Source organism: Lolium rigidum, chromosome 5 (genome assembly GCF_022539505.1).
Source record: "Lolium rigidum isolate FL_2022 chromosome 5, APGP_CSIRO_Lrig_0.1, whole genome shotgun sequence".
In the NCBI taxonomy this organism is placed as follows: Eukaryota; Viridiplantae; Streptophyta; class Magnoliopsida; order Poales; family Poaceae; genus Lolium; species Lolium rigidum.
In genome coordinates this window covers 125,958,962-126,031,050 of record NC_061512.1, presented here as the reverse complement: position 1 = coordinate 126,031,050, position 72,089 = coordinate 125,958,962, and the positions used below count along the sequence as shown (strand labels likewise).

The 72,089-nt window shown below is 43.9% G+C and overlaps 2 protein-coding genes across 3 annotated transcripts; both read left to right on the top strand.

The window, feature by feature from the left end:
• Positions 1-55,113: 55,113 nt before the first annotated feature.
• On the top strand, positions 55,114-60,680 carry LOC124651832. 2 transcript variants are annotated; one of them, XM_047190862.1, is made up of 7 exons: positions 55,114-55,467; positions 58,574-58,642; positions 58,752-58,816; positions 59,509-59,557; positions 59,638-59,744; positions 60,085-60,164; positions 60,248-60,680. In XM_047190862.1, exons 2-7 carry the CDS (start codon positions 58,594-58,596, stop codon positions 60,537-60,539), a joined length of 642 nt encoding a protein of 213 aa, XP_047046818.1. In that variant the 5' UTR covers positions 55,114-55,467; positions 58,574-58,593; the 3' UTR covers positions 60,540-60,680. The 2 variants fall into 2 exon arrangements, with proteins under 2 accessions (XP_047046818.1, XP_047046819.1); XM_047190863.1 differs by lacking the exon at positions 55,114-55,467 and having other exon boundaries at positions 58,594-58,642; positions 59,472-59,557.
• A 3,077-nt stretch (positions 60,681-63,757) lies between these two features.
• LOC124656374 lies at positions 63,758-66,923 on the top strand. Its single transcript, XM_047195132.1, has 3 exons — positions 63,758-64,270; positions 64,582-64,909; positions 66,883-66,923. The coding sequence occupies exons 1-3, from the start codon at positions 63,758-63,760 to the stop codon at positions 66,921-66,923; spliced, it is 882 nt and encodes a 293-aa protein (XP_047051088.1).
• Positions 66,924-72,089: the final 5,166 nt, after the last annotated feature.

Here is a 72,089-nt window from a genome sequence, read left to right as displayed (position 1 = left end):
GCCACCAAAAGCGAGTGGAGAGAAGTGCAAGCAAACCCATCCACCATATTGCACTACGTGCTCATTTGCAAGGGACCGTCATCGGAGACTAACGACTTAACCAACATTCCTTCATCTTTGTTGTCTCTTTTGAAGGAATTTCAAGATGTCTTCCCCGACGAGCTTCCTCATGGACTTCCACCGCTTCGGGGCATAGAGCACCGCATCGACCTCATACCCGGTGCTCCGCTCCCAAACCGTGCCGCCTACCGCACCAACCCCGAAGACACAAAGGAGATTCAACGCCAAATACAAGATCTCCTCGCTAAAGGGTACGTTCACGAAAGCCTTAGCCCTTGTGCGGTTCCCGTGATTCTTGTGCCTAAACCGGATGAGACGCAACGAATGTGTATGGATTGCCGCCCCATCAATGCCATTACCGTTCGTTATCGCCATCCCATTCCGCGTTTAGATGACATGCTTGATGAGCTTAGTGGTGCCACGATTTTCTCTAAAGTCGATTTGCGTAGTGGCTACCACCAAATCCGCATGGCAATTGGTGATGAATGGAAAACGGCATTCAAGACCAAACTCGATCTATATGAATGGCTTGTTATGCCATTTGGTCTTTCCAATGCTCCATCAACTTTCATGCGCCTCATGAATCACATCTTGCGTCCTCTCATTGGCAAGAGTGTGGTTGTCTATTTCGATGACATTCTCATTTATAGCAAAACTCTCGAGGACCATGTGCAACATGTGAGAGAAGTCTTATGCATCTTGCGTCATGAGAAGCTTTATGCAAACCTCCCCAAGTGCACCTTTGCTCAAAACAAATTGGTTTTTCTTGGATTTGTGGTTTCCGCTAATGGGATTGAAGTTGATTCTTCCAAGGTAGAGGCCATCCACAATTGGCCTACTCCTACAAATGTTGGTCAAGTCCGAAGTTTTCATGGACTTGCCGGTTTCTACCGCCGCTTTGTGAAAGATTTTAGCACCATTGCTTGCCCTTTGAACGAGCTTACCAAAAAGAATGTTCCGTTTGTGTGGGGCAAGGCCCAACAAAATGCTTTTGACGAGTTGAAGAAACGCCTTACCGAAGCTCCCCTTCTTGTCCTTCCAAACTTTGCAAAAACTTTTGAGATTGAGTGTGATGCGAGTGGACTTGGTATTGGTGGCGTTCTTATGCAAGATGGAAAACCCGTGGCATATTATAGTGAGAAGTTGGATGGCGCACGCCTCAACTATCCTATTTATGACAAGGAGCTCTATGCTTTGGTTCGTGTTCTTGAAGTTTGGCAACACTATCTTTGGCAAAAAGAGTTTATCATTCATTCCGACCATGAGTCTTTGAAGTACTTTAAAAGCCAACACAATTTGAACAAACATCATGCAAAATGGGTTGAGTTCATTGAGTCCTTCCCATATGTAATCAAATACAAGAAGGGCAAGGACAATGTAGTGGCGGATGCTCTTTCCCGCAAAAACACCCTTTTGCTTACTCGCTTGGATTTTCATGTCTTGGGACTTGAAGAGATCAAAGAACTCTATACTTCCGATTCTTTCTTTGCTTCGATATTTGAGAAGTGTTCCATTGACCGAGGATTTGATGACTTCTATTTGCACAAAGGCTACTTGTTTAAAGCCAACAAAATTTGCATTCCCGAGTCTTCTCTTCGAAAGTTACTCTTGCAAGAGTCACATGGAGGTGGCCTTATGGGACATTTTGGTCGTGACAAGACACTTGCGATGTTATCCACTCATTACTATTGGCCAAAGATGAAGCGGGACGTGGAGCGCCTTTGCAATCGTTGCACTACATGCCTTCAAGCTAAGTCTACCTCCAATCCTTATGGTCTTTACACGCCATTGCCTATACCTTATGCACCATGGACCGATATTAGCATGGATTTTGTACTAGGGTTGTCTCGCACCAAACATGGTCATGATTCAATCTTTGTGGTAGTGGATAGGTTCTCTAAGATGGCACACTTCATACCTTGCCATAAGACCGATGATGCTTCACACATTGCTTCCTTGTTTTTCAGGGAAATTGTTCGCCTACACGGAGTACCGGCAAGCATTGTGTCGGACCGAGACATCAAGTTCATGAGCTATCTATGGAAGTCACTCATGGCAAAGTTTGGAGTGAAGCTCTTATTCTCATCATCCTCCCACCCGCAAACGGACGGACAAACGGAAGTGGTCAATAGAAGCCTCTCAACTCTTCTACGCATACTCGTGAAGAAAAACTTGAAGTCGTGGGAAGATTGCCTTCCGCACGCGGAGTTCGCCTACAATCGAGCCAAGCACAAGACAACATCACGGAGCCCCTTCATGATCGTCTACGGCTTCGAACCTCACACGGCACTTGACATACTACCACTCCCCCTTCATGAGAGGACGAACATGGACTTCGACAAGCGCACCGCCGCCATGAAGAAACTACATGAAGAAACAAGAGCAACCATACAAGAGCATGTGCTTCGTCAAGCAAACTGCCTCAACGCCAAGAAGAAGGAAAGAATATTTCAAGAAGGAGACCTCGTTTGGATCCACCTCCGGAAGGAAAGGTTCCCTCATGAACGCAACTCAAAGCTCAAGCCAAGAGGAGATGGCCCATTCAAGGTCCTCAAACGCATCAACAACAACGCTTACGTCATCGACATCCCGACCTCCAAGTATTTGGTGAGCAACACGTTCAATGTCTCGGACTTGTCACCCTATCATGGAGATGAGGAGAAGCACGAGTCGAGGACGACTCTTTCCCAAGGGGGGAGATGATGTAGCCCCGCTCACCGACGACACTACATCAAGACCAACTAGTCCCCCAAGTGGACCGATGACTCGGGCTCGAGTTAAAGCGCTACACGATAAGGTGAACTCGCTCCTCACCACCCTTGATCTTGGTACCCCTTTGGATGGAATGCTACCTCATGCCGATGTGCTATGTGTCATTAGGTACAAGGCGCATCAAGACACCGGAGAGGAGGACAAGCCATGGTCAAGGGAAGGAGAGGAACAGCGGGACATGGAGATGATCACGAAGCGGGACCCGACGTCACTCGAAGCACTCAAAGGAAGAGAACAATGCTGGCCGGCCCAGGACCCGGTCGGACCGGACCATCCGGTTGTGGTGACTCGGCATACCACTGCATGGTGTAGTATGCAAGTCTGATATAACACTAATGAAACACAGTTCCACGGGTATTATATCGCTCAGAGTGGTACAACAGAAACATATGCGGGTCCAAGGCATGTCTATAGAATTACAACATCGACTCTGTTACATAAGATCATCACAGCCTCCTACTTTACAATGAGGTAAAACTGCAAATAAACTCCAGAAGAACGACTCGTAGTCTAGTCTTATCACGAACTCTATTTATAGAGTATTTCACTAACTACAGAGGCTAAGAATAGACTCTAGCTAAATAGGAGCTAGGTTTAGGAAGCTAGTTCCCTTCTATGGCTAAACTAGGTTTTCTTCTTGTTGGATGTGGTATTCGACTCCTCCGACGAGGTCCTGTCTCGTGAAGTAGTTGTTGACTCCTCGGTCTTCGAGTTGCACTGTAGATCCTCCTTCGATGTCTCCATATCTAAGCAGGGGATTTAAGAGTGGGATGAGTACGAGCGTACTCAACAAGTTCATTATAGGAAAGAGGTGTTTAATGCACTATCTACAGCATTAGACCAGAAAGTCTAATACCAATGCAAGTTTTCATAACCATTTCTTCAAAAGGTTGCTTTTATTCAGAAGAACTATGTCCGTCACCCTTCACCGGTTTACTAGAACTTCATGGAGCTCCTTTCCGGCCGCGTTCGCAGTTCCATATCCCGGAACAGGGAGTGACAGGTCACGGTTCTTTACACTCTGCAGAGGTGTGTTGCTTTACCCATAAGAGATCTTAACCTTGGTGCCAACCGGGTGATCTTCCCGTCCACACTTCCTATGGTGTGAGGCCCGGTATAAGGTCTAGCCAATCATGTTCCTCCGCTACCTCGAACACCCACCCTTTGTTGCATGCCCCGACCCTGGGTCCACGCCGGTCCCATTATTCCCATAGATTTCAGGGTGGACCCCGACCACGACGACGATCTGGGATCGAACCAAACTCCTTCGCCGGTAGCTGCAACCCATCATAGACCGCAATACCGTGGGGACTTAAGGCTTCCCCAGCCTACCGCTTGTTCTTCGAGCGACAAGTGTCTACGGACTATGCCGTGGGGACTTAAGGCTTCCCAGACCTACCGCTTGCCTTGACAGATACAAGTGTCTACGGTAAAGCGCATCCGTTGATGAACGAGAGGTGGAAACACTTTTGACTACACCGTCCCACTCCGGATCTTATGGTTAACACGGTTATTACGGCACAAGAATCACTGGCGACATTTGTTGTTTAATCCTAGATGGATATAAACCCTTGCAATGGAACCTCCACCATATCAACACAATCCATGGTTCCATTGCCCACCACATAGTCATATTCATAGTTATGAAAGTAGTGGTTTTGGTTTTTATGCAACAGTGATAACCATAGTACTTTGCAAGTAATTTGATAGAAATACTCAAATGACATGAGCAAGTGGTGAACTTGCCTTTCTTGACTGCAAGATTATGCAGGCAAGGTCTTCGATACGCAATAACTCCAAATTCTGAAATAGCATCATCGTCCGGTAAGGACGATGTTTAAAAGATTGGCAAGGATGCAATAATGCATAAGTATGAGATGCAATCGCTCTAAGCGTGACCTAACCCTGATGATTTAGGATTAGTAAGTTGTAATGATTGGTTCAGGGTGTGTTGCACTTTTAGAGTGATTCACATACAAGGTTCTTATTCAGGTGTGATTACTTGGTATTATAAACAGGTGGATAATAAAGCATAATAATCAATTGAGTACACAAAGAATGATAATTGGCTTAATGTTAACAAGTAAAGAACAGTGGTCAGTTTTAGTACTATAGGGCATGATTAATGATTAATTATCATATACTTTAAAAGAATAACTTTTGAAGAACATGTTCTTTAATAAAGAACAAGTATGATGATTAGGTTGAGGGGTTCTATGGTTGACTATGGTTTCATTTAGTTTCGGGAGTAGGTATTAGATGGATCACAACATAGTTGGATTCATCAACAGCTAGAACTTGTAGGGTTGAGTTAAGCCTAAGCATCTTGAGTAATTGATTATAGATAGTTGCTATCAAGGTTGGTATACCTTGCTGGGGATAGCTAGTTAGGGTTTATATGTCTTATAAGGCAGGGTTGATGACTACTTTCTATTTACTTCAAAATAATTACTTTTGAAGAACATACTTCTTAAGTAATAAGAAGTATAATAATTAAGGTTGAGGTTGTCTTGTATTAGCTATTGGATCTCTGAGTAGAGAATGGTTGGTTCCTAAATATGATGATTAATAATGATCTCACACTGATAGGGTTTAGTGTAGTATAGTATGTAATGCAAGACAATAGGTATGATTGCTATTAGTATTCATCACAATGGTGTGATGCTAAGCATGGATAATTAAGGATGGTTGTTTGGTAATAGGATCTAGGGTTTACCTTTGGTTAACCCTACTTTGATTATCTAGGTTGGATAAGTACTAGGTTTGATTAAGATGAACACATGGGATGCTAATTAGTAGTGTTAGGGTCCCCATATTTTATGTGGATTTGTTTAAGCATTGAGTTGCTAAAGATGAATCTATGATTACTAATGAAGTAACATGATCACATGTTACTTGGGGTTTTAGGTTTGGGAACAATTTAGGGTTCATATGAAGTAATGGAGCTAAGGTTCTAAATGGCATTAGGGTTTTAGTATCCCACATAAAATTATGGTTTTGTGTTCTTAATTCAATATGGAACTTAGGGTTTCCTAATTGTCAATTAGTTCTTGGATTAATAACTTCATTTGAAAAGTTGAAGTTATGAATAACTTTGAAATAAGAATAATATTGAATTTGGTATTTTATTATTATTTTTAAATAATTAATAATTAAGATAATTATTAATTAGGTTTTAAATCCTTCTGATAAGGATTTAATAAAATAAATAGAGAAAATTAGTTTTAATGTTTTCTTTATTTATTTACTGGCTTTATTTAATTTTGGAGAATTTTCCAAATTATTGAATTGTAATTCAATAAAGAGTAAAAGAAAAGGCTTAATTATTAGGTTTTAAAACAATTAAATTTTTATTAAAAATAAAAATTTCATATTATATTTTTATTGGATAGGATTTTCTTTTATAAGAATTTTGATATCATATATTTATTTTTCTGACTTAAATTGAATTTTCTAAATTCATTTGAAGTTGCAGCAATAATTGGATTTGAATTAAAACGGAAAGGAAATACTAAACCTACCCGGGCTAGACTACACACACTCACTGACTGGTGGACCATCGGCCAGGTCATCTGGCACGTCGTTTTTGACCGAGTCAAAATCATCGACGTGGCCAGACACACGGTGACCGGCGGCAGACGGCGTTGATCGCCGGCGATTCCAGGCGCGCTAGGATGGGCGACTGGTTCCATTCGAATCAGCGCACCACAAGGAGCCAAGAGGTGGCGGCGCCGCTCCGGTATGGTCACCGGAGCTTGGTCGGCGACGACGTGCGGCGGCGGTGGTCACGGGATTACGGTGAGAAGCATGCTAGAGGATGCTAGGGAAAGAGCTAGGATGCCCCGGAGAGTCAGCAACTCACCGTGAGCACGACAGGCTTGTCGGCGAGGCGAGTGGAGGTCTATGTCGCCGGAATTGCTCGATGCCGGCGCCGGAGAAGACGGCCAGGCATGGTCGATTGCGAGCACCTCGGCACGATTCCTTGCGCACGGTGAGCTTGTAGATCATGGCGGTGCCGATGGTGATCACGGTTGGGCTTGGGGAGGCTCTGAACGGCAGCGAGGGAGATGACTGGGGCGAGCTAGGGTTGCATCTGGGGCGAATTTTGGAGCAGGGGAGGAAGAATTCGAAGCTCCAGGTCGTCATTGGGCTTTTATATGGCGCTGGAGTGCGTGCCTCGTCACACCGTCGAGGAAGGAGGAGGCGCCAGCGAGGGGAGAAGGCAGGCACGCCGTCGTGCTGTCCTCCAGGCACGATGGAGAGGATGAGGATGACTTCCTCTCGTTGATTTTTCAACGAAGAGGTAAGTTGGGCTGGTCTGGGCCGTGGTGTTGGGCTGCCGAGGTGGGCTGGACCTTGGGCTCCTGTTGGGCTGCCACGGCCAGGTGAGCCAAGGTAAGATTTTTCTCCTCTTTTCCTTTTTCTGTTTTCATTATCTGTTTTATATTTCCTATTGGAATTTCATATTTGAATTCTGTTTATTTTTGCAGATCTTTCATTTGTGAATTTTATTAAGATCTGGTGCAATGATTATTACACCACTATTTCGTTTGAAACAATTATTTTGTATTGGATTATATTGCATATTGTTGGCTGATTCAAAATAGCAATTAGACATGAATTATACTTTCACTTTGATTTCCCTTTTATTATGAATTCCCTTTAATTTAGAAATGTAAGAGTTGATACTTTCTTCTCAAGGTATTTCTGAAGTTGTTGTTATATCTTAGTTCCTATTTGACTAATTAATCACTTGCATGTTATTTTATGTGAGCAATTTCTATTAAGGTTTTGTAGGTTTGTTGATAACCCTTATTTACATTGGTGTTATGGTCTATTAACACTTTGAAATACCTAGAGTAGATATTACTCTCCTCAAGGTTGGGTCTTAATTCAATAGATAAGTGGTTGATAATTACACTTATGGTTTTAATTATAAGATGTATCACAATGGTTTTTCTCAGGTTTAATAAATGAAGCATAAGACTTTATTAATAAGCCACACTAGGGTTCTAGTGATATTTACCTAATGGCCATCGATTTAATTCTCAATTATGGTCTAGGTTTATATGGTAATCACCATAGTGATACCATAACTAGGGTTGAGATATAATTTTGGTTTGTATGTATGAGGTGACACCATATTGCATTGGCTAAAGTTTAATCTCCCTATCTATGATAAGGGTTACTTGCTTAATACCTTATGTGCTTCTCTAATTACTAAGGATTTGAGAATTGGTTTTATCTTCTACCAATTAACTTTTATTATTATTCCCAATTTATCATTTAAAGTAACTACATTGATTGTAGTTCTTTTTATAGTTAACTTTGGTCACATGGATGGATGGTTTCTCCCCATTTAGAGTATAGAGTTTGACTCTTAATGTTTTCTCAGTGATTCTTAAGTGAAAAATAAGTGGAATGTAGATGTGGTAGAATTCTACTTGTGATCACCAAGTGATTCACAAGTAAAGGTTGGGATATAAGCATATGGTTGCTTACTAGTGATCTCCCTATAATTTCATGTGGGGATGATATCTACTTATCCTAGTAGGGTTTAACTTATCCTCACATACATCAAGAGCATGATCATGGATTAGGCATGATCAACTTGTTCTTAATATCTCTACCTTAAGTTCTTAGGGTTTATGATCATCACTCAATTTATAATGATCAAGGTTTGGCTTCCTAAGGTACCTCTCATTAATTAGGTTTCTCAGTTCCATGATCAAGCATTGTCTTGATCAATTAATGTATAGCACTTCTATTTTACTTTCTAGGATAAAACTTCTATGATTGCCTCATTAGTTTATATCCCAGGAGAATGCCTGGGATATTCTGCTAGGGTTCTTCTCAAACAATGATGATAGGGTCATCTAGGTATAAGAATAGTTCTCTCCCTCAAATCCAAGTGTTGCCTCAACTATCTGGAGTGTAACTCCATAGCTTGAGTTCTCTCATATAGGAATGGTTTATTCTAGGGTTTATGGTGTTCTCCTAATATTTATTTAGGTTACTTGAGCTAAAGATTCAATTGTCTATCTTAGTTGGATTATTCCACTCCTTATTTCACTAAGTCATGGATATAGTCTTATTCCATTTGGTATTTGGTTATCTCATAAAGATGAGGGTTTGAATATAATATCCTGGAATAGAAAGATATATATTTATAGGGTTGATCTTCTTGTTATGTTTCCAATAATTAAGTAAAATGAACACCATGAGGTTCATGTTAGGATTAAGGATTAGTTTAAGACATGGAAAAGATATGTGAAGAATGGTTTCCCAATTATTGTTACTTGATTTCCAATTAATTGTAGGTTCATATGTTATGGCAGGGAATTCCATATTATGATCTGTTATAAGATCAAGCCATTGATCATTGAGTAAAGTGTTGTTGTGTTGATTATTAGTTCCATTTGATCTAACCCCTTAGATCAAATCATCTCTACCCAAAACAAGGTTTTAACAAAGTCACATTGAGGTTTATAGCGCTTGACTTGATGAGCTACTTCAATTCCACCAAGGTCAAGTGAAACTTCAGTTCTTGTGACTGTTTTACTTTGAAGCGCGAAAATTCCCCAGATTTTCTATGCATGAATGCAATGCACACATCTGTTTCCTCTATTTTTGTAACCCCAATACCTGGGATATTACAGTCTCTACCCCTTAAACTAAACTTCGTCCTCGAAGTTTGAACTCTCTCACGTTTCGGAGTTTGGATCTGACTTGTGCAGACTATGACTTCTCTCGAACTCCGTGGTGATCTTACTAGATATAATTGAATATATCTCTTGTCCAGATTCTTCCTGGAATCCATTAGGGTTTGTCTCTGAACTTTAGTTCTTACTCCGAGTTCTATGATTTTTCTCCGGAATCTAATAATACCCGTCTCTGAACCATGGCTCTTACTTTGATTTATTGATTTCTTCCAACTATTATAATCTTGTTTCCTATCTCATTTAAGATTCAATGATTGAGACTTCTTCTTGTCTTGACAGTCTTAATTGAGGACTAATTGGATAACATTCTCCTATTTGATAAAATAGGTCTTTGTTTTTCCCTTACTACCAAAACTGCAATAATGGTACTAAGTAAGGTACTTAACATGGAAATGATCATGATGATTTATTTCCCTAAGAATGGATTAGACTCATTTAGTCCATCCAATCATGGTTTATAGTTGATACTTATAACTATTTTGGATTATTTAGGTTCCATGAAAGGAATCTTTCAAATAGACTTTAGTTTTGGTATGGTCAATTTACTACAGTCTTTGGCCTTCTTGAACTGTATTTGGTCTATGGTATTTTCTTCGTCCAACTTCTTTATGCTTGATTTACTTGAGCTTTCGTACTTCTGAGTAAATATTACTCACTTTCTCAAGTTATAGTCCACTTCTTACTTCCTCGAGGTATGAACCTCGGCTTCTGGTCTGACATACTTCTGAAAGTAGTGTTCAACAATCTTATGAAAATAAGATCGAACTTCCTCTCAGTTCAGACCTTCTTCTTCTATTATGCTCAAAGTATTGAGTTATTGTACATCCAACTCAATCTTTACTCTACCCCTCAGAGTTTTCTTATGGTCTTCAACTCCTTTTCTTCCAACTATTGGACTGATGATTAGAATATTGGTATAAGTCTAGTTTACGATTTATATTCCTCTATGGTTTTACGAAGAATCTTTGTGGTGTATCCACTCAATTGTGGACATCCAATGTGAATCCTTTGACTAAATGTTTATAGATCTTGCTATTTGGCTGACAGGATTTTTATTTGTTCACAAACTTTTGTTACAATTAATTCGTGGACTATTTGTAATACCAACTGATACCAGCTGTGGTTATTATACCAACTGTGGCTATTTGATATCTAAAAATGGATTCTATTATAGGTTCTGATCAACTAGACGAGACATCTTCTGCTTTATCTCGCAGTAATGATCCTATACCAATTGTGGTCTTCTGATATCAACTATGGTCTTCTTATATCTGCTATGGTTTCATATATCATCTTCTTTTTTCGAGGTTTTATTGTTGCAAGAAAACCACTAGCTGACACTATGATTATAGTATCCTAAGTGATTTCCCATGCATTCCCTCTTCTATATTAAGTATGGATCTGCGTGAGCTTCACCATAATCATCATATTTCTCACCTTCATGCTTCTTCCGTACTAAAGTACTCCTCTGTTGAGGTAAAGCATGAGTTTTGATTGGTACTTCCTTCTGAATATTGTGGTTGCTTCCCACAACTTTGTTTCCTTTATCTGGTGAACCTTCATCTTGTCTTCAGAATCTCCAGAATTCGTCACTTCCTCACACGAATACCATTACCCTCTAGATCTATAGCATCAAGTAAGGACTTGATATTGCAACATGCATTTGCATATCAACGTCAAACTTCATGTATGGATCTAGTCAAACAATGAAAATCCAATAAAATCCAAGAAGATTCAGCTTTGTGCATATAATACACACCATCATAAGCCTGAATATACTAGTTGAGTAAGACATCTCTAAACATCAGGCTGAGATGTGTAGTATATAACACCACATACGATAGGTTTATATCGTGATACTTAGCACGAATATATGGGATTCTAGTATTTGTCTCAACCTTTACCTTAATTGCACATTTGCAATGAGATAAGCTTGAAACAAGGTGGTCTAGGATAGTTAAGGTTAACCTAATTTTCTTTGGAATTACTACTTAACTTTCATTTTATTGAGGACTATCTCACATGATATGTCTAGGTTCTAACATTGCTATTCTAAACACATAACTATGGAAATATAGCTCATATACTTTCATATGTTCTTAATATATAACTAGGGTTCTGATGTACTTGACACAGTTCCCATGGTTTTGGAACACAACTCCTACTCTATTGTTTCGCGTCTAACTTCTTATCAAACTCCTCCTAAGTATTTATGATATTCTAGCCCATCACATAACGATTCTCAGGTGAATCATATATGATTTCTATCTCTACCATGTAAGTAATCATATTTTATTCATATCTCTCTTCCTTATCTCCCATGATTGACTCATCATGGTCTATACTACCTCATATGACTCATAGTTATCACTTACTATCAATTGTTTCACATGTCTAGATAGTTTTACTTACTCATTACTTAACTTGGTCTACATCTTCTATTAGGATATCTTAATTATCTTCATCAATTGATATAATTCCCATTACCAGTCTGGATAATTCTTACTTAATCATAACATATGTTGGTACACATCTTCCACTAGGATATCTTCCTTATGGTTGTATCCTCTCTTTGGACTACCATGTATTGTATACCAACTGTGGTCTACTCATCTAGTTTTTTAAGGCATTAATGGTTTACTACATATTTGGGATTAGCTGACTAACTTTAATTTATCTTGGTAAGTTAGGTAAGAAATGTTGACTCAAGTGTGTCAGGATTATTCTCAAGTGAATATCCATCTCAAGTCATAAGAAGTATTTGGTTTACCTAGGACAACTTCCTATAGACACTACCAATCCTATAGGTCTCCTTTAAAGGGTTTTAATCCTAGGGTCAAAGCATTTGCTCTGATACCAACTGTGGTGACCCGGCATACCACTCGCATGGTGTAGTATGCAAGTCCGATATAACACTAATGAAACACGGTTCCACGGGTATTATATCGCTCGTAGTGGTACAACAGAAACATATGCGGGTCCAAGGCATGTCTATAGAATTACAACATCGACTCGTTACATAAGATCATCACAGCCCTCCTACTTTACAATGAGGTAAAACTGCAAATAAACTCCGGAAGAACGACTCGTAGTCTAGTCTTATCACGAACTCTATTTATAGAGTATTTCACTAACTACGGAGGCTAAGAATAGACTCTAGCTAAATAGGAGCTAGGTTTAGGAAGCTAGTTCCCTTCTATGGCTAAACTAGGTTTTCTTCTTGTTGGATGTGGTATCCGACTCCTCCGACGAGGTCCTGTCTCGTGAAGTAGTTGTTGACTCCTCGGTCTTCGAGTTGCACCTGTAGATCCTCCTTCGATGCCTCCATATCTAAGCAGGGGATTTAAGAGTGGGATGAGTACGAGCGTACTCAACAAGTTCATTATAGGAAAGAGGTGTTTAATGCACTATCTACAGCATTAGACCAGAAAGTCTAATACCAATGCAAGTTTTCATAACCATTTCTTCAAAAGGTTGCTTTTATTCAGAAGAACTATGTCCGTCAGCCTTCACCGGTTTACTAGAACTTCATGGAGCTCCTTTCCGGCCGCGTTCGCAGTTCCATATCCCGGAACAGGGAGTGACAGGTCACGGTTCTTTACGCTCTGCAGAGGTGTGTTGCTTTACCCATAAGAGATCTTAACCTTGGTGCCAACCGGGTGATCTTCCCGTCCACACTTCCTATGGTGTGAGGCCCGGTATAAGGTCTAGCCAATCATGTTCCTCCGCTACCTCGAACACCCACCCTTTGTTGCATGCCCCGACCCTGGGTCCTCGCCGGTCCCATTATTCCCATAGATTTCAGGGTGGACCCCGACCACGACGACGATCCGGGATCGAACCAAACTCCTTCGCCGGTAGCTGCAACCCATCATAGACCGCAATACCGTGGGGACTTAAGGCTTCCCCAGCCTACCGCTTGTTCTTCGAGCGACAAGTGTCTACGGACTATGCCATGGGGACTTAAGGCTTCCCCAGCCTACCGCTTGCCTTGACAGATACAAGTGTCTACGGTAAAGCGCATCCGTTGATGAACGAGAGGTGGAAACACTTTTGACTACACCGTCCCACTCCGGATCTTATGGTTAACACGGTTATTACGGCACAAGAATCATCGGCGACATTTGTTGTTTAATCCTAGATGGATATAAACCCTTGCAATGGAACCTCCACCATATCAACACAATCCATGGTTCCATTGCCCACCACATAGTCATATTCATAGTTATGAAAGTAGTGGTTTTGGTTTTTATGCAACAGTGATAACCATAGTACTTTGCAAGTAATTTGATAGAAATACTCAAATGACATGAGCAAGTGATGAACTTGCCTTTCTTGACTGCAAGATTATGCAGACAAGGTCTTCGATACGCAATAACTCCAAATTCTGAAATAGCATCATCGTCCGGTAAGGACGATGTTTAAAGATTGGCAAGGATGCAATAATGCATAAGTATGAGATGCAATCGCTCTAAGCGTGACCTAACCCCGATGATTTAGGATTAGTAAGTTGTAATGATTGGTTCGGGGTGTGTTGCACTTTTAGAGTGATTCACATACAAGGTTCTTATTCAGGTGTGATTACTTGGTATTATAAACAGGTGGATAATAAAGCATAATAATCAATTGAGTACACAAAGAATGATAATTGGCTTAATGTTAACAAGTAAAGAACAGTGGTCAGTTTTAGTACTATAGGGCATGATTAATGATTAATTATCATATACTTTAAAAGAATAACTTTTGAAAAACATGTTCTTTAATAAAGAACAAGTATGATGATTAGGTTGAGGGGTTCTATGGTTGACTATGGTTTCATTTAGTTTCGGGAGTAGGTATTAGATGGATCACAACATAGTTGGATTCATCAACAGCTAGAACTTGTAGGGTTGAGTTAAGCCTAAGCATCTTGAGTAATTGATTATAGATAGTTGCTATCAAGGTTGGTATACCTTGTCTGGGGATAGCTAGTTAGGGTTTATATGTCTTATAAGGCAGGGTTGATGACTACTTTCTATTTACTTCAAAAGAATTACTTTTGAAGAACATACTTCTTAAGTAATAAGAAGTATAATAATTAAGGTTGAGGTTGTCTTGTATTAGCTATTGGATCTCTGAGTAGAGAATGGTTGGTTCCTAAATATGATGATTAATAATGATCTCACACTGATAGGGTTTAGTGTAGTATAGTATGTAATGCAAGACAATAGGTATGATTGCTATTAGTATTCATCACAATGGTGTGATGCTAAGCATGGATAATTAAGGATGGTTGTTTGGTAATAGGATCTAGGGTTTATCTTTGGTTAACCCTACTTTGATTATCTAGGTTGGATAAGTACTAGGTTTGATTAAGATGAACACATGGGATGCTAATTAGTAGTGTTAGGGTCCCCATATTTTATGTGGATTTGTTTAAGCATTGAGTTGCTAAAGATGAATCTATGATTACTAATGAAGTAACATGATCACATGTTACTTGGGGTTTTAGGTTTGGGAACAATTTAGGGTTCATATGAAGTAATTGAGCTAAGGTTCTAAATGGCATTAGGGTTTTAGTATCCCACATAAAATTATGGTTTTGTGTTCTTAATTCAATATGGAACTTAGGGTTTCCTAATTGTCAATTAGTTCTTGGATTAATAACTTCATTTGAAAAGTTGAAGTTATGAATAACTTTGAAATAAGAATAATATTGAATTTGGTATTTTATTATTATTTTTAAATAATTAATAATTAAGATAATTATTAATTAGGTTTTAAATCCTTCTGATAAGGATTTAATAAAATAAATAGAGAAAATTAGTTTTAATGTTTTCTTTATTTATTTACTGGCTTTATTTAATTTTGGAGAATTTTCCAAATTATTGAATTGTAATTCAATAAAGAGTAAAAGAAAAGGCTTAATTATTAGGTTTTAAAACAATTAAATTTTTATTAAAAATAAAAATTTCATATTATATTTTTATTGGATAGGATTTTCTTTTATAAGAATTTTGATATCATATATTTATTTTTCTGACTTAAATTGAATTTTCTAAATTCATTTGAAGTTGCAGCAATAATTGGATTTGAATTAAAACGGAAAGGAAATACTAAACCTACCCGGGCTAGACTACACACAGTCACTGACTGGTGGACCATCGGCCAGGTCATCTGCCACGTCGTTTTTGACCGAGTCAAAATCATCGACGTGGCCAGACACACGGTGACCGGCGGCAGACGGCGTTGATCGCCGGCGATTCCAAGCGCGCTAGGATGGGCGACTGGTTCCATTCGAACCAGCGCACCACAAGGAGCCAAGAGGTGGCGGCGCCGCTCCGGTATGGTCACCGGAGCTTGGTCGGCGACGACGTGCGGCGGCGGTGGTCACGGGCTTACGGTGAGAAGCATGCTAGAGGATGCTAGGGAAAGAGCTAGGATACCCTGGAGAGTCAGCAACTCACCGTGAGCACGACAGGCTTGTCGGCGAGGCGAGTGGAGGTCTATGTCGCCGGAATTGCTCGATGCCGGCGCCGGAGAAGACGGCCAGGCATGGTCGATTGCGAGCACCTCGGCACGATTCCTTGCGCACGGTGAGCTTGTAGACCATGGAGGTGCCGATGGTGATCACGGTTGGGCTTGGGGAGGCTCTGAACGGCGGCGAGGGAGATGACCGGGGCGAGCTAGGGTTGCATCTGGGGCGAATTTTGGAGCAGGGGAGGAAGAATTCGAAGCTCCAGGTCGTCATTGGGCTTTTATATGGCGCTGGAGTGCGTGCCTCGTCACACCGTTGATGGCGTGTAATTCACACGTTCGTTGGGAACCCCAAGAGGAAGGTATGATGCGCACAGCAGCAAGTTTTCCCTCAGAAAGAAACCAAGGTTTATCGAACCAGGAGGAGCCAAGAAGCACGTTGAAGGTTGATGGCGGCGGGATGTAGTGCGGCGCAACACTAGGGATTCCGGCGCCAACGTGGAACCTGCACAACACAACCAAAGTACTTTGCCCCAACGAAACAAGTGAGGTTGTCAATCTCACCGGCTTGTCTGTAACAAAGGATTAACCGTATTGTGTGGAAGATGATTGTTTGCAGAGAAAACAGTAGAAACAAGTATTGTAGCAGATTTGTATTTCAGTATTAAAGAATGGACCGGGGTCCACAGTTCACTAGAGGTGTCTCTCCCATAAGATAAAAGCATGTTGGGTGAACAAATTACAGTCGGGCAATTGACAAATAGAGAGGGCATAACAATGCACATACATGTCATGATAAGTATAGTGAGATTTAATTGGGCATTACGACAAAGTACATAGACCGCCATCCAACCGCATCTATGCCTAAAAAGTCCACCTTCAGGTTATCATCCGAACCCCTTCCAGCATTAAGTTGCAAAGCAACGAGACAATTGCATTAAGTATGGTGCGTAATGTAATCAACAACTACATCCTTAGACATAGCATCAATGTTTTATCCCTAGTAGCAACAAGACAAAGCACAACCTTAGAACTTTTCGTCACTCGTCCTGGTATCAATGCAGGCATGAACCCACTATCGAGCATAAATACTCCCTCTTGGAGTTAAGAGCAAAAACTTGGCCAGAGCCTCTACTAATAATGGAGAGCATGCAAGATCATAAACAACACATAAGTAATAACTTGATAATTAACATAACATGGTATTCTCTATCCATCGGATCCCGACAAACACAACATATAGAATTACAGATAGATGATCTTGATCATGTTAGGCAGCTCACAAGTTCCAACAATGAAGCACAATGAGGAGAAGACAACCATCTAGCTACTGCTATGGACCCATAGTCCAGGAGTGAACTACTCACTCATCACTCCGGAGGCGACCATGGCGGTGTAGAGTCCTCCGGGAGATGAATCCCCTCTCCGGCAGGGTGCCGGAGGAGATCTCCATAATCCCCCGAGATGGGATTGGCGGCGGCGGCGTCTCAGCAAGGTTTTCCGTATCGTGGTTCTTCGCATCGGGGTTTCGCGACGGAGGCTTTAAGTAGGCGGAAGGGCAACGTGGGGGCCACACGAGGGCCCCACACCACAGGTCGGCGCGGCCAAGGCCCGGGCCGCGCCGCCCCTATGGTGGCGGCCCCTCGTGGCCCCACTTCGACTCCTCTTCGGTCTTCCGGAAGCTTCGTGGCAAAATAGGACCCCGGGTCTTGATTTCGTCCAATTCCGAGAATATTTCGTTACTAGGATTTCGAAACCAAAAACAGCAGAAAACAGAACCGGCTCTTCGGCATCTTGTTAATAGGTTAGTTCCGGAAAATGCACGAATATGACATAAAGTGTGCATAAAACATGTAGGTATCATCAATAATATGGCATGGAACATAAGAAATTATCGATACGTCGGAGACGTATCGGCATCCCCAAGCTTAGTTACGCTCGTCCCGAGCAGGTAAAACGATAACAAAGATAATTTCTGAAGTGACATGCCATCATAACCTTGATCATACTATTTGTAAACATATGTAATGAATGCAGCGATCAAAACAATGGTAATGACATGAGTAAACAAGTGGATCATAAAGCAAAGACTTTTTATGAATAGTACTTCAAGACAAGCATCAATAAGTCTTGCATAAGAGTTAACTCATCAAGCAATAAATCAAAGTAAAGGTATTGAAGCAACACAAAGGAAGATTAAGTTTCAGCGGTTGCTTTCAACTTGTAACATGTATATCTCATGGATAATTGTCAACATAGAGTAATATAACAAGTGCAATATGCAAGTATGTAGGAATCAATGCACAGTTCACACAAGTGTTTGCTTCTTGAGATGGAGAGAGATAGGTGAACTGACTCAACATAAAAGTAAAAAAGAATGGTCCTTCAAAGAGGAAAGCATCGATTGCTATATTTGTGCTAAAGCTTTTATTTTGAAAACATGAAACAATTTTGTCAACGGTAGTAATAAAGCATATGAGTTATGAAAATTATATCTTACAACTTGCAAGCCTCATGCATAGTATACTAATAGTGCCCGCACCTTGTCCTAATTAGCTTGGACTACCGGATCATCACAATACACATGTTTTAACCAAGTGTCACAATGGGGTACCTCCATGCCGCCTCGTACAAAGGTCTAAGGAGAAAGCTCGCATTTTGGATTTCTCGCTTTTGATTATTCTCAACTTAGACATCCATACCGGGACAACATGGACAACAGATAATGGACTCCTCTTTAATGCATAAGCATGTGGCAACAATTATTATTCTCATATGAGATTGAGGATATATGTCCAAAACTGAAACTTCCACCATGAATCATGGCTTTAGTTAGCGGCCCAATGTTCTTCTCTAACAATATGCATGCTCCAACCATTAAGGTGGTAGATCTCTCTTACTTCAGCCAAGACGGACATGCATAGCAACTCACATGATATTCAACAAAGAATAGTTGATGGCGTCCCCGTAAACATGGTTATCGCACAACAAGCAACTTAATAAGAGATAAAGTGCATACGTACATATTCAATACCACAATAGTTTTTAAGCTATTTGTCCCATGAGCTATATATTGCAAAGGTGAATGATGGAATTTTAAAGGTAGCACTCAAGCAATTTACTTTGGAATGGCGGATAAATACCATGTAGTAGGTAGGTATGGTGGACACAAATGGCATAGTGGTTGGCTCAAGGATTTTGGATGCATGAGAAGTATTCCCTCTCGATACAAGGTTTAGGCTAGCAAGGTTATTTGAAACAAACACAAGGATGAACGGTGCAGCAAAACTCACATAAAAGACATATTGTAAACATTATAAGACTCTACACCGTCTTCCTTGTTGTTCAAAACTCAATACTAGATATTATCTAGACTCTAGAGAAACCAAATATGCAAACCAAATTAGCAAGCTCCAAGTGTTTCTTCATTAATGGGTGCAAAGTATATGATGCAAGAGCTTAAACATGAGCACAACAATTGCCAAGTATCAAATTATCCAAGACATTTTAGAATTACTACTTGTAGTATTTTCCAATTCCAACCATATAACAATTTAACGAAGAAGAAACTTCGCCATGAATACTATGAGTAGAGCCTAAGGACATACTTGTCCATATGCTACAGCGGAGCGTGTCTCTCTCCCACAAAGTGAATGCTAGGATCCATTTTATTCAAACAAAACAAAAACAAAAACAAACCGACGCTCCAAGCAAAGTGCATAAGATATGATGGAATAAAAATATAGTTTCAGGGGAGGAACCTGATAATGTTGTCGATGAAGAAGGGGATGCCTTGGGCATCCCCAAGCTTAGACGCTTGAGTCTTCTTAGAATATGCAGGGGTGAACCACCGGGGCATCCCCAAGCTTAGAGCTTTCACTCTCCTTGATCATATTGTATCATCCTCCTCTCTTGATCCTTGAAAACTTCCTCCACACCAAACTCGAAACAACTCATTAGAGGGTTAGTGCACAATAAAAATTAACATGTTCAGAGGTGACACAATCATTCTTAACACTTCTGGACATTGCATAAAGCTACTGGACATTAATGGATCAAAGAAATTCATCCATCATAGCAAAAGAGGCAATGCGAAATAAAAGGCAGAATCTGTCAAAACAGAACAGTCCGTAAAGATGGATTTTATTAGGGCACCAGACTTGCTCAAATTAAAATGCCCAAATTGAATGAAAGTTGTGCGTACATATCTGAGGATCACTCACGTAAATTGGCTTAATTTTCTGAGTTACCTACAGAGAATTAGACCCAGATTCGTGACAGCAAAGAAATCTGTTTCGCGCAAGTAATCCAAATCTAGTATTTACTTTACTATCAAAGACTTTACTTGGCACAACAAAACATAAAACTAAGATAAGGAGAGGTTGCTACAGTAGTAAACAACTTCCAAGACTCAAATATAAAACAAAAATACTGTAGTAAAAACATGGGTTGTCTCCCATAAGCGCTTTTCTTTAACGCATTTCAGCTAGGCGCGAAAGTGTAACTCAAGTAACATCAAAAGATGAAGCATCAACATCATAATTTGTTCTAATAATAGAATCATAAGGTAACTTCATTCTCTTTCTAGGGAAGTGTTCCATACCTTTCTTGAGAGGAAATTGATATTTAATATTACCTTCCTTCATATCAATAGTAGCACCAACGGTTCGAAGAAAAGGTCTTCCCAATATAATGGGGCAAGATGCATTGCATTCAATATCCAAGACAACAAAATCAACGGGGACAAGGTTATTGTTAACCATAATATGAACATTATCAACTTTCCCCAAAGGTTTCTTTTTAGCATTATCGACGAGATTAATATCCGGATAACAGTTTTTCAATGGTGGCAAGTCAAGCATATCATAGACTTTCTTAGGCATAACGAAATACTTGCACCAAGATCACATAAAGCATTACAATCAAAATCTTTGACTCTCATTTTAATGATGGGCTCCCAACCATCCTCTAGCTTTCTAGGAATAGAAGTTTCAAGTTTTAGTTTTTCTTCTCTAGCTTTTATGAGAGCATTTGTAATATGTTTTGTGAAAGCCAAGTTTACAGCGCTAGCATTGGGACTCTTAGCAAGTTTTTGTAAGAACTTTATAACTTCAGAGATGTGGCAATCATCAAAATCTAAATCATTACAATCTAAAGCAATGGGATTATCATCCCCAAGGTTGGAAAAAATTTCAGCAGCTTTATCACGAGCGGTTTCAGCTAGCTTTAGCAGTTTCGGGTAATTTTGCGCGCTTTGCACTAGGAGTAGAAGCATTGCCAACACCAATTATTTTACCATTAATAGTAGGAGGTGCAGCAACATGTGAATCATTAGCATTGCTAGTGGTGGTAATAGTCCAAACTTTAGCTACATTTTCCTCTTTAGCTAGTTTTTCATTTTCTTCTCTATCCCACCTAGCACGCAGCTCAGCCATTAATCTTATATTCTCATTAATTCTAACTTGGATGGCATTTGCTGTAGTAACAATTTTATTTTCAATATCCCTATTAGGCATAACTTTCGATTTCAAAAGATCAACATCGGAGGCAAGACTATCAACCTTAGAAGCAAGAATATCAATTTTATTGAGCTTTTCCTCAACAGATTTGTTAAAGGCAGTTTGTGTACTAATAAATTCTTTAAGCATAGCTTCAAGTCCAGGGGGTGTATTCCTATTATTGTTGTAAGAATTCCCATAAGAATTAGCATAACCGTTACCATTATTATAAGGATATGGCCTATAGTTATTACTAGAATTGTTCCGATAAGCATTGTTGTTGAAATTATTATTTTTAATGAAGTTTACATCAACATGTTCTTCTTGGACAACCAATGAATCTAACGGAACATTGTTAGGATCAACATTAGTCCTATCATTCGCAAGCATAGACATAATAGCATCAACCTTATCATTCAAGGAAGAGGATTCTTCAACAGAATTTACCTTCTTACCTTGTGGAGCTCTTTCCGTGTGCCATTCAGAGTAATTAACCATCATATTATCAAGGAGCTTTGTTGCTTCACCAAGAGTAATGGACATAAAGGTACCTCCAGCAGCTGAATCCAATAAATTCCGCGAAGAAAAATTTAGTCCTGCATAGAAGGTTTGGATGATCATCCAAGTAGTCAGTCCATGGGTTGGGCAATTTTTAACCAAAGATTTCATTCTTTCCCAAGCTTGAGCAACATGTTCATTATCCAATTGTTAAAATTCATTATGCTACTCCTCAAAGATATAATTTTAGCAGGGGGATAATATCTACCAATAAAAGCATCCTTGCATTTAGTCCAGGAATCAATACTATTCTTAGGCAGAGATAGCAACCAATCTTTAGCTCTTCCTCTTAATGAGAAAGGAAACAATTTTAATTTTATAATGTCACCATCTACATCTTTATACTTTTGCATTTCACACAATTCAACAAAATTATTGAGATGGGCAGCAACATCATCGAACTAACACTGAGAAAATTGCTCTCGCATAACAAGATTCAAGAAAGCAGTGTTTAATTTCAAAGAATTCCGCTGTAGTAGCGAGGTGGAGCAATAGGTGTGCATAGGAAATCATTATTATTTGTGCTAGTGAAGTCACACAACTTAGTATTTTCAGGGGTGGCCATTTTAGCAATAGTAAATAAAACAAACTAGATAAAGTAAATGCAAGTAAACTAATTTTTTTGTGTTTTTGATATAGAGTGCAAGACAGTAAATAAGGTAAAACTAGCAACTAATTTTTTTGTGTTTTGATATAATGCAGCAAACAAAGTAGTAAATAAAATAAAGCAAGACAAAAACAAAATAAAGAGGTTGGGAAGTGGAGACTCCCTTGCGAGCGTGTCTTGATCTCCCCGGCAACGGCGCCGTGAAAATGTGCTTGATGGCGTGTAATTCACACGTTCGTTGGGAACCCCAAGAGGAAGGTATGATGCGCACAACAGCAAGTTTTCCCTCAGAAAGAAACCAAGGTTTATCGAACCAGGAGGAGCCAAGAAGCACGTTGAAGGTTGATGGCGGCGGGATGTAGTGCGGCGCAACACCGGGATTCCGACGCCAACGTGGAACCCGCACAACACAACCAAAGTACTTTGCCCCAACGAAACAAAGTGAGGTTGTCAATCTCACCGGCTTGCTGTAACAAAGGATTAACCGTATTGTGTGGAAGATGATTGTTTGCAGAGAAAACAGTAGAAACAAGTATTGTAGCAGATTTGTATTTCAGTATTAAAGAATGGACCGGGGTCCACAGTTCACTAGAGGTGTCTCTCCCATAAGATAAAAGCATGTTGGGTGAACAAATTACAATCGGGCAATTGACAAATAGAGAGGGCATAACAATGCACATACATGTCATGATAAGTATAGTGAGATTTAATTGGGCATTACGACAAAGTACATAGACCGCCATCCAACTGCATCTATGCCTAAAAAGTCCACCTTCAGGTTATCATCCGAACCCCTTCTAGTATTAAGTTGCAAAGCAACAGACAATTGCATTCCGGGAGATGAATCCCCTCTCCGGCAGGGTGCCGGAGGAGATCTCCAAAATCCCCCGAGATGGGATTGGCGGCGGCGGCGTCTCAGTAAGGTTTCCGTATCGTGGTTCTTTGCATCAGGGGTTTCGCGATGGAGGCTTTAAGTAGGCGGAAGGGCAACGTGGGGGGCCACACGAGGGCCCCACACCACAGGTCGGCGCGGCCAAGGCCTGGGCCGCGCCGCCCTATGGTGGCGGCCCCTCGTGGCCCCACTTCGACTCCTCTTCGGTCTTCCGGAAGCTTCGTGGCAAAATAGGACCCCGGGTTTTGATTTCGTCCAATTCCGAGAATATTTCGTTATTAGGATTTCCGAAACCAAAAACAGCGAGAAAACAGCAACTGGCTCTTCGGCATCTTGTTAATAGGTTAGTTCCAGAAAATGCACGAATATGACATAAAGTGTGCATAAAACATGTAGGTATCATCAATAATATGGCATGGAACATAAGAAATTATCGATACGTCGGAGACGTATCAACCGTCGAGGAAGGAGGTGGCGCCAGCGAGGGGAGAAGGCAGGCACGCCGTCGTGCTGTCCTCCAGGCACGATGGAGAGGATGAGGATGACTTCCTCTCGTTGATTTTTCAACGAAGAGGTAAGTTGGGCTGGTCTGGGCCGTGGTGTTGGGCTGCCGAGGTGGGCTGGACCTTGGGCTCCTGTTGGGCTGCCACGGCCAGGTGAGCCAAGGTAAGATTTTTCTCCTCTTTTCCTTTTTCTGTTTTCATTATCTGTTTTATATTTCCTATTGGAATTTCATATTTGAATTCTGTTTATTTTTGCATATCTTTCATTTGTGAATTTTATTAAGATCTGGTGCAATGATTATTACACCACTATTTCGTTTGAAACAATTATTTTGTATTGGATTATATTGCATATTGTTGGCTGATTCAAAATAGCAATTAGACATGAATTATACTTTCACTTTGATTTCCCTTTTATTATGAATTCCCTTTAATTTAGAAATGTAAGAGTTGATACTTTCTTCTCAAGGTATTTCTGAAGTTGTTGTTATATCTTAGTTCCTATTTGACTAATTAATCACTTGCATGTTATTTTATGTGAGCAATTTCTATTAAGGTTTTGTAGGTTTGTTGATAACCCTTATTAACATTGGTGTTATGGTCTATTAACACTTTGAAATACCTAGAGTAGATATTACTCTCCTCAAGGTTGGGTCTTAATTCAATAGATAAGTGGTTGATAATTACACTTATGGTTTTAATTATAAGATGTATCACAATGGTTTTTCTCGGGTTTAATAAATGAAGCATAAGACTTTATTAATATGCCACACTAGGGTTCTAGTGATATTTACCTAATGGCCATTGATTTAATTCTCAATTATGGTCTAGGTTTATATGGTAATCACCATAGTGATACCATAACTAGGGTTGAGATATAATTTTAGTTTGTATGTATGAGGTGACACCATATTGCATTGGCTAAAGTTTAATCTCCCTATCTATGATAAGGGTTACTTGCTTAATACCTTATGTGCTTCTCTAATTACTAAGGATTTGAGAATTGGTTTTATCTTCTACCAATTAACTTTTATTATTATTCCCAATTTATCATTTAAAGTAACTACATTGATTGTAGTTCTTTTTATAGTTAACTTTGGTCACATGGATGGATGGTTTCTCCCCATTTAGAGTATAGAGTTTGACTCTTAATGTTTTCTGGTGATTCTTAAGTGAAAAATAAGTGGAATGTAGATGTGGTAGAATTCTACTTGTGATCACCAAGTGATTCACAAGTAAAGGTTGGGATATAAGCATATGGTTGCTTACTAGTGATCTCCCTATAATTTCATGTGGGGATGATATCTACTTATCCTAGTAGGGTTTAACTTATCCTCACATACATCAAGAGCATGATCATGGATTAGGCATGATCAACTTGTTCTTAATATCTCTACCTTAAGTTCTTAGGGTTTATGATCATCACTCAATTTATAATGATCAAGGTTTGGCTTCCTAAGGTACCTCTCATTAATTAGGTTTCTCAGTTCCATGATCAAGCATTGTCTTGATCAATTAATGTATAGCACTTCTATTTTACTTTCTAGGATAAAACTTCTATGATTGCCTCATTAGTTTATATCCCAGGAGAATGCCTGGGATATTCTGCTAGGGTTCTTCTCAAACAATGATGATAGGGTCATCTAGGTATAAGAATAGTTCTCTCCCTCAAATCCAAGTGTTGCCTCAACTATCTTGAGTGTAACTCCATAGCTTGAGTTCTCTCATATAGGAATGGTTTATTCTAGGGTTTATGGTGTTCTCCTAATATTTATTTAGGTTACTGAGCTAAAGATTCAATTGTCTATCTTAGTTGGATTATTCCACTCCTTATTTCACTAAGTCATGGATATAGTCTTATTCCATTTGGTATTTGGTTATCTCATAAAGATGAGGGTTTGAATATAATATCCTGGAATAGAAAGATATATATTTATAGGGTTGATCTTCTTGTTATGTTTCCAATAATTAAGTAAAATGAACACCATGAGGTTCATGTTAGGATTAAGGATTAGTTTAAGACATGGAAAAGATAAGTGAAGAATGGTTTCCCAATTATTGTTACTTGATTTCCAATTAATTGTAGGTTCATATGTTATGGCAGGGAATTCCATATTATGATCTTTTATAAGATCAAGCCATTGATCATTGAGTAAAGTGTTGTTGTGTTGATTATTAGTTCCATTTGATCTAACCCCTTAGATCAAATCATCTCTACCCAAAACAAGGTTTTAACAAAGTCACATTGAGGTTTATAGCGCTTGACTTGATGAGCTACTTCAATTCCACCAAGGTCAAGTGAAACTTCAGTTATTGTGACTGTTTTACTTTGAAGCGCGAAAATTCCCCAGATTTTCTATGCATGAATGCAATGCACACATCTGTTTCCTCTATTTTTGTAACCCCAATACCTGGGATATTACACCGGTCCTAGGCCCGGTCAACCGGGCGCCCAACCGGATTTCCCCGCATCGTACCGGACAGAAACTTGCGAGGTTTCCGGTTGGCGACCGGTCGACCGGCCCCAGGACCGGACCACCCGGTCACAGGCCCGGTCTGACCGGCCCCAAACCGGATCCGACGGGAATGACTCACCAAACTGCCTAAGTTATCCATTTGCGTACCTTTTCGCCTTGCTGATCATGTATGCCTATATAAGGACCCTAGACCCCTCCTTTACCCCTTAGACATAATTTTGAGCTTAAACCAACTTTGAGCTTAGTCTCCCTAGGGTTAGCATCCATCTTGGACAAGCATACCTCTGTAATCAAGGCCATCCTTGTTGTTGATTTGGATATTGTTGAGTGAGATTCTAGTGCAAGTCACTCTCTCTCCCTCACCAATCTCTTTTCTCCAACACCAATCTCTCACCGGGAATTCTGCCGCGTGCCTCTTCCGGGTGATTCTATTGGCGTGGTCCATCGAGCCACGGGGGTAAGTATCGGGTGTATCGGGTTGGTGTGCGTGCGTGAGTACCGGCGTTCTTCGTATTCTTCGCGTTCCTCTCGCTCTCCCACCTCTTCCCTTGGATCTTGGGTCAAATCGCGAGATCGGGCCAATTCCTAGATCTCAGATCTCATCACAGAGGAGGAGGTGGCGGCCATCGCCGCCGTGGCGGAATTCGAGGCGCAGGAGGCTGCCGCCAGGGGGCCGTTCGTGCCATTCGTCATCCTCGATGATTAGATAGGATCGCAGTGTAGAATCCGCTATGTATGTATGATCCAGCGTATGATCAATGAAGATGAACTATGGTTTTGATTTTCCCAGGGTTTTAACTTTTAAAAATACGGGGCGAAATACGGGGTCTGCTAGACGGAATGGTTCAGCTAGACACACTTTTCTAGTACGGGGCGATAAACTCGCGTTATACGGAGCAGAGAAATAAGAGGTCTGTTAGACATGCTCTTAGGCCCTAGGAGATGCCATTAGCTTGTGCAATAGCTGCCCAAAGTCGTACACACTGCATTTCTCTTTCTTGCGACAGCTTCTCCTTCGAAAAAGATTATTGACAAATATAATGTTGAGATGTACACGTGAATTTTTTGTTCAATTTTTTCTAACATTCTCAACTACGCTTAAATGACATTTAAAAACCGGGAGCATATGCTCCTCGTGCCAAACGACATGTTCCCTAAATTATAGGCGACTAATTCTTGATCGATCTAGAACCAACTTAATTCTCCATCGATCGATCTCATGTTAGTAATTATCTATAGTTTTTGTAGTTAACATGTATAGTAGTTATCATTAAAAGTGTGATATGTGGTCCACTTTACAATCTCACAAAGTGTATAGGTAATAGAGCTAGCTCTTGCATGATAGCCACTTCTGTTCTCTTTCCCCTTCTTTCTATTTTAACTGGATAAAAAAATATTATTTTAATCTTTATAGCTGGCTTATATCGCTCTATTGTAAGTGATTTAGGGCGTGTTTGGTTGCCTGCATCCCCCTTGGATCGCATCGGGCCAGCAATTTTTGGCCCGTTTGATTGCCTGGGCCGAGCTGCGTTCTTGCACGAACCGCTTCTCAAAGCAGTGCAGGGCCAGACCCTGGAGGAACGCCCGGTTCGGCAGTTTCCAGCGGTGCAGGAAAATCTCCACGCCCGCTGATGCAAAAGGGAATCTTCAGCGCACGGACGAAGACGAGAATGGAGATTGCGGGAGCTGCGGCGCGCATCGGCGAAAAGCGAAAAGGGGGGTGGGAAGGATTCCGTCACCTCCCACCGCGCCCCATGGCCTATTCTACCCCCTCCTCCACTGTCCCCCCCCCCCCCAATTTTCGAGCTCCTCCTCCCGTCGGCAAGCAGGTAAGAAGCGCACGCATCTCCGGTCGGCGACGAGTACATCTGGGCCGCTTCATCTACTTCATGGTCCAGCGCATCTTCACCTTCGGCGATGACTGTAAGCCATCCCTTATCCCCGTACCACGGTAATGTTTAGATCTAGGTTAGGAGTAGTCAGATCTTGCCTAAGGTTTGGTCTTTTAGCAGCGGTAAGTTCGGATTGTGGTGAGCTATCATGATCTTGCTAGGATACGACATTTCCGGTTGCTACTGCCATGATCTTATCTAGTGTTTGGTCTTGTAGAAGGGGTTAGTCCAAAATGTGGTCACCTGCCATGATCTTGCAAGGGTTTGTGCTATTCACCGTTGCAATGAACTACTTGTCTGATTTAGGATGATTGTTGGTATGGTTTGTGCTATTCATAGTTGCAATGAACTTCTTGTCTGATTTAGGATGTACTACGATTTGTGTAGGACTCCTTCTGCGATGACTTTAGCCAGACGCTTGTCTGCGTTGGGGACTCTCAGATCCCTTCGCAAGTTCTCGATTCACAGCCCGCGTATGAGTCCAAGGTGGCGGTCACCCCTCTGCCTGTGTCTGGCCTGGTGGCTCAGGTAGCGGCAGAGGTGGCGGCTAGGTTGGCCACCACTAAGAAGAACAAGAACCGCAGGGAAGCGGAGAGGGCCTTGAAGACCGGGCAGGAAAGGAATGCCACCATGAAATGGTTTCCATTCATGTCCAGCTTCGTGTTGGAGAAGATGTGCGGCTTGATCCAGAGCGGAGTGAGAACTGACAAAGGATTCAAGGAAGTCCATCTCAATTCTGTGGCGAAGGGCCTTTTTTAGCACTGTGGTGTGTCCGTCTGCTCCACTTAGGTGTACAACCACCTGAGGAAGTGGAGGCAGAGGTGGCTCACCATTAGCAGGCTCCGCGATCTAAGCGGTGCTCAGTGGTGCGAGGACACCAAATGCATCGTCCTTGAGGGTGAGCACTACTGCGGGCACGTCGCGGTGAGCACCTCACTAACTCAGTCCTCCTCACTAACTTTTGTGATCAGCCACAAGAAGAACTAACATCATTGTCCCTTCGTATCGTAGGATCACCCAAAGGACGCAGAGTTCATGAATGTGCCCATCGCCAACTACGACGAGATGCATACCATCTTCTCCTTCGGCCTCGCCACCGGCAAGTACACCATGGGATCCAGTGAGCCCCTGGGCTCGGCTGCAGCAAATCCTGCACCTGAGGATGCTGAAACCCAGGAGTCCGACACGGTCAACCTCGATGCTGAGAAGCCCACCGACGCACCTGAGAAGGCGACCGCCGGCAAGAGGAAGAGAGGTGCCTTCGCCGACGACAAGCAGGTGGCCTTCACCAACATGGATGTTACTGTGAAGGACGTCGCACAGGCCATCAGGGACAACAAGCCCACGGACATGCACCCTGACCTGTACAATGCGGTCATGGACATGCTTGGCTTCGCCGAGGATGATCTCATGGACGCCCTTAGCCACGTGGTCGACCACAAGGCCCAGGGTTCCAACTTCGTCGGCATGATTGAGCCACACCGCGTCCTCTGGCTGAGGAACTACCTTGGCAAGTACCACAGCAAGGTGTGGTGCCCTTGAGGGGGTGGTTCAGGGATGCATGCATGGAGATGGTGATGATGATGATGTATATTCTGGCAGTAGCAGGATGAAAACATTTGATCGCCCCCTTTTGTAAGTATGATGAGGTGGTATATACTAACCCCTCAGGTGATGGTGAACTTTGCGGTGTTAGGATGAGACACCCACTTTTATTGTGGTGGTAGGACGACACCATGGTAGTGTAGGATGAACTTCTGACCGACTTTTGGATTGATCATGCATGTCCCTGTTAGTTTATCATTTGTTGTCAACACTTGTGTTGTTCTATTGCTCTTTTCTTAATTGCTTCATGGTTGTGATCGCTAACTTCTTCTTATGCCATGCTAGTGGTATGTGGTGTTTCACGGGCGGGTTCGAGGAATCTACAGCTCACGGAGAGTTTATCAAGATCAGGTCAATGACTACTCCAACAACAGCTACCGAGGATATGCAACATTGGAGGAGGCACATCAAGAGTACATCACTTTCCTGGAAGAGGAGTTGCAGGAAGATCATGCCATCGATGAGGCAGTGCCATTAGCACAGCTGCCGCCGGAGGAAGTACATGCTTTACAAGTCGCTGGAGGTACGTCCCAGCCGGGTCAAAGATTACATCATGGCCTTCCTCATCGTGGTGATCGTGAGGATCGTGTTCTTCTGAGGGATCTATGATCGTATGTAATATGCCATGGCATGGTAATCTCACCCTATTTGAATTATAGTAAGGATATGGAACTGTGATTTGAGTAATCAAACAGTTGATTCCTATTTTCCTATATGCAAGATGGGCTCGAAACGGGCAACCAAACGATGGGGCCTCGGTTCCTTCTCTGGCGCGCAAAATGCCGTGCATACTACCAAACGATCCGACTTTCATGGCCCATGGCCCGTTCGCGCAGGGGCTCCCATCTAGCTAGCGCAGTCATGTAGGAAATCGGCCTAGGCAACCAAACGCGACCTTAGAGATGCCCGGGAGAAAACAAAGATAGGTGGCCTCCCAACTCTTACGCCGTTCAATTTCCCCCAACTTACCCAGAATTGGACATAAGCAGTCACAAATCACAATCACTCTTAAGATCATATCTATGCATATGTGGAAATAGCGGTCCGGTCTTAAAACAAGATTATGAAAGCACGTGATCAGGTTACGTGCCTAGGGCGTTTGTGTCGTCAAGGCAGGGAGGTCGATGCCGATGGAGCAAGTCGGCAATGGCTACTGTAATGCGCATAGGATTCTAAAACCACACGTCCACACCACGTGGTTCATGGCGCCCCAAATGCATTACCATGCGACGACCGATGCAAGGCCAGCCGCGCCTCGTCTCGTATCTCGCATCTCGAAGCCCGCCATGAGAGAATCAGCAGAGAAGAACGATCGATCGATGCACGGACAGGAACACGAAGTACGCACTCTCACACTCTTCTCCATTTATTACTACTGCCTCTCTCTCCCAGCTTAAATCCTGTCACGCGAGCCTCGCCCACGCACGAGTAGCTCTCGATAGCTCACGCCAGAATGCGCGCCAACCTGCTGCACGCCTCCGTCTCCATCGCGGCCGCGCCGGCGCCGGGGACCGCCGCGGCGGGCGGCGTGCACGGCCAGCTCGGCTACGACGTCTCCATCGCCGTCGGCGTCCTCGTGCTCGTCTCCACCGTCATGCTCGCCTCCTACGTCTGCTTCCGCGCCAAGGCCCGCGCCGCCGTGGCGCTTCGCCGACTCGTCGACGCCGACGCCCACGAATCCTCCGCCGTCGTGCTGGTGGCGGGCCTCGACGGCGCCACCATCGACGCGCTCTACCCCAAGTTCTTCCTGCGCGAGGGCAAGTCGTCGGGCGCCGACGCGCCGTGCGCCATCTGCCTCGGGGAGTTCGATGCCGCCGCGGCGCTCCGGCGCGGGCCCGGGTGCGCGCACTGCTTCCACGCCGGGTGCGCCGAGCGGTGGCTGCGCGTCAGCGCCACCTGCCCCGTGTGCCGCGACTCGCCACTGCCGTCGCCGGCCACCACGCCACTCGCCGAGGCCGTGCCCCTCGCCGCGCACGCACGGTGACGCGTGTGGCGATAGCAGCCTCCATTGTGTGCACCGTGCAACACTGCAATCCGCCCGAGCTAAGCCGACGCGCTGCTCCTGTCTTTTGCGCCATGCGTGGCGTCGGTGAAGGCACAAGCATCGGAAGCAGAGGATTTTTGCCTCTAGTTTACTTTGCTTTATTCGAGGAGTGATAGATAACTGAAGCAGTAGACTTTTAGTACAGTAACATTAGGAGAGGCAGATTTTCATCTAATATAACGTTGGGAGCTTTGGGAGACGGCTTTGTACTCCCTCCGATTCAATATAAATTGTTCCTGATTTAGTAGTATACAAGCTTCATACTATGTTTTTTTTATTGAAAAGATATGATGACCTTATACGGAGTACATTATTAAGTTAAATGATAAAACATGCAGACAATGAAAATTTCTAGATAAAACAAAAAGTTATGTAAGAGATATTCAAAGTTGTTGTATATACCTACTCCAGTTGCATCTTGACAACGGCCTCATTTCCCCCCTCCCCTCTCTCACGCAGCTATAGCTGAGCTTTTCCCCAAAGAGACCGGGCCGAACCAAAGCCAATCTCGCCGGCGTCGCCGGCCGAGATGGGTGGAGGGGAGGCGCCGGAGTACATAGTCTAGCTAGGAGTTGTGGCTTTATGCCAGTAGGGGGCTTGATGCCCAGTAGTGCGAGCGGTGGAGGAGATCAGTCCGCCTGGATCTCGTCCGATTTAGGGTTCTTCCTTCTCTCTCTGTTTCTCCGGTGGTCGGAGGTGGGAGTGGAGAGGACGGCGACTGCTCAGCTCAATAAAGATGTGGCGGCGATCCACCTTCTGCAGATCGACTGCAGCGGGAGGCGTTTTTCCCTGGCCAGCCTCGGCGGCGAGGGGGGAAAAGCGTCCCTGCCTGCGACCAACGGCGTCATCGAGCTCCTGGCCGGCCATGGAGGCGAGGAGGAGCACAGCCGCGCCAGATCTTCGTCAGCTGCTGATGGGTGGCCTTATCTGCGCTGATTTTGGTGCAGCGGCCGAGTGCTTCTGCTGCTCCTCTTGGTCGGCCGTGGAGGCGAGAGAGAGGGCAGGGGAGGCACTGCTGCTGCGCACTCGAGGTGGTGCCGTATCTACTTCTTCTTTCTCTGGTGGTTTCTCTACAAGCGCAAACACACAGCTGGCTCCATGGCCGTTGTGATCTGCAGCTGACGTGATGGCTGCTTCTCTGCCTCTGAGACGGAGGCATCTCTCTGTCCCTACTGGTGCTCGACGCCTTCTTGCAGCCAAGTGATTCGTTCCCGGCGGCGAAAAGGTTGTCAGTGGGGGTGGATTTTCGCCGGTCGGAAGAGTTCGAGCTTCTTCTCTCCTTTCCTTGGCGGCGACGCTTCGAGGAAGCCGGCGAACAGCGGCGGTGCTACTCCAGGACCTGATTGCTTTTACATTCTTTGTTCTAGGGTGTTTTCTGTAAAGTTACAGGCCTTATCCTCAAATACTAGGTTCTTCAGGACGAGTAAGGTTAGAGGTCTGTATGCATATTGTAACCGTCTTATGTTTCTTTAATTGAATACCACCTCTTTTTCAAAAAAAAAAGTTGCATCTTGACGTTCCTTCACGACACATGTGAACAAATCGCATAACCAAAATCAAGGGTTCCGGAGAGCCATATAAGTCGTACATCCCAATAGGTGAGAATCTAATTTTGTTGGGCGTGCTATGGCCAGATCCAGGACACCCCTCTTGCAAACAGGTTGGCGAACCTATGATTTATCTTTACTAATTGAATGCCCGTGCGTTGCTATCGGTCATCAAGATATATTCTATGACATGTATAACATAGGTGATTAGAAGAAAAATCCTAACAAAGATAGTGTTATACAGAAAATCTTGTAAGCACTTTTGCAAAGAAATTCACAAACGTGTAGGGAAGAAAAATGTCAAACACTAATTTATAAGCTTATCTACACAACGTCTATATGGTAGAAAGAAAATGTCAAACATCAAAAGACTGTTGTTGGCAGAATACACACTGAAGTGAAATATATGGTCTGGAATGCAATCTGTATTGGCTCAAACTGGATGATCAAAGGCAACTTCAGATGGTAAGGTACCAGCGGGATTTTTTTTATAGTAAAAGCCATTCCTCTAGATACTTACTGTAGTGTTCGTACTTCTCAGCTTTTTCTCAACTTCAACTTGTGAGAATAGGTCTGCATACCAAGAGAGTCAACAAGTCAGCAAGTGCCATTGATGTTTGCAGAAGCAATAAGACTTGCACAGGTCTTCATGGGACATCATGCAAATTAATATGCTGAGTTGCTAACAATGAGCAGTTGAACAACACACCATTTACCTGGTAATAACACGATTTTAATTCAAAATTGTAAATAACTTTCAACTAAAATTGATATTTAATTCTATTGCACCAGATTCAAGTATACTAATAAAGGAACAAGAACCACATTTCAAATATAGCTGATGATACCAATAAGAAACAACCATCACACTATGCCGAAGAGTCCATGTGAAAATGACGGCTAGCTCTTAATTGACATACCTTTGAACGTCTGTCGATGTGCATTTTTTACTTCACAGAACATTTCAGATGCTTCTTGAAGTTTGGTGTATTCTTTGTTCACTGAACTTTCATATGTCATCTTTCAGTCTCCAGTAAATTAGTAAATTAATCAAGAATCTGTAAGAATTTTGCCTGAATACCTCTTTGGAGGTGTTTGACAGTACTTTCAGCAAATGTGTGCATGCACATTAAAATAGAACACTGAGTTTACATCCTAAATTAATATGAACTTTTACTTTTCAGTAATCAGATTATGTGTAAGGCGTAATTGTTCTTGCAAAGAAACAACTGGTACCATGAGTACTATTCACACACAGTTACCTTTCCTTCTCAAACTTTAATGTGGTATCTATAAGGATAGTCTGAATATCTGCCGCATGACTGTAAGGTTGAGAAAAGTGAAAAAAAAAGAGCAAGGTTATGTGCTTCAAACTTCAAAATTTGTGTAGTACCGTAGAAAGCACAAAGATTTTATGGATTTAACAAATCATGTTTCACATGAATATATTCAATACCATCAACTCTTGCACGGGATGACATCAATGTCATATAATAATTATTATGAAGTAACATAATTCAATATGAAATGGTGAACTTTTATAGCATGCCAAATGGAAAATCGACTCACGGAAAACTTAGCAGCAACCCGACATCAAAATACATGAACCCATTAAATCATAGCATCATTCCTTGAATGCAAAATCCAACAGACATCCCCAAACGAATCTAGGTCACAGATTCACCCGACAACATGTTGGAAAATTAGGCAATTTCCGTATGAGATTAATTACCGAAAACAACATTAGAGATGCACAGGCATACTTAACCACACACATCAGACTAAGCACATGCATCAGATCTGAACATGGAACAAGTAGCAGTGCAAGGTAGGAGAGTAAAAGCACGTACATCGCGACCGGGAAGGTCGCACCAGCAGCAGCACCACCACCATGGGAGTTGTTGATGTCGCCCATGGTGTAGCCGGATCTGTCGATGAAGCAGCCGAACCGTCGATGAAGAAGACGAACAAGCAGACGAGCGGCCGCGCCGAGACGCTCCCCAAAAACCTTATCGCCCGTCTCCCGGTGCAGGATCTCAACGGACGGGGTTTCGGAGGCCTGCTCTCCCGGACGACTGTGCACGCAATCGCCGGGATGGGGAAGACTAGAGAGTAGCACATCAAAAAGGAACTTCGCGCGAGAGAGAGATCTAAGAGCACTATTTGCAGATCTGATCGGTCTCCTTGTATAGCCTGGGAGGAAGCCGACCCGCCCGCGTTGACACGCGTACGAAGCCAGGGACACGCGGCGAGCATGCACATGCAGGTTGACACGTACCCAACACAGTTGGTGCACCAAGCAAAAATTTAGGCTTCCTTGAGTGTGTCTCGAACTCGAACTCGAGTCACGAAACGCGACGTGCGTGCGTGACGTGTCGTGACGTGCCGTGCCGAGCCGAGACGGGCGGGCGGAGGAGGAGGAGTGCGCGAGGGCTTCTTCTATTCTCACTCACTTGGAATGACTAGAACATCAGCCCTTATATACCACTCCAACTCTCTCCCAACTAGCAATGTGGGACTAAACTTTGTCCCCCAAGGCTGTCCCAAGCTGCCATCGTGATGGGCCTTGAGATTTCAGGAATTGTAGACTATATGGGCTGCCTTATCGGACCGCAGCCCATCTACATTTAACAATCCCCCACCGGATCTCATATGCTCATCGATGACACATTAGTTCCATTTACCGTTTAATATACCCGCACTTCGGTGGAGACCGTTAAGTTGAACTTCCACTTAGGCAAGGTGCTACGCTTGACTACAACCGAACAATGGACTATGCCTTGAATTGTCGGTCTTTGTGCAACAAGTTTCGCTCAATGCCGGCACGGTACTAGGCTACCTTAGCCTTCCCCTCGGGTGGAGCTTATAAGTCATACTCCTCGGCCCTTCATGAGCTTACTAGAGATTCACCCAAATCTCCCACACTATGACCAGTAGTGTCACTCATATAGGTGTGTTCTTCAAAAGATCGCCTCGTAGGACGGCGTCTTCGCTCATCAAGAGCCGCTCGTAACACATTAAGACATTGTCAACTCCGCCTTACAAGTAGCTATGAGAGAATTGCATCTGCAGCGGAGTGGGAGTATTAAATTTTCTCTCAACTCAGCTTGCTCCGGCTTGTTTTCCCAGTGTCCTACTTCACGGAATTTCCGATCACATAGGTTGGGTTACCCCTCGGCAACTCAAGTGGGTCTCAAACCCATCTCCCTCGATGCAAGGTCTATCATGTTTCTTGATAGTCCTTTAGTGAAAGGATCTCGCGATTTTTAGCACTTTGGACATAATCCAATGCTATCACTCCGGAGTTCTTCAGCTTTTTCGACAGACTTCAATCTCCTCTTGATATGTTTCGAACTTTTCATATTATCCTTAGAACTTTTCACTTTGACAATCACGAGCTTGATTATCACAGCTCATGAGGATAGCCGGTATTGGTTTTTCAACCATAGGCAAGTCCATCAAGAGCTCACGAAGCCATTCCGCTCGACGATGAGCCGTATCTAATGTCGTGAGTTCTCGCTTCCATAGTTGACCTCGTTAAGATGGTCTCGCTTGCAAGACTTCCAGAAACAGCGCCACCACCAAGAGTGAAAACATATCCACTTGTGGCTTTCATTTTAGCATCGTAAATCCAATTGGAATCACTATACCCTTCAAGTCCTCTTGGATACCCGGTATAATGAATTCCATAACTCATGGTTCCCTTTAGATAGCGCATCACTCTCTCAAGAGCATGCCAATGATCATCTCCCGGGTTGGCCACAAACCGGCTAAGTTTGCATACAAGCAAACGAGATATCAGGCCTCGTAGCGCAAGCTAAATACATGAGTGAGCCAATGATTTGAGAGTATCTTAATTGATCTTTAGTTGCCTTTTCATTCTTTCGAAGCAAGACACTAGGATCATAAGGTGTGAGAGAAGATTTGCAATCAGCATAGCCAAACCTGCTCAACACCTTCTCAACATAATGAGATTGCACAAGAGTAATCCCATTATTCCCATCTCTCAATAGCTTGATGTTCAATATAACATCAGCTTCTCCAAGATCTTTCATCTCGAAACACTGAGATAAGAAGGTTTTTACCTCCTCAATCACTTTGAGACTTGTCCCAAAAATTAGTATGTCATCCACATACAAGCATAGGACAACTCCCTCACCCCCACCATGGCGGTAGTACACACATTTGTCGGCTTCATTAACAACAAAGCCCACAGATGTCAAAGTTCTTTCGAACTTCTCATGCCATTGTTTGGGTGCTTGTTTAAGACCATACAAAGATTTCTTTAATTTACACACCTTTCTTTCTTGACCTTGCAGTACGAAACCATCGAGCTGTTCCATGTAAATTTCCTCGTCCAACTCTCCATTTAGGAAAGCCGTCTTAACGTCCATTTGATGAACGAGAAGACCGTGTGAGGCAGCCAATGACGAGAGTACTCGAATTGTGGTCAATCTCGCCACGTGTGAGTAGGTATCGAAGAAATCTTCGCCTTCCTTTTGGGTATAGCCTTTGGCTACAAGCCGAGCCTTGTACTTCTCAATAGTACCATCAGCTCGAAGCTTCTTCTTAAATACCCATTTACATCCTACAGGTTTGCACCCATAAGGACGCTCAGATAACTCCCACGTTCCATTAGCCAAGATGGAATCCATCTCGCTTTGAACCGCTTCCTTCCAGTAGTCTGCATCAGGAGATGCAAGAGCTTCTGAAATGGTAGTGGGAGTATCATCCACAAGATACACAATGAAATCATTACCAAAAGACTTTGCAGTCCTTTGTCTCTTACTCCTTGTGGGAGCTTCATTGTCATCTTCATTAGAATCTGAACTCTCATCATCAGATTCCTCATCAGCCTCCATAGGAGTTTCATGTATTGGATCAGATTCCCAACTAGACATGCCAAGCATATCTCTCATAGGGAATATGTCCTCAAAGAATGTAGCATCTCTTGATTCAAAGATGGTGCCAACATTCATATCGTCCACTCCGATTTCACCACAAGAAATCTATAAGCAATGCTATGGGCAAAGCATAGCCAAGAAAGACACAATCCACGGTTTTTGGTCCAAGCTTTCGCTTCTTGGTGATTGGCAAATTCACTTTCGCCAAACAACCCCAAGTTCGTAGGTAGGAGAGTGTTGGTCTTTTCTTTTCCCATTCCTCATAAGGGGTAATCTCTTTATTCTTGGTTGGAACACGGTTTAGGACATGACACGAAGTCAATATAGCCTCCCCCACCATTCCTTGGATAAACCCGACACGTCTAACATGGCGTTAACCAAATCTGTTAGAGTACGGTTTTTCCTTTCCGCAATCCCATTGGATTGTGGGGAATTGGGAGGCGTCCTCTCATGAATTATACCATGTTCCGCACAGAATAAATTGAACTCATTAGAAAAGTACTCTCCACCACGATCGGACCGAACCCTTTTTATCTTTCTTTCAAGTTGATTTTCAACTTCATCCTTATAGATTTTAAAGAAATCAAGAGCCTCATCTTTAGTTTTGAGGAGATACACATAACAGTACCTAGTGGAATCATCAATCAACGTCATGAAAAATTTCTTTCCACCTCTTGTCAACTCACCATTCATCTCACATAGATCTGAATGCACGAGCTCTAGTGGTGCCAAGTTTCTTTCCTTCGCGGGCTTGTGAGGCTTGCGAGGCTGCTTTGCTTGCACACAAGCATGGCACTTAGAGCCTTTGACAAAGGTGAATTTCGGAATTAAACTCATATCAGCAAGCCGCGTCATACAACCGAAATTAACATGACAAAGTCGTGAATGCCAAACATTAGTTTCATTAACACTAGTGCTTACATGGTTCACAACATTATCACGAAGTCTTCTAGAGAGAAACGCAACATTCCCTCACATTCATATCCCTTTCCAACAAAAGTTCCATACTTAGACAAGTACAACTTTATTGGACTCAAACACCAACTTAAACCCATCTTTCATAAGACGGGAGCCACTAACGAGATTCTTCTTGATAGAAGGGACATGCAAGACGTTCTTCGCTTGCACGATCTTTCCCGAAGTAAACTTCGCATCTACCGTGCCAACACCACGAACAGTAGCATGTAACCCATTCCCCATCATTACTGAGGAACCTCGGGCCTGATAAGAGGTAAACATGGAGATGTCAGCACACACATGAACATTGGCACCCGTATCAACCCACCATTCCGTGGGCTGAAACACCGAAAGAACAAGAGGTAACATATTACCATACCCCGTAGTTCCTTCCTCTCGTGTTGCCAATGACCATGCCGACGGAATTTGAGTTCTGTCCAGCCTGACATTTCTTTCCTTTGCGTTGTGGACAACGATTGGCCCAAGGGCCAGCCTCGCCACACACCCAAGCAAGGATCTTTCTTCTCCGTTTTCCCCTTCTTCTTGAAGTTGGTAGTCCGGGAGACTCCCTTGTTCTTTCCCTTGGACTTGTGGGCATTTTTCTCGTACCATATTGGCAGCAGAACGTCCCTCGGTTCCTCCAAAGTGTGTTTGTCTTTTGCCCTCGCCTTCTCCTCGACATCCGGAGAGCCCATGATATTCTCAACCGAAAACTCATGCCTCCGATGTTTGAGAGAAGTGGCAAAGTTCCTCCATGAAGGGGGAAGCTTAGCGACAATGCATCCCGCGACAAATTTGTCCGTAGCACACACTTGAGGAGCTCGAGTTCCTTTGCCATGATCTCGTATCTCATGAGCCCGTTCTACTACAGCATCGGTTCTCAACCATTCTCGTAGTCATTGAACCGCTCCATAGCATACAGCTCACCTCCGGCATCGGCAGCACCAAACTTAGCGTCTAGTGCATCCCACAGCTTCCTTCCCATTTCGTATGTGCAGATAAGCATCAACCAACTTGTCTCCAAGCACACTTAGGACGGCACCCACAAAGATTACGGTGGCATCCCCGAACGCTTTATCCTCTTCGTGAGTAAGCGGACCTCTCGGGAATACCTTCCGCAACTCGGTGCACACCCATAGAAGTGAGCCACAAGAGGGTCTTACTCGCCATCTCTTGAAATGAGAACCCGTAAACGGGCTCGGCTTGAGCGCAAGAAGCAAAACCAGACGGTGAAAATTGCCTATGCATATAAGGTTTTTGGATTGTTGGAAAATTAGGCAATTTCCGTATGAGATTAATTACCGAAAACAACATTAGAGATGCACAAGCATACTTAACCACACACATCAGACTAAGCACATGCATCAGATCTGAACATGGAACAAGTAGCAGTGCAAGGTAGGAGAGTAAAAGCACGTACATCGCGACCGGGAAGGTCGCACCAAGAAGCGAGACCACCACCATGGGAGTTGTTGATGTCGCCCATGGTGTAGCCGGATCTCGTCGATGAAGCAGCCGAACCGTCGATGAAGAAGACGAACAGCAGCGAGCGGCCGCGCCGAGACGCTCCCCAAAACCTTATCGCCCGTCTCCCGGTGCAGGATCTCAACGGACGGGGTTTCGGAGGCCTGCTCTCCCGGACGACTGTGCACGCAATCGCCGGGATGGGGAAGACTAGAGAGTAGCACAGCAAAAAGGAACTTCGCGCGAGAGAGAGATCTAAGAGCACTATTTCCAGATCTGATCGGTCTCCTTGTATAGCCTGGGAGGAAGCCGACCCGCCCGCGTTGACACGCGTAGGAAGCCAGGGACACGCGGCGAGCATGCACATGCAAGTCGACACGTACCCAACACAGCTTGGTGCACCAAGCAAAAATTTAGGCTTCCTTGAGTGTGTCTCGAACTCGAACTCGAGTCACGAAACGCGACGTGCGTGCGTGACGTGTCGTGACGTGCCGTGCCGAGCCGAGACGGGCGGGCGGAGGAGGAGGAGTGCGCGAGGGCTTCTTCTATTCTCACTCACTTGGAATGACTAGAACAAGCAGCCCTTATATACCACTCCAACTCTCTCCCAACTAGCAATGTGGGACTAAACTTTGTCCCCCAAGGCTGTCCCAAGCTGCCATCGTGATGGGCCTTGAGATTTCAGGAATTGTAGACTATATGGGCTGCCTTACTGGGCTGCAGCCCATCTACATTTAACACAACATAGATGTCACAATATAAAAAGCCAAACTAACACGACACTTAACACAAAGACGAAGGACATGCGAGTCTCCAAGCTCGATCGACTGGATGATCTCGACAAGAAGATCTTAATGTCCTCATTGGCACATGAAGCTCATCACGTTCACATCAGCTCCAGCATCGCGCGCTGGTTGCGATGTTGATGACGTCGCAGCGGCGGCTCGCCCTTGCGAGGCGGAAGGCAGGGCAAGTGAAGGTGCATCGGTTGATTCTCTCACCGCTGACCTCTGCAACGGAGCTGGAGGATGAAGTGGCACAGGAGCGCGGGCTGAAGAGCGCCAGCTGATGCAGAGCCCTACTTGTCGACCTATGCGACGATGTTGGAGAGGTAGGTGGCGCTGGGACGTGGCAACACGGCACAGAAGAGGACGATGGGAGCGAGGACGCGGGTCCTAGAGCATGTGGTCACCGTCGCTTCTTCAGAGCGCGGGAGGAGGTGGTGGGTGAGCCCCGCCTCTCCGAGCTGCACGGCGCCGCTGGACCAGAAGATGAGTCTGGGATGCCAAGGAGAGAGAAAAGAGAAGACAAAATGAGAGGGGAGAAGTGCCACGATTCATTCACCGCCGCCCTACGATCTAAGTCTCCTGTACGATGATGGCAAAGAGCTAGTGCGACTGCGGACGCTGTGAATCTCCGAGGTGGCGACCCTGGGCAGAGAGCGTGTAGGAGGGGGTGCGTGATATCGATAATGCTATATGTACGGAAAATTCCTACGGGAAAAACCTACGGGGTGACGTGTGCCTTGCATATGGAAGCCACGCTGCGCGTAAGAACCGCGAGAAGAATAGAGAAACGTGGGCCAACAAATTATATACGGAATAAGAAGAAGTCGGCATTCATGGATTCATCAGAGAACCAATGGAGAGATCTCCTTGGTGAAGGCAGGTCACAGGTGACCATGCTTGCGAGCAACTCTTCGAACTCTTCTGCATCTTTTTGTTCGAGGCTGCAGCGCTGCGAACTGGGCGTAACCGGCGGCAGGAGCTGGCCTTCGGCATTGGTGACGATGAGCTTGTACCTTGTAGCGCTCCATCTCATGGGCTCAGGCTGTGGGCTTACGGCGGGTTGCACACAGCTCGGTGGCGCAAGCGGCGAGGTCTTCTAAGGCGCCATGACTCCGTGAGCGGTTAGGTGTCCCGGCGCGGTGAGATCAGGTACCTGGTGATGGCTCGAGATGGCGATCTCTTTGGAGGCGCCGCAGCAGGATCTTTCGAGGGGGCGACGTCCGGCGACTTGAGCTTTTCCTGGCCGAAAGCAGCGCCTCCAGAGTCCAGAGACACGCTAGAGGAAACGAGAGTGGTTGTTATTTCTTTCCGCAAATCATGGCCGGTCCACTTTTCTTTGCCGGACTCCTTCTCCTAATTGGACGCCCAATGTGGCTTCCACATAAACGCACACGTCAGCCCGTAAGTTCTCTCCCGTAGGAATTTCCCGTAGGTTTAGCACGGAGAGTAAACGGCATGATTGTGCCTGAGTGGCAAATAATATCTACGGTATCATTTCGCTTGCCTTATTATGGCTAATTGGATGTAGAGAAAGAAAATGCTATTATGGCTAATTGATTGAGAATCGCTTTGATTCCATATATCATACGCAGGGAGGAGTGGAAAAGTAATCACATGAAGTGGACCGTGAAAAATTGTGACTGATTTTTATACCATAATTAACTTGTGCGTGGGGATATTTGGTGTTTGATATGATCGGACGAAGCGGAGTAGGGAGAATAGATTGTGTAATATCCCAGGTTTAGAGGCAATAAAATGAGAGAACACAAAAGTGTGCATTGCATTCATGCATAGAAAATCCGGGGAATTTTCGCGCTTTCAAATAAAACTTACCACGATGAATCGAAGTTTCACTTGACTTGCTGGAACTGAAGTAGATCATCAAGTCAAGCGCTATAAACTTCTCTGTGATCTTTGCTAAAACCTTGTTTTGGGTAGAGATGATTTGATCTATGGATTAGATCAAATGGAATTAGTCTTACAACAGCACATTCTTTAAGAATTAAACCCTAACTTATTAAACACTTAAAAGTTAGCAACTACCTTTGTGTGTAAATTAATTCACTTCTAAACTTATTATTAAATAAGTTAAACCACAGGGTCTAAAGTGCATAAAAGCTACACATTCTTATTTAAATCATAACTTATTAAATATATGGAATATCATAAAACTAAATCCATTTACATTACGAATTATAGTTCAAACTATTTGAATAAAACTAACTATGAGTATTTTGAAACTCATATGATCATGCCTTGGTGAAATCAAACACCAACTATCCAAATCTGAGGAATAACCTTCAACCTTGATCTTTTGATCAATATTATAATATAAATCCAATCCAATATGATCTAGTGACTCATCCACAATAATAAAACCATCCACAAGATATTTAGTAGCAAATGCCACTTGGCTATCCAAAAATAAATCATATGAGAGGATAATGATCTTGCCACATAGGATGAAAATATCTACATGACTTGCTTTCCAAGCTATGCCACCTCATGCTCAAAGGATTGCTATGGATGAGGGCATGACACCCAAGCACCTTACTCATCAAACCAACACAAGAGTCACCACCTATGTGTCATGATACTAGAGCTTGCCCAAGCCTATAAATAGAGCCACACCCTTCATCCATATGATCATCTTGTAGCATGATACAAGGAAACCAAACACTAGAGACCTTCCATATGAATTAGCTAGGATCAAGATGAAGAAGCTAGGAGGTGGAGGCATACCACAAGAAGAAGGTTTATCAGATTTCCTGAAGAACAAGCTACAGAAGATACCAAGGTAGAATTCCTAGGCAAACCATATGTTTAGAGGATCATATCATCATCTCTTGAGTAGGACCTTAGGAAACCACAATTCCATAATCATCACAATTTGGTATTAATTAGAAACCCTAAGAATCTAAGTGAGTGTGATGAGAGGAAGGATAAAGTGTGATTAGTGAGGAATAAGTGGATATTGTCTAATGCATGATTATACCTTGTAGATATAGATGATCAGTTAAACCCATGTTATTAATAGATCTCATCTATCACATAAAATAATAAGTATATCACTAGTAGTTAATCCCAAACCAATCCTCATGCCTTGTGTAGGGGAGTAATCCTAGTCAATTAAACATAACCTAACTATTGCTCACATCCTAAACCTAGTGGTGTAACACATTGGTGATCACTACTAAAACCCTAGACCACGTCTGAAACCCAACCCATGGATTACTTTGGATTATAAGTAGAACCCTGCCATGCCTCATGCCTATTTTTATACTCCAATTAGTGAAGCATCACCAAAACCCTAGTCCTTTCACATAGGATTAGCTCCACATAAAATATTTATGCCCTAACTTGTGTATCATAGATCACAAGTATCAACCAAGCCATATATACCTAGGGCCTAAATGCCATTTGGTGAGAAGAGTAAAACCAATATCCAATTCTATTTGGTATTCCAAGTAATTGTTTAGTTAACCAAATAGGAAAATGTACCATAGTTTGAACCATCACCTTAGCAAGTGAATTGACCAATGATAAGCTTGTGAATTATCCTAAGTAATCCAAGTTACAAGTTGCTAAGCAAGATTAATAATTATAGAGTTTATTCAATCATCTTCTTAAAACCTTAGGAATAGTTCTCCACATGAAATCATGATCCAATCCATTCCTATTACCATCCACTTTAAACTCTAGCCATAATTAATTTATATGTGAATGATCACTATGGTTAAGCACTAGAAAAATAGAATGTGTTAACCATGCACATGTTCTTAATTTCAAAGCATTTCTACAGATTTGATTCAAATTAAAAGGGAATTGAAATAACTAACTAAACCATTTCTATTTTACTTAATCCTCACAAGATATCAATTAAATCCTAAACTAAATATTTGTTTAAACAACAAGATTATACAGTGAGCATTGTTATCAAGTTATATCGATATTCAAATGATTTAGAACCTGCAAGAACAAAAGAAGTCAAATTTAAATCTAAACAAGAATAGAAAAACAGAAATTTGAAAAAGAAAATGGAGGGAAAACTTACCTGGCAGCCCAGCACCTCAGCAGCCCGAAGCCAACAACACAGCCCATCAACTCGGCCCAGCCCACGAACAAACAGCCCACCTTACCGTTTCGGTAGAGAGAAGAAAAGGGGCTTCGTTCTCCTTCCCGGTGACGACAGCTCGACGGAGGAGCCTCTGCCACCTCCTCGACAAGGATAAGGACGCCGCCGGACGCCACTCGCCACTCCAGAGTCGAGATGAACTTCATCTGCATCCGCTGCCAGTCAGAGCATCAAGATTCCCGCACAGAAACCCTAACAGAGAGCACCGCCGTATCTGGACCGCTCGTCGCCGACGCTCGTCGTCGTTTCCGACCACCTCCAGCCCTATAAAGACCACCAAGAGGATCGCCGTGCTCCTCTTGTTCATCTCACCACTCAAATCCCTCGCATTCGCTCTCTATCACCCAATCTCTTCCACAACACATCGCCGGAGTTCATCACGTTGTCGTCGATGGAGGCCACCCCGGCGTCTATCAAGTGGATGGCTAGAAGCGCACGAGTTCGCTGATCATTCTGGTAGAAGGAATCGAGAAGGAGCTTCACCAATCAAGCTAATTTTGGAATTTCCTTCCACGGAAGTTCGTCGGAATCCACGACGCCGTGCTCGTCTCCGACCATCTCAAGCCTCGCCGAGGATCTCATCATCTTCCTGGTGAGCTTGCGCATCTTCCGAACCCATTCGTCCTCCCTAGCATCATCTGTAGCTCGCGTTTGATTCCTCGCCGGAGAGCACCGCCACAAGCCATTGTTTCCGACGAAGCTCCGATGAGTCCCCGCACAAACCATCACCACCAATATCTTTGTTTCGTCGCCCTCGTTCAAATATGCCTAGCCGCGCATCTCAGGGAGCCAGAAATCGGCGGCGCCGTCCTCGTCTGGTCGCCGGCGTCAAGCCGACGGCGAGAGGGACGTTTCCCCGCCACGTCAGAAGCTTTGACTGGTCTTCTGCCCGCGTGGCAGTTGACTGGTCAAAGGTCCCACTGGTCGGTGTCCTCGGCTAGGAGTGAACCGGTATGTGTAGTATTTTCGTTTAATTTCAAATTCCAGTAAAATACTGAAACTTTGCAAAATTATATAAAATCCATTTCAACTCAGAAAATTACGAATAATATATCAAAATGCTCACAAAAATAAAATATATCCAAATAAAATATAAAACAAAAATGTGTGACAAAATAAAAATCCATTTATTTTTAACCTTATTAAATATGCCATTTCAATTATTTAAAATACCATTTGAAACCAATAATTAGTGAAATTTAAAAATTAAATTTTAACTATTCAGTAACTAAGTAAAATGTTAAAATTAATTTTATTTATCATATTTGCATTAACTTAATTATTAGTGGTAATTCATAAACCCTAATTTGCAAATTACCATTTACCATTTTCTTTAAATAGTAATAACTCAAGAAAATATTAAAAGCCAACATTATTTTGGTAGCCCAACAATTGTTTACTTAAACATATTAAGTCAACAAGCTAAATACTTTAAACCTAATAACAATTATTAAACCCTGATTCTTAATTAAACTTAAATAAGAATTACTCTAATTATTAAATCTTGTGAAAATTAACAAAATGTCAAATCATTATTAATTTTGTTTCAAAGTAATTAGTTACCACACCTATATTGCCAATCATAATTTTAGGAGTTGTACCATAATTTAGAAACCCTAGTTCCAATTTAAGTAAGACCTTGATCCCATTATTTCATGTGATCATTCCACCTTAGGAACAATGCTAAAACCCTAGTTATGTGTCACATGTGATTATGAGAGATTTACTTGACATATAGAACCCTAATAAGCAACAATTGAATGCATTCTTATGATCCACTAGCATAAAACCAAGTCACATGAGATTATCATTTCATGTTCCTATTCTTAATTAAAACCTATATGATCCACTAATGTCACAAAGGTATAAACCCTAGCTTGTTAATATGTTAGCACCACTGATCACCATACCAGACCATTAAGATAAACCTCAATTATAAAAACCCTAGTAGAATCATGATGATAAACCCTAGTACCAACCTTATGTAGCAATACACAAGACATGCTCCTATTCAACTAAACCCTACTTAGGAAATGACAAGCCTCTTAGCTTAGAAACCATTAGAGATTATTTAGTAAAGCAAATGTGAAGCCATAGTAAACCCAATAGCAAATCTATAGAACCATCTTGATAACCATCCTTTGATATGATGTATATGGGAAACCATGGTAATAACCCTACCAATATTTGCTACATATAAACCCATTCTAGTTAAGAAACAACTAGTTCCTATTAGTGAAACTAAATGAACCCAATAGTAAACCCTAGAGTTACATAGCTCCTATGTATAGTAGTTCATATTCTTATTTAATCTGTTCTTCAAAAGTTATTCTTTTGAAGTACAAATGTCAATCAAACCATAGAAGCCATAGTTCTTATTTGAAATACTTCTTAATTCTTAAACAACATGTTCTTCAAAAGTTATTCTTTTGAAGTATAGTACGAGTAATCATCAACCATGTTCTGCAGAACTTAAAATTGACAACTGTTCTTACATATTATTCCACCACTATTATTTATGTGTATGATTGTTATGATGTCTTATATCACTTGGTTATGATGCTAATATAACCAAACCCTAATAAGAACCTTGTTTGAGAACCATTCTAAAAGTGCAACCAACCCTAAAGAAATCTTTACAACTCATACATCATAAATCATCGAGGTTAGGTTACGCTCGGGACGATTGCATCTCATACTATGCATTATAGCATCTTTGCCAGTTCTTTAAACATTGTCCTTACCGGACGATGATGGTATTTCAGAATTTGGAATTATCACGTATCGAAGCTTTTGCCTGCATAATCTTGCAGTCAAGAAAGGCAAGTTCATCGCTTGCTCATGTCATTTGATTATTTGTATCAAACTATATGCAAAGTACTATACTTATCACTCATGCATTGAAAAGCAAAGTATTATTTTACAATTATGAATATGACTATATGGTGGGCAATGGAACCATGGTATGTGTTGATATGGTGGAGGTTCCATTACATGGGTTATATCACCCTAGGATTAATTACCAATGCCGTCCAGTGATTCTAGCGCCGTACAAACCGCGTTGACCATGAGATCTATAATGGCCTGCGGGAAGCCAGCCGTATCTTTTCCCTTCTGCACGCCAACGGATTGGTAGAGCCGGTGGGGTGTTGGAGGCACTGCCGCAATAGGTTGGGATATCCTTTTAAATCCCCATCCATTAGTGATGTTAAGCTCTACGATCTATGATGGATTGTCCGGAGTACACCGTGAGTAAAGCCGTATTATCGGGAGAAGTCTACTAGGGGTGTACGGTTGGACAAAAGGGTGGGTTTGCAGTCGCGGAGAAGGCGGTGTGGGCTTGGATCTTACGCCTGGCCTCACACCAAAGGAAGTGTGGACGGAATCTCGAGCCCGGTTGGCAACAAGGATAAGGTCTCTTATGGGAAAAGTAACGCACCTCTGCAGAGGATACTGAATTGTGACTGTCACTCCCTGTTCGGGAAGGGACTGCGAACGCAGCAGGAAAGGAACTCCACGAAGTTCTGTTCAACTCCGTGAAGACCGACGGGCATAGTTTTCGGAATAAAATAAACCTTTTGAAGAAATGATTACAAAAACTTGCATTGGCCTATGACTTTCTGGTCTATGGCTGTAGCTAGTGCATGATACACATATTTCCTAATATGAACTTGCTGAGTACGCTCGTACTCATTCTATCTCGTTTGAACCCCCTTCTTAGATCAAGGCACCGAAGGAGAAACTACCGTGGAACTCGAAGACAAAGAAGTCAACTGCAACAAGATGAAGAATCCAATCAAAGAAGTCAAGGGAGTCAACATCTGCATCAGCTATACTGGAAACCTAGACTAGTGATAGAAGGGAACATTTCCCTAATCCTAGCACCTAAGTAGCTAGTTTTCTATAGCAAGCCAAGTAGCTCTTAAACTTGAGTTAGCAATAAGATAGACTACGAGTCGTTCTTCTGAAGCTTTATTTGAAGTTTTACCTCACTGTAAAGTAGGAGGTTGTGTTGATCTTATGTAAACAGCTCGTGTGTACTTCTATAGACATACCTTGGACTCGCATATGTTTCTGTTGTACCACTCTGAGAGATGTAATATGAGTGGAACGGTGTTTCACTTGTGTTATGTCAACGACTTGTGTACTACACCATGCAGTGGTACGCTGGGTCATCATAGATTGGATGGTCAGGATCTTTTCAATGACGACCACTAAAGTGCATTGAGTGTCAAATGATCAACTCCCATTTAATAGTAAAGACTATTAAATGGGAGTTGGTCATTTGACACTCAACGCACTTTGGTGGTCGTCATTGGGAGCATCATGTCCGTCCAATCAATCTCATGGCCTCCGCTTTGTCCGATCTAAATTCACATCGAGTTGCCTCTGTCACCGCATAACAAATTATGGTATCATCAATCACGTTATCAATTAATTTGGAAACAATCTCAAATGAATGTCAATTTATTACTAGGAAACAATATGCAAAGTTAAATGTGCCCAATTAATTAGGGGTCTATTTCTATCTATGGTCCGCATGCAATAGGAAAGGGAGAAATTGTTTGCAATTAATTTGGGATCCATTTCTATCAACGATGGCCGCATGCAACAGGAAAGGGAGATTTTTTTGCAATTAATTAGGAATTCATTTCTACTATGTATGACGGCCGCATGCAATAGGAAAGGGAGAATTTTTTTTTGTCTCTGACTCTCCATCTCATTCCATAAAATATATCCTAGGAAAGAGAGGAGCAGAGGCGTCGTCGCCCAAGTTTTTCTCGCCTTTAATCTCGCTGCAACGCATACATGGACCTACTCACCTGGGTGCTCGCCAATGCCGTCAGCGACTGTGTGGGTCCACAACACCGATTACTTCGTGACAGACGACATGAGGAGAGTTGTCGTCGATTTGCTCCCCTCTGTGCTCGGCGACGAGTGGAGGTGTATCGGGTTGTCTCCTACAAAGACAAGGCCACACTCCATGACAGCGGCCCCGACTGGTTATTCGGTAACTTGTAATCGCTCCTCGCACCTTGCATGCTTGCCATTATTTGTGAAATAGGTTCCTCGTATTATACGAGTATATCTAGGACTTGTGGGCGTTTCGCAATGAACTGGATCCTCATGAAAAATAGTGTGTTTTTTTGCTGGGAAGAAAATGTGCATCTGAAAGCACTTGTAATATCAACCAATCTGGAATTCGGCTGTGGAAAAAATGTTCTACATTGTCCCTACGAGGATCTTGTTTTTTTAGAACCTATGAGGATCTTGTTTTGTTGTACGAAGACGCCTTAAAGGATCTATTGGAATGGTCTCGGATGCTTTTGGCACCACCCTACTGGCAGGTATATAAGGACTATTGCCACGAAAAATGTTTTTGGCTCGCGAGCTCGAGTGCTCTCGCCATTTAAAAAATAAAATATATTTTTACAAGTTACTTAAAAATCTGAAAATAATTTTGTCAAGTTACTGGGATAAAAAGAATGATTTTTTTTAAACAGGATCATTGGTGCCCATTGGGTCTTTACAACTGAACGCTATGTAATTTTGAGAAGAAAATCCCATACGACCTGGGTCGTACATGCCAGATTCGTGGACGACCTCCCACATTTGACGTGTGGCAATCCGAATATCGAAAGAGTCAACCATTTTATTCCCATTTACCAAATCGCACATCTCGATGCCGCCGGGACACTCCTCGACGCCGCTAGAGGTCTTATGCTTGTTCTGCCACTGCATCCCTGCGGTCACTCCTCTCTGCCGGTTTTCACGACCGTGCTTATCGGTGTATCCACTGGCGCTCGCTGCACTCCCCCGCGTACATGGCGACGCTCGGCTGCAGATCCACCAGTGCTTGTATTCTCCCCAGTGTTCTCGGACAGCTTCTTGTCTGCCCAGCAGTGCAACTACGCTGCTTCGCGAACCACATGCCTTCCACCACGGCCGCCCTCCTCGACGTCGTCAGTCGCGACACCACCAGTAGACCGCACTATCTGCTTGCCATAGATTGCAAGGGAAACCAATGCGGACTGCTACACCGGGACAGAGCTTCCTGGCGCTACGGTAGGGGAGAGCAGCTTGGATGCCTCCCTCGCGGGTGGTTGCGCCGGCGCAACAGGCAGGACAGGAAAGTCGTGGGGGAGACAATCAAAATTTAGGGGTGAGGTGCTCTGAGATTCATATTTACAGGTGTCATGTGGGGGATGTTCATTTCGTGTCAAGATAAGTATACACACATGTCACTCCGTCGGTCCATATTCACCATTGAGTCAAGCATTGAGTCCTGGAAGAATAAGCGGCAGCTAGCTATTAACTCAAAAGATGGACATCTAGATAACTTTATTGAGTATGGTAAAGTTCCTATTCATGTATTTTGCGAAGATATCTTCTTTTCTCCAATATTGTGTCCAAAAATATTTGTGAAGTATGTAAGTATTAACAAGGAAAATACGTAGATTTCATTGATTTACCAAAATATAAGGGCAATTAGATGCAAGGCGATAATGATGGGTAGCAATAATATTGAATATATGATTATAATTGCTTTGATCAATGTATGAGGCTCAAACTTATTAGACCGTAGCAACGCACGGGCATTCAACTAGTCACACTAATGCTTGAGAAAACTTACGAACACAAAAAAAGGAAACACGAGAAAAGTTAGGCACTACTATTGCCGTCAGCACTACCAAGAATGATTAACAACGAGATCTAGAATTGGCGACATGTATTAACAAACACCACATTTCCCACCTACCACCGCGTCCTCTGACATCTGCAAAACGCTGCGATGGTACCCCTTAGGGTGCAAAACGTCGCCCCCGACGGTACCTTTGAAGGTGCAAAACGTCGGCCCCGACTGCAGCTCCATCCAAACAAAAAATAAAGAGGAAAAAATCACGCAATTTTTTTTGCGCCTCCGACGAAGGCGGCTACACCACATACGACGACTACATCATCGACCACGACTACCTCGACCACGGCTACATCACGATTGGCTACCTCTACATTGACATCAAGGCTACGTCTACAATGACACATTGGCAACAACTCCAGTCGACAGCGTCCGCGTCGCCACTTGCGTCCACGACACTCCAGCTGTGACTGCAGGAGGGAAGAGAAGATACCAGAAGGGGACGCCGATGATGACAAGGAGAAGAGGACGGAAGCGCGGGACTTCAAATTCAGTCGCAATCGTCCGCTTCACTCCGGGGAATGTTAGAATACGTATAGGACATAGAGATAGACTAGGACTCTAGAGATAACATCTTGTACTCCAAGTATCCTCCCTCATGTACTTTTATATATACCCCATGAAGGTCACCGAAATAAACATGAAACAAATATTAGGCTTCTATACAACTTTGTACAGTCAATTGACACGATGACCTAGTGAAAATCCTTGATAAAATCAACTCCATGAAGAGGACTCCAATGCTCTTCCGGGCTAGCTTCGACCCGGAACTCATATTAGGGTTGTAGAGATTTTGAGTCTAATTGGAGCCACATTCGGCCATATATATACAAATACTAAACAGATCTTCTTGCTGCTGATAGCACAATTACCTAAATTTGGCACTTATGTGTCCTTTCATGTAAAACAATAAAAAAATGTCTCACGCCTGTTAAAAGGAAAGAAAATTTTCCATACCAAAACATAAAAGGTAGTCCCTCCGTTCCATAATGTAAAACATTTTGGCAAGCTATTTTAATTTATAAAAACATTCTATACTATGGAACAGTGATAACACCTTATTATTTTGTTTTTATGTACATAGTATAGATTCAAGTCCTTAGAATCATTTTAGATCGAGGTACAACATGAGGCCATGCTCGACTTGTTTCTTCGATTCGATGTTGTCTCGAATTAAAATTCGAGTCAATCTCAAGTGGATATTCTTCGAGCCTACATTTGGTGGCAAAATGGACAAACATACCTTGGACAAAAGTTATTCAAAAAATGAACCATGAACAAAAGTATTCCACCGTGCTAACTCTGTTGGGTAGCGCCTTTCCCATCCGCGCTATGCTAGTCAGTGTAGCGCATGTATTATTGGCGCTACACATCCTACCAACGTGGCGTGTCGGGTCTAGCCAGGGCCCCACACTGGTCATGTAGCTCCGCTCTCTACTGAGCTACACACAATAATATAGCGTCGGTCGCATAGACGTTACACACCAAGTTAGGGTTTTGCCAGCCCGACCCGACCCACCACCCCACTACCCCTCATTTCCCTGTCCAAGGAACAAATGAGCCCGAGGCTACCGGCCCCCCTCTCTCCTTCTCTCAAATCCCTCTCCTAAATTTCCCGAAACTAAAGGTTTTCTCTGTTGATTTTGACCCCCAAGTGCCTAGAGGTATTCTTTCCCTCTTCCCTTAATTTTTGCCTTTTGGAATAATCTTCAAATTTTGTTGGATTTGTCCAAATCTTGAAAATTCTAGCATTTTAATTAAACCCAACAAGCATGGTTTATTCTTGTTGCTTTGGCCAATGGTGGCCTTCTTAGTTTGCTATGAAGCATTATGTCTAAGATTTCTTATGTTAGGATTAGGGTTATTGTTATATTTGTAGGTTAGGCCTAGGGTGTGATTATGTGGCTAGGATTTTTGTGCGTGTCTTGCCATGAGTACTTACTGTTTACATTTACCTATGTGTTGTTGTAATTATTTTAGGGATGCCAATAATTGTTCATATTCATCACATGGATGCAAGGACACCTTTTTGAAAGGAAACATAGAGCCGAACCCAGATAAGTTTGGCTTAGTGTTTCAGTCTAGTCCTAACTTCGTTTTGGAACAAGTGAAGATTGATATGCATTGCAATGAACCAAATAATGTTATCGAGTTATGATATATCCGCCAAATAAAATCCATGAGCATAATCATCTCTTCATATCCATGTCCATATTTTTTAACCATGGTAACCATGTCCACTGGATCGGATATTCGTGAATATGGATAAAATAGCCATTTTTATTGGGCTTACACTTTTGGACACAAAGAAGAAGGCAGACAAACATAGGGGTGGAATCGAGCCGAGCCGAGCCGGCTCGAGGCTCGGCTCGAGGTAATTCGAGCCGAGCCCAGGCTTGGCTTGCTGCAGATGAGGGACTGAAAAGTGGGCTCGAGGCTCGGCTCGGAGGACTCGAGGCTTGGCTCGTACGGCTCACGAGCCATCCACCAAAATTAGATGGGGCGCATCTCTGGTCTGCTCGCGAGCGTGATTCCCCTCCGAGTTGTCTCGGTCCCGTGCTCCTTCTGGCGATAGGGTTGGAGAGCGACGCCGCGCCGCCATCCTCGCCGGACTCCACCAGTAACTCCGGCCGCCGCCGCCTTCTTCTCCTCCTCCAACGGATCCGCCTGACCATCTGCTCCGATCCTCACCTAGGACGCGCGAGCCTAGGGTTAGCGGCGGGTGCCGCCCGGCCCGCCCATCGCCTGACTCGGCCCTCCGCCTGTCGTCCCTCCACCTGAACCAGGCTGCTGCTCTCCTTCACGCTCACGGCCGAGCCCAGCGACGCCAGCCTCAACCCTCACTTTAAACTTCTTCTCCGGATCTCCTCCAGTTCTTCAAATTTTCTAGTAAGCTTCTGCAATGGTTTTTATTTTGGTAATGGTAATTAGTATTAGAACATATTGCTGTAGATCGATGGTTCTACTTGTAATTGCTGCATCCTGATTGATATTTGTAGTTATTTCTTATCTCCACCGCTGGTTGAATTGATGCAGCCCCTTTGCATATCTCCTCCACTGAAAATACAACTTAGACGGACAAACAGACCCTCATAGGTCAGACCATCGGAATCCTATGGAAACACCCGCGCGCGCAATATTTACTCATGCACAGATGGTTCTGATATAGTACAATCTCTGCGAACAATAAGGCAATTTTGAACAGTGCACCATACTGAACCAAGAGCACATGCTTGCTTACAGGATATGACAGGGAAACATCGGTTCTTGAGTTTCAGTACATGTGCAAGCATAGGAGTTGTACGCAGAATCCTAATGGTGGCTATGGGATCTAGGAGCTAGCTCGTGCATATCCATGGATGGAGGCAAGTTCCCTGCACCTCCCGTCCACCGCCACCGTTTACCCTCCCGCCGCCGTCTGCCCGCGATTTAGGGTTTGGACCGAGAGGGTAGGGGGGGGGGCGTCAGGGGGAATAGGGGCGGGGATGGTAGGGCCTGGATGAGGGAAGCCATGGGAGAGGGAGGGAGACGGGGAGGGAGGTGAACCTTGGAGCGCCGCCGTCGGGGTTGCTACCGCCGGGAGGGGCTCGCTCGCGTGGAAAGGATGGCTTCCCTCTATTCGCTCGAGCTCTTTTTTTTTCGAGGGATATTTCGCTCGAGCTAACAGCCGCGCGCGCGGGTGTTTCCATAGGATTCCGATGGTCTGACCTATGAGGGTCTGTTTGTCTAGGGGTGGACTTGAAGCTCGAGGCTCGAGGCTCGGCTCCGGCTCGACAACGCTTGGCTCGGGCTCGACTCGGCTCGAAGATGGGGCAAGCCAAGCTTAAACCTTCCAATCAAGGCTCGAGGCTCGACAAGCCCGCTCGATGAAGCTTGCAAGCCGGCTCGAAGGCTCGATGTAATTTAAAAATTCGCCATAACCTATGATAAAAACGTAGAATTTCATAAGTATAAACAACAATATAGTATGAATACATCCAAAATATAGTCTAACAAGTTTCACAAAGTAGCATACATGACAAGTTCTCGCCACACAAATGCATGCACTTAGTCCGATATAGTGTCATACATTACAAACACATACACTTAGTTCAACAACTCTGAATAGAACAAATAAAACATTAGTCATAGCTCAATGAAATGACAAGTGTAAACATGAACTTCAATGACAAAAGAACCACCGCTCCATTATTTTATCTTCCACGACCCTCGTTGCCATCCCTTGTCATTACATGTAGATTCAGTTTTGTTGTTGTACAAAATATTGCAGCAACTAAAGAGACCAAAAATAGCACTACAAACTCGGTTTCTCTTCAATTTTGATGATGTAGAAAACGTCCAGCTTCAAGTCCACCCCTAGACAAACAGACCCTCATAGGTCAGACCATCGGAATCCTATGGAAACACCCGCGCGCGCGGCTGTTAGCTCGAGCGAAATATCCCTCGAAAAAAAAAGAGCTCGAGCGAATAGAGGGAAGCCATCCTTTCCACGCGAGCGAGCCCCTCCCGGCGGCAGCAACCCCGACGGCGGCGCTCCAAGGTTCACCTCCCTCCCCGTCTCCCTCCCTCTCCCATGGCTTCCCTCATCCAGGCCCTACCATCCCCGCCCCTATTCCCCCGACGCCCCCCCCCTACCCTCTCGGTCCAAACCCTAAATCGCGGGCAGACGGCGGCGGGAGGGTAAACGGTGGCGGCGGACGGGAGGTGCAGGGAACTTGCCTCCATCCATGGATATGCACGAGCTAGCTCCTAGATCCCATAGCCACCATTAGGATTCTGCGTACAACTCCTATGCTTGCACATGTACTGAAACTCAAGAACCGATGTTTCCCTGTCATATCCTGTAAGCAAGCATGTGCTCTTGGTTCAGTATGGTGCACTGTTCAAAATTGCCTTATTGTTCGCAAAGATTGTACTATATCAGAACCATCTGTGCATGAGTAAATATTGCTGAGACTAAATCTTCCTTTTCTTATATATTTATTGCCTTAGTGGACAAGCATCCCTCTCTAATGCATAGACCTAGGTGTGCAATAAGCAAGCGGTAAGTTTCCATCTGATTACCCGCAATATCTGATGGGAACCTTGGTTCTTGCTTTCTTTGCCGCATGCTGCGTGATGTGGTCTATTTTACCTTGTAAGTTGTAACTCCTTATGCTGGCAAGAAAGCATTTAAATCTTGATATTATTTGATGTTCCACTTCAAGATTATTGTGTAGCACTTCTTTTTTATGTTTAACATTTATTTCCTTGCTCAGTTTTCATAAGAAACAGTTTTGAAGAATGGTACATTCAAAATAAGCAGACCACAAATAAGTCCATGGCTATTACAGACGTCGTGCTATACCCTACACAATAAGCTCAATCTTTCAAACCATTCAAACATGATACGAACTCGTGTGGACCGTTAAGCTTAAGCTGGCCCTCATGCACAAGCAGAACGAGCTATTCTTTTTCTGGTCACATGAGGTTCATGTGACAAAATTGGGCTGGTTGGCATCTTTAACAAACATCCTGAAACACATGCACGTATTATATCATATGAAATTCTCTGGCTAACTGGCTTGTTAAGAACTGAGGTCACTGAATTGTGCATCACTGTTGGATGTATCCCCTACACTTCTCCAGGCGTAGTACTCACTAGAAATGTTTGTTACTTGCCCAAAATGCAAAGGATGTGCAGTAAAGGTTCTTCCTGTGTACATATATATCATTGTATCAGATAGAACAAGTACTGCACAAGAGCAGTTCTAGTACTACTAGGATCGGTTGTACATTATTTGTCTTTAGACAATCGTTTTTATTTCTTTGGTTCCGATAAGATTACTATGTTAGCAACTAGTTGGACCTGTTGAGTCATAGCAGTTTTGATTTACTATTATCAACCAGTTTATCGATCTGTTGAGAAAAACTTTGGCAAAACCCTTTTTACCACTATTTGGAAAATCGGAATAAAGGAATATGTGTATCTGATGATGGTTCTGGATCTACATAGGGCCCAGCTGAGTTTTCGACATGTCTGGACGTGAGGTCCGTGAGTACACCAATCTCACTGATCCTAAAGGTTGATGATTCCTCACTATAGTTTCCCACAAGTTCTTACCCTTTTGTTTGTTAGGCATTTTAATTGGGTTAAGTTTGACGATTTTTGTGTCTGTGGCTTACATCCGCAGATAGGAAGTTGGGGAAGGGAAAGATCGACGATGAAGACGTCACCTTCCAGCGCATGGTTGCAAAGGTTAACCGGATTGTATTGTTACTGCTACTGCATTTTGATTTATGTCTAAGCACGTTGAGAAGAATATCTGCCCAAGATGTGAATATATTGAATCTTACAGTTAATTAGGGCCACTTTTCTGGTTAATATATTGTATTTTAAGAGAAGTTAGTTTTAGCTACCGAAACATATGTCAAAATTCAGCATAAATAGAGAGGTTAAACTCCGCAGATTAACTTTGATCTATGAATGAATGAATTTGCTATGTTTTGAATTTATATGGTTTCAATCTGGCGTAGTGACGATTGTTCTCGGGTGGTGATTCACTTCTTCACATGCTGCTGTGCTTAGAATATGCATTATATATGGATTGGTGCTACAGATATAGAGTAGTACAGTTCAATGGAGTTGCAATTAGTAACAAATGTAATTTACTTATGAGCTGAACTTCACAATATACTGTATACCGTGATATATCATCCAATGTGCGCAGAAATATTTAGAGGGTTGCCTTAGGTTGAGGTTACATATATTCTCTGTTGAGGTCAGTGGTTTGTTGGTAGAATGGCATTTAGCTGTGGCAGTGAAATAACACATCATTTCTTGAAAGCACGATTCCTTACTAGTGTTACCAGTTGGCTTCTACACATCATGTTCTGATAACATGCCCTCACAGAAATTTTGGCTCTCTACTGGGCGGTTGATGCCAACAGATGCAGGATGTTGCTGGTGAGAGGGGAGGGTACCTTCATGGACGAGGAGGTATTTCATCCTTCTTTTGAGGAAGACTTCAGGCTGGCTGCTTCTTAACCCTTACTTTGTGTTACTCCTATGTTCTTCAGCATTGGACAGTGATGATTTGCTTTACCTTAAAGAGCAAATGGAGGCTGAGGAAGATGCAGAGCGTCTTCTTCGCCGTACAGAGAAGCGGGCATTCGCTGCTTTTAAGATATCCTCTTTCTAATGAAACATCATAGCTTTGCATTTTATTAATTACTATTTGATCAATATGGTCCAAGAGGTCTTGTAGCTCCTGCTATGTCAATTTGCTGTTGCACACACATTTATTATTTAATTTCCTTTTCATTAAGCGGAGTAGCACAGTAGAGAGATGCCTTGCCAGGGATAGATTCTTATTCAACTTATTTTGCAATTTTCCACATGTTTATTATGTAATTTTTTTTATTTGTTGGGATAGCAGAACAGAGAAACATGCCTACCCAGTGGTGGTTTCTCATTTAGATGTGTGTATGTTATAGTCAGTTTGATTTCTTTAACCCTAGCCTTACAAAGCAGCAGTTTTAGCTGATTCTACACCTGCTATACCCGCGGCTCTTTGTGTCGATGCTAGACCAAAAAGTGATATAAGGTAAGCTTCTAAGCTGTGTGCAACAATCATTTTGTTTCCATCCACTACACCTTTTCTTATGATGGTATATACCTAACTGGCAGGCAACGTGATCTCTTGAAGAATATTGTTGGGATCAAACCAAAGCGACCCAAAGTTGGCAGCCCATTGCAAGCAGCAGAGAGCGATATGCCTAAGCAGAACCAAGAAGTTTCTGCCAGCAAAATCCCCTCATGTCAGAATCAACCACTTGGTGAACGTGAGAAAGAATCATCGCATGGGCCAGTCAGTTGTGTGCAGCCTGTGTCGAAACCAGCTGAAGCAACAGAGGCTAGGACACAGAATGTATCTGGAAGCTTACTTGGTCTGGCGTATGATAGCTCAGACGAAGAATAAGCAGTGGTGTAGGGGACATCATTGTAGACTCTGTTGTGTTAGTTTTTCTTTTGTGGCACCGTTGCTAGATTATGTTCTTGTGTCAGGACAATGAAGAACCTTTTCTGGCTACTCCAATATATTCATCTCTAATTCGCCAAACTCATGATTTCCTTATTTTCTCTGGAATGTTTCCATGTGCTGAAATCAAGCCCGAGTTACTGAACTAGGCTAAATATCTGGAGGTATGGCGAGCAGCGCATCCTCTATTAGTGTTACTCTAGTTATTGTGAAACAATGTATGGTGTAATGATGTGACTGTTCTACGCCTGTTGATTTTGTGACCAAAACATGTCGATATGCATGTTCTTGAGGAGAAGCAAACCAACAATTTTATGACCTGTAGTAATTTCTGTAGATCGGCCAGAAGTGAAATTCAAAGATGACATTAGCAGACAGTAGTGCTCGTTTTCCTGGGAACCTGAAGAACTGAAATTGAACATTCATGTACATACACAGTGAGATCTCATGATCAATGATCATAGCGTGAGCAAATATTCTTGAGTATGCGCGCTTAGGAATTTCAACAGGAGTAGAACTCCTCCAGCGTGAAGATCGGCCGCTCCAGGAGCTCCATAAATTTCTCGTGCATGATCAATACACAGGTGCGTGAACAGTGAATCGCATATACACTTTGAATCTGACAAACTCTTCGAGAAGCTCTTATTCACCGCTGCAGCACATGTGTCCGTTAACGCTGCTGTCAAACAAACCGTTGGTGGTATCGTGAACGTCTTTGCGTCGGAGTAGCCCTGCAAAGTGGGGATGGCCACTCTGGTTGGAAATACAATCGATGAATTTGATTGAGGAAAGTTATTGTAGGCCCTACAAAGTTATGAACATGCATTCTATGGAAGATGAGAAATGGTTTTGCACTCCTGTACATTTACCTGGACACGCGTCCGTCGAGCTGGACAATGCTCCGCTCGGAGACGATTATGACGATAACATTGAGGACTACGAGAATAGCGTATTCGGCACGGGAAACGACACCGACGATGAGAGCGAGGAGATGCCGCCAAGCCAAAAAGATGTTGCGGTGTTGATCGATCGGGCTGCGCTGCCGCTGCCAAAGGTGAAAACGGTGAGAACTGCCAACTACACCGAGATCGAGGACGAGACATATATCAAGGCTTGGGAGTTGGTCTTGCTCGATGCCGTGACCGACATCGATCAACCAGGGAAGCGGTATTGGCAAAGGATCGAAGACATGTTCTTTCAAAACATGTCACGCCTCACAATGACACCGCCACGCTCGGCGTTGTGATGTTATCAAGAATGCTTGCAGCCGATGAACCGGTTGCATCGGGCAAGTGAGGAATGCCCCTCCTAGTGGCAGTACTATTGATGATTGGGTTAGTTTGTATCCACGCATTCTTCACTTGCATATGCATTGTTTGCTTGTTGCAACACATATTCCTATCCATTCTTTGCTTGTGCATTGTAGGAGAGAATTGCAATGGGTAGGTATAGGCAAATGCCGGCTTCAAAAGGAAGACCATTCTTTCTCATGCATTGCTTTTAGTTGCTAGAACATAGTGACAAGTGGAAGTTGAGGGAGCAAGAAGCACCGCCGCTGAAAGGGGCATTAGTCCAACTGGACGATACTGAGGATGATGTGCTCTTGGCCAAGGCGAAGAACAAGGGAAGACCCATTGGTAACAAGAGTGCCAACGAGAAGATTAGGAAGCAAGCGGATGCACAAGGTTTGAGGGACAAGATTGAATAAATGATGAAATCTAAGAAGAAGTTGCTGAACAAGACTTTGGAGACTAAATTGATGAAATGACGGAGATGAGAAGCCAAGAGAAGAAAGCCAAGTGTGAGCTACTTCACGAAGATGAGAAGTTCAACTCCGTCGTCGAGGAGAGAAGAGCTAGTGCGGACGAGAAGCGCGCCATAGCGGAGGAAAAACAAATCATGATGATGGATCCATCCAACATAGTTGTCTACACAAGAGAATGGTCGGAGCATTCGAGGATGAAGATCTTGCAAAGGAGGAGGGCAGCGGCAACGGCAAATGGTGCCGGTGGTGTTCAAGCTTCGGCTATCCATGGTGGTGCTCATGCTTCCGCTAACGGTGGTGGTGGTGGTGGAGGTGCTGACTGATCCTTCATCCATTCGACACGGTTACTTCTTCTTTTGGTGTGCTTCATAGTTGTACGACGTGGTAAACTGCTAATCGCATGGTTAGACGATGAATTTGGCTGTTTAAACCATTGCATATTTGCCGCACATTTGTGAAATGTCGATGAAACTATGCAAAAAAAACCCTTATTTGCAGTTCAGTTTTAACTTTCGATGCGATTTTGCGCAGACCAGACCTCACATAAGCGAGTGGTAGAACCGCATATTTGCGGTTTGAGGGGCCTGCTAGAGATGCTTAAAACTGTACAGTACTTTTCAACAAGTAAACTGAAGGATTATTCCTGAACAAACAGACACACACAGACACCACCCGTACAGGCAGCAACCACAATACGCGCCGCCATTCAACAGGTCGGACACGCAGCGTTGCAACAAGCGAGCATCATAGCATAGCAACACAACAGCCACAGCCACACCAGGTGGATGGAACCACTAGCGAGCAACAGCAAGGAGGGAGGAGGAACTAGCGGTATCGCTGGATCTGGTGGTGGTCCGTTCGCCCCTCGCCGTCGTCTCGCTGGTGCCGGCGGGCGTGCGGCACGCTGGAGCAGGCAAGGAGACGGAGCAATGCCGCCGGACGCTTGCGCCTCCACGCCGTCGCGCCGGTGCAGGGCACGAGAGACTCGCTGGCTCTGGGTAGGCGAAGGAGCTGCGGCGGCCGACCGGCCGCCGCCGCCGCGCGTCGTTGGGAATCAATCGGGGATAGAAGGAACACTTGTGGGCCTGTGGCTGTGGAATAGAGAAAGAAGACCGCGGCCGGGCCCGTGGGCCGGGCCGAGAAAACGGCCCGCAGGCCCACCTCGTTCCAAAGGCGACGGCAGAGCTCCCAGCCAGCGACGGAGTGTCCCGTCGCGCACCTTGAAATACCCCGCCTTGGCGCCCGAGCGTAACCGTCTCTCTCAACCAACACCGCCTTGCCTCTCCGCCTCTCCTCTCTCCGCCTCGCCGGAGCGCCAGCAAACCAACAGCTCATCACCACCCCACTTCCCCCCTCTCCACCTGCGCCAGCGGCGGCCGGCGGCCGGCGGCCGATGGAGCACTTCCCCGACGGGCACCACGTGTGGCTGCGGAGCCGCGCGCTCGGCACCTACCTGCACGCCGACACCGACGGGCAGGGCGTCTCGCTCCGCGACAGCCGCGCGTCGCTCAACGCGGCGTGGGCGGTGCAGCACGTCCACCACGGCTACGAGCTGTTCCTGCTCCTCCACGGCGCCGCCTACGGCCGCTACCTCGCCGCCACCAACACGCGCCCGCCGATCGAGATCCCAGGCTTCCGCGGCTGCCGCGTCGCGCAGCGCGGCTACGAGTCCCTCGAGGTGGGACCCATCATGTGGCAGGCCTTCGGGGTCGGGGTCCTCCCCGGGGACCACGACGTCCAGCTCCGCGGCGTCGACGGCCGCTACCTCCGCGCCAACGGGAGGCACCTCCCCTGGAACCACGGCGCCAGCGTCGACGAGTTCGACCACCTGAGCGACATGAGGCACTGGATCGTCGAGCCCATCCCCGCCAGGGAGGGCATGCCTGCCCTTCCAGGCCAGATCAGGGTGAGTTCGCCTTCGCCATGCCCGCTTCTCGAATTGCAACCTGCCTATCGATTGCGCGAAATTGTTTCTTGGATGTCGGTAATCTTGGTCCAAGCTTACCTGCGTGCTCTACTCACTCGTGCGAAGCCAATTCGTGGCTCTATTCTTGCTAAATTCGTGGTTCCTGGGAGCAGTTCCTGAACGATTTCCACCTCCGGATTTCCAGTTCTTGATTGCATTTGTGTCTTCGATTCGACCACGAAATTCCGATTACTACCCGTCTTCTTTCATCTCCTGAACATTTACCATGCTTCTTTGCGACTCAACTGCAGCCCAGCTTCCTCCAAAACCTCTCCAAGTTCGTCTTCGGCCGCGTGGTGGCAGCCGCAGACCGCAGAAGCACGCGGCTCATTCGGTTCGTGCGGGCGGACGACGACGGCTTCTACCCCGAGGAGGAGGAGCGCTGGGCCGAGATCCCGCTCACGGGGAGGTCCGTGCAGCACCTCAGGAACCAGTTGGCCCTCGGCGTCGCCTCCTTCGACATCATCATGTGCGTCCGAGCCGGACGCTACGGGAGGCTCACCCCACTCGTCGTCGACCTGCCCAGCGGCCGCAATGGCGACATCATCGAGATCGTCGTCTACATGGTCGGGACACCAGGTCAGAGCCCCTCTCGCTCTCTATGTATGTTCTCAACTCCCTAGTGATCTCATTTTCGCATGAAATACATGTTGCCATGTTGGCAGGCTTGATTGCATCTGTTGCTTAGTCTGACAAACAGTTTACTGAAACAGCTGTGGCCTGAAATTGTTGCTAGTCTGCTTCTGTTAGAAGTTTTGGGACATGTGTGAAACTGCTGTAGCCTCGTAGATAAGTAATAGTTGAATGGAAACAATAGGTATTTACAGTGTAACTTGTGGATTATAACGCTCTGTGCAGATGCTAAAAGATGCTCTGAGGCTACCTGTTTATTTATAAACCACATGTTTGGAGCAAACCTTGATATTGAACTTGTTGGTTTCATACTACTGATTTGATTCAGATAATTAGGTTCTGTCATTTGGTACAATTTGCCGCTTAAAACATTATTTATTGAGTAAACCTAGTAGAAATTATGGAACTACAAAAGGTAAAACAGTTGAGCGTCTCTCTTTCAGCCTGACAGACAAGTTGGTGATATCTGTTTAGTTTTAGCCTATTCTTACTTGTGTTGAATAACCTATGAACAAAATTCAGGTTCTATCATACAGTACTAAGTTGAAGATAGTTTATGCACATAATATTGTTTTTTAGGTTTTGTACATGAGCTGTATTCTTGGTATAGTTAAGAGTTTTTTTTTTATTTCAGCAAAACTGGTAGATTTACATCGTTGATCTGCTTCCTCTGATTATCTTTGGCGGGAATTACATATTGCTAGTCTTGAATTGGTTATGGGGAATGATGCTATTCTAGATATGTACTGGACTCTTATTTTCGTTGAGTACTAATCTGCCTGTTCTTGGAAAGAGTAGGTGCCTTGTGGATTTACCAGTCTCTGTACACATGCTTCAAATATTGATTAAAAAAACATTCCATAAGTTGTATAGTTTGACGAAGAGTTTACTGAAGTACCTGTGGCCTGAAACTGTTGCTAATCTGCTTCTGTTAAAACTTTTGGGACATGCCTGAAACTTCTGTAGCCTCGTAGATAAACCACATGTTTGGAGTAAACCTTGATATTGAACTTGTTGGTTTCATACTACTGCTTTGATTCAGATAGTTAGGTTCTGACATTTGCTACAATTTGGCGCTTAAAACATTATTTATTGTGTAAACCTAGTAGAAATTATGGAACTACAAAAGCTAAAGCAGTTGAGGCATCTCTCTTTCAGCCTGACAGGGAAGTTGATGGTATCTGTTTAATTTTAGCCTATTGTTACTTGTGTTGAATAACCTATGAACAAAATCCAGGTTCTACCCTACAGTACTAAGTTGAAGCAAGTTTATGCACATAATATTATTTTTAGGTTTTGTACATGAGCTGTATTCTTGGTATAGTTAAGAATTCTTTTGTTTCAGCAAAACTAGTGGATTTTGATTGTTGATCTCCTTCCTCTGATTATCTTTGGCGAAAAGTACATATTGGTGGTCTTGAATTGGTTATGCGGAATGATGTTATTCTAGATATGTGGAGTCTTATTTTCACGGAGTATTGATCTGATTGTTCTTGGAAAGAGTAGGTGCCTTGTGGATTTACCAGTCTCTGTACACATGCTTCAAATATTGATTTAAAAAAATTCCATAAGTCGCATAATCATGCCTGCACTACTGTCCTTGATTCAAACAATTCAGTTTGTTCATTTCGTACTGTTTACCGCTAGTGGGTGTTATGGAACCGACAAAACCAAAACAGTCCAGTCATCTCATCTTGCCATTGCTGAGAAGATACTAATTTTCTGTTAGAATGTGTGAACAAAATTCAACTTGTATCTTACAGTAGCACATAAAAGCTTAGTTTCTGCACATTATAACTGTTTTTGGGATTTGTCTTGCACTCTTGCTGACCTTGTTGCCAATTTCTTGTTTTGCAAATCTCTGAGATTTAGATAATTAATCTGTTGCTTACCTGACTCATTGTGTTTTTCTGATTCAGCCGCCAATGGGCTGCGACACCCGGATGTTGATGCAGAGTAGGGAAAGATCAGAGCAGGAGTCCTGATAGTTCGCCTCTTCAGATGTTTTGCTGCCTCGGACATAACAGACAACAGATCCAGACGCTTACTAGTGCATACAGATAGATAGATATAGGTTCAGAAAACTCAGCAGCTCCTGTGTTTCTTTTGCTAGCTAAACTTGATACGATCTCCTGATGGGAGGAACCTATCTGTCTTGGCCTCGCGGTTCAAAGATTCAGAACTGCTGAATTCGTTCAGCGCAATCGCTGAACATGTTTTTAGTGATACTGGTTGTAGTTGCTGCTGCATTGTTGCTCTTCTGACATCCATCAATGTGATGTGGTTGCTACTGCTTCCTGGATGAAGCATTTCACTGTATGGCTTCTTGCGGTGAGTTGACGATCCTGCATTCCTTGTGGTCTTGTGGATGATGGATGGATATCATGCATTTCGTCTAAATGAAAAATGACTTTGGTTCTGCATTTCTTTTAGATGACGCATATGAATGAATTGTGTAGCAGTCTTCTCCCACTGAGTTGATGATCGAGTTTCAATTGCTCTGCTCTGAGTTTTGGCCACGGAGCAGGAAAGAATTTTGTCCTGTCCACTTTAGTATATTTATGTTGATTTGTCAAATTCCATGACTTTCTTATTTTCTCTAGAATCTTTCTCTTCTGAAATCAAGCTTGAGTTACTGAACTAGACAAAATACTTGAAGTACCAGTGAGCAACGCATCCTATTACTACTGTGGCTTTAGTTCTTCGGAAACAACGTATGTTGTAAGCCTCTAATATGTGACTATTCTGCGCCCGAGTGGTGAGTTATGAAAAAACATGTGGAAGTGCATCGGATCTAAAGATTTGAGCACAAACCACATAAACGGAAGTGAAAAAACGTATGTTGCATAGCAGGAGTTCCACAAGTGCCAGCAGATCAGAGTGGCTCCAGGCGGTCATCATGCTCAGGTTTAGTACTTTGCAGGTCAAGGCTCTGGAAACAAAGGGAGTGTTTTCGAGGCATAAAAAAGTATGGTGATGGTAAAATGGTGAATTCGGACGCTTTATTACTTAAAGGATTTAAGTATAACATCTGACCTCTGCATAATAAAGATACACACAGCCGTTCACCATCCAACATACGATAGATAATATGCATGAGAGAAGAATATTTATCTGTTAAAATCTCATCATTTCAACATAGCCAAAGTGACCAAATAATGGCAAGTGCTCCCGCTCTAATAAGTATTTTAAACCTATGATCCATCCTATTTACCCAATTGCCAAAAAAGGAGAAAGAACTCGATATTGTTCTCCTAACCATCTATCTTCCCCAAACCTTATCTCAGATCCATCCTTAATGGAGAAAGAACCATATGAGAAGTACTTCTTCGATGCCATAAAGCCCACCCAAAAATGTGAATCACCAAGTTTCTAATAAGCCTGGGATAGAACACCCAAGCCAACATACTATCTCCTTAGGATGGTTTGCCATACCCCATCTTCGGTAAGAAGCCTGGATAATCATTTACCCAGAAGAGACCTGTTCTTAACCTCCAAGTCATGAACACATATCTCTCCTTGTTCTTTAGGGCGGCAAACAACACTCCATTTAGTAAGTCGGTATTTTTTTCTCACTATCTCATTGCCAAAAAAATCGTGATCGGAAATAATCTAATCGATGCAAGATTCCTTTGGGTAAATGGAAGAATGAAATCATATACAGTACCATATTCTTGAGAACTGAATTGATGAGCACCAATCTTCCACCCGGAGATAGTAATTTTCCTTTCCAACTACATGTTTCCATTTAGCATTTGCGAGCCTCCGAAATGAATCGGGATGCCTAAATAGATAATTGGAAACTGACCTAACCCGCAACCAAAAAGCTCGGCATAGAGGTCAGACCCATCTTGGTGTAAGGGTATTTTACCCTTAACCATTATTTTGGCTGACAATGAAACCGGAACTATTGTGTGGACTAATGGTTTCTATAAGTGTATACACAAGTTTTAGTCCGCACGCGATGTTGCAAGGTGGTGAAAGACCCCGATTTGGCGCTCACAAGAAGCGATGGTGTTTTGGCTATTTTCTCTATTGCTTCATATTTGAGTCGTTAGGAATCACCGCACTTTTAAGAGGGGTGGCCTCGATGAGCTCTTTGTGGATGTTGCCTCAGCCATACATACACATCCTACCACCAAATTGATCCATCACAATTTTCGGGGAAGTTCAACTTTTGGAGAAAACAACGTTTGAAAATAGTTTGGCAAGTTTCGGCGCAGGTTTCGACGCAGCCGACTCTAACGCCGAAATATTCTTGGCTGGCCATAACAGTTCCAGTTTCGCTGAAACGTGTCACTGTGAGCGGTTCCGACTAATCCGGAAATGTTCTGGCGGACCGGTCAAGAACCGACGCAGTCTCCGGCAGACCAAAATGGTCTCGGTCCAGGTAGCCGAACCAGCAGGAATTCCGACGAGCCGGTCTGCATGCCGGAATGTTCCAGCAGGAAAACTGGCTCTGCCGGTTTCGCTACTATTTCGTCTAGCACGACTTTTTTCCAAACGGCTCCTTTCCTCCTTGGACTATAAATACCCTTTCTTCCGGCTTGAGAGGGTTAGGTCAAGCATTCATTTTACATCCTTGTGCTCTCTTACACACCATTGTAAACACCAAAAAGCTTGGATCCCTCTTTCTACCCACCCAAAGCCAAATCCCTTTGGTAGAAAGCAAGAGGAGGTCCGATACGTTTCCACCAAGGCAAATCTCATTCCCCCTTGAGTTCATCGAGCAAGCTTGTTACTCTTGGGTTTGTGGAATACATCTTCTTCTCCACACGCTTTGGTTATTCCTAACCGATCTCTCTACTTGTGTTCTTTACTTTTGTGACAGCTGACGTGGGTATTACCCTTCGGGTAACCAATGTTGCTCTACCCTACGTGGTCCAACAGGAGGCCCATGAAGGAACCCGACGGCAAGATGGGCCACTAGGGCGGTGCGATGGAAGACTACTTGGAGAACAAGACGCGGAGGAAGCCGAATAAGGAAAGATTGGAGATAGATCTACTGTAAACCTACTCGTACTCGATTAGATCTCTCGGGACCTGGCCACCTATATAAAGGCCAGGAGAGGGGCTATCGAGGGACACAATCAATCTTAGCAATACTAGCCAGCAGAAGCTTAGAACTAGGTTACCCTAGCAACCAACATCTCGACGAGATCACAGCCGAACTATTCGGCACCCCATTGTAACCTCGTTTTCATCATAATCAAAGAACAGACGAGCAGGGACGTAAGGGTTTTACCTCATCGAGGGCCCCGAACCTGGGTAAATCGCTTTCCCCGCTTGTCTGTGAACCGATGTCTCGTGCCAGCTTGCAGGATTCCATCAACCCTAAGCCCCTATCGGAGGGCATTGCCGAGGAGCACCCTCGACAATTGGCGCCATCTGTGGGGACCCTGTTGGCACAAGGCAGGGCATCGGCAGATCTGATCATGACACCGGCGGCTTCGCCGGCAGCTTCATCAGCAGCTTCATCGACACCATCGTCACCAACCCTGGGAAGCCCGATCCGATTCGGCTCCTATGAGTTTACTCCACACAGCGATTCCTCCCGCTCGAACTTTTCAGATCTACAAGGGAACACGGAGATGACCTTCGGCAGCGTCCACTACAACGTCAACGCAGAGGGAATCCTTCGATTGCTGGAATCCCCCACTTCCGGATCGGCGGGTTCAAGCGCGTCATCATCACTCGACCTGTCGGCTGGACTGACGGGATCGACGTGCTCACCCGTGCCCTCGACTCCCCGCTCGGTGTCCTCCATGTCGGTAGGGTCGGATGATTCCTCATCCTCGAAACTAACTTCGTACTACCGCCTCAACCGTGACACCGTGCACGGGCTGGGATCAAGCGACACGCCGTTCATCCGCAACGCCCGGCATTCATCGGGAGAGGACAGTATCGACAGCATCATCCAGGGAACCACCCGAAGAACGGCACACCATCAGGTTTATGTCGCCAATAACACGGGAAGCGCAAGGCGCAAAGGAGACGAGGACCATACCCCCCGTTCCAGTAGAAGGGCAAGTTTTGAAAACAGCGCCAGCAACCGCGACAGCGATTACACCATCGCGGATGAGGAGTGGGCGGCAGCAAGGGCAGCAGTACTCAACAACACGCCGCTCCCCGCAGGAACTTCGGTTGGAACCCTCAATACTTATCGCTCCATACTAGAGAAAACCGGGAGCACCCGTCGAAAGAGCAAGCCACCCTTGAGAGACGCCTATCCGCGGCGGATCGATCCGACGAACGGCGAAGGGGCTCGCAAGGGAGTGCCTCCCGAAACACTCACGGAACAGGCAAGAACCGGTCAAGACTATCCAGGCTTTCGAAGATGACGCCGGAGAAATAACGTCGAACCCGACCAAATCCTTTATGACCATGGATACCGCCGGCATGCCACGGCCGAAAACCGTTGCAGGAGCAACGGCCAACCTCGCCGCATACCTCATCAACCAGCGCCCCGAAGGATCCATGGCTCAAGCTCATCGAGGTGCACTGGAGAGTCTCGCAATATTGGGGAACAACCTAGCCCCGCCAAAAGAAAGGACCATCGTCCAAGGCAGTAGGTCGAAACATCCTGCGAGAGATGCTCGAGACGAAATCACCCATAGCAGGATCGACAAAGCAAGGCGGCGACGCGCCGCTAGGAAGGACGACGACAGCGATTCTTCGGACGAAGACCAGGAGTACGACGGCGAGCTTAGGGGAGCCGACTGTCTAAGTTATAAGATCCGCGAAACGATGCCGCCCAAAAAGTTCAAGCCTACCCCTACTTATGCCGCCAAGTACGATGGGCAGCAAGAACCGAGGTCCTGGATAGACGACTACCTGCAGACTGTGATCCTGCACAAAGGAAACCAGATAGCAGCAATGCAATGCTTACAGCTTTTACTTGAAGGATTCAGCACGGGCCCGGCTAAGGGGCTGCCGAAAGGTTCTGTTAAATCATGGGATGACCTAGTAGATGCCTTCGTCACCAACTTCCAAGCAACATACAAGAGGCCCGTCGGAATCGAAGAGCTGCGGAATTGCCGCCGAAGCAGAAGGAGTCGATGCGTTCATACATCGGGAGATTCACAAAACTCCTGAACGCCGCCGAAGACGTATCCGTCGACAAAGC

Bases quoted from the DNA above. Each gene is read 5' to 3' on its own strand.
- LOC124651832 (XM_047190862.1), top strand. From the start codon at position 58,594: ATGTCTGGACGTGAGGTCCGTGAGTACACCAATCTCACTGATCCTAAA. The intron at 59,745-60,084 runs ATATCCTCTTTC...CCCTAGCCTTAC, and splicing joins GGGCATTCGCTGCTTTTAAG to AAAGCAGCAGTTTTAGCTGA. The intron at 60,165-60,247 runs GTAAGCTTCTAA...CCTAACTGGCAG, and splicing joins AGACCAAAAAGTGATATAAG to GCAACGTGATCTCTTGAAGA.
- LOC124656374 (XM_047195132.1), top strand. From the start codon at position 63,758: ATGGAGCACTTCCCCGACGGGCACCACGTGTGGCTGCGGAGCCGCGCG. The intron at 64,271-64,581 runs GTGAGTTCGCCT...ACTCAACTGCAG, and splicing joins CCCTTCCAGGCCAGATCAGG to CCCAGCTTCCTCCAAAACCT. The intron at 64,910-66,882 runs GTCAGAGCCCCT...TTTCTGATTCAG, and splicing joins CTACATGGTCGGGACACCAG to CCGCCAATGGGCTGCGACAC.